General features: G+C 38.3%; 1 protein-coding gene across 3 annotated transcripts; it reads right to left on the bottom strand.

Moving 5' to 3' along the window:
• Positions 1-35,340: 35,340 nt before the first annotated feature.
• On the bottom strand, positions 35,341-68,651 carry HNRNPR (heterogeneous nuclear ribonucleoprotein R). Of its 3 annotated transcripts, none has more exons than XM_068967181.1 (11): positions 68,525-68,651; positions 65,257-65,425; positions 62,874-62,992; positions 62,217-62,324; positions 60,424-60,537; positions 46,331-46,507; positions 44,644-44,779; positions 43,012-43,217; positions 39,027-39,176; positions 36,713-36,834; positions 35,341-36,602 (listed from the first exon to the last, which is right to left on the bottom strand). In XM_068967181.1, the coding sequence occupies exons 2-11, from the start codon at positions 65,411-65,413 to the stop codon at positions 35,990-35,992; spliced, it is 1,902 nt and encodes a 633-aa protein (XP_068823282.1). In that variant the 5' UTR covers positions 65,414-65,425; positions 68,525-68,651; the 3' UTR covers positions 35,341-35,989. The 3 variants fall into 3 exon arrangements, with proteins under 3 accessions (XP_068823282.1, XP_068823281.1, XP_068823283.1); XM_068967180.1 differs by having other exon boundaries at positions 43,012-43,227; positions 44,645-44,779; positions 65,257-65,422; positions 68,525-68,573; XM_068967182.1 differs by lacking the exon at positions 65,257-65,425 and having other exon boundaries at positions 43,012-43,227; positions 44,645-44,779; positions 68,525-68,632.
• Positions 68,652-72,089: the final 3,438 nt, after the last annotated feature.

The raw sequence follows: 72,089 nt of genomic DNA, 5'->3' as shown, positions 1-72,089 counted from the left end.
ATGTTTATGCAAAATAAAATAAAATAAATCTAGTGTGGGGTAGAATTTAACAGGAGCTTTTTTTTTTTTAAAGCCAGGAAGTCCAATATCCCCAAAACAGAAGCTAAAGCTGACAGCTTTTGAATGCAGGGTTTATCACTCAAGTCCTAAGGGCTAGTGGAATATACAATGGAAAAACTTCAAGACTTATGCTCATTCCTTCATACACAGAGCTCAAAACAGTGACTGTCAAGGTAAAAACCAAACTTAAAGTCTTTGATATTTAAAAAAATTTTTTCTGTGAGCTGACAGTTTCATAAATATGCTCTACTCATAAAAGGATGTAGATGAAGACCTATTACCTGTGAAAATAGTGCCACCTAGTGGACAGAACTGAGAATAGTGTAACAATGTCCTTCAGTTCAGTTCAGTTCAGTCGCTCAGTCGTGTCCGACTCTTTGCGACCCCATGAATCGCAGCATGCCAGGCCTCCCTGCCCATCACCATCTCCTGGAGTTCAGACTCACTTCCATCGAGTCCGTGATGCCATCCAGCCATCTCATCCTCCGTCGTCCCCTTCTTCTCCTGCCCCCAATCCCTCCCAGCATCAGTCTTTTCCAATGAGTCAACTCTTCTCATGAGGTGGCCAAAGTACTGGAGCTTCAGCTTCAGCATCATTCCTTCCAAAGATATCCCAGGGTTAATCTCCTTCAGAATGGACTGGTTGGACCTCCTTGCAGTCCAAGGGACTCTCAAGAGTCTTCTCCAACACCACAGTTCAAAAGCATCAATTCTTCGGCACTCAGCCTTCTTCACAGTCCAACTCTCACATCCATACATGACCACAGGAAAAACCATAGCCTTGACTAGACGGACCTTAGTCGGCAAAGTAATGTCTCTGCTTTTGAATATGCTATCTAGGTTGGTCATAACTTTTCTTCCAAGGAGTAAGCGTCTTTTAATTTCATGGCTGCAGTCACCATCTGCAGTGATTCTGGAGCCCAAAAAAATAACGTCTGACACTGTTTCCCCATCTATTTCCCATGAAGTGATGGGACCAGATGCCATGATCTTCGCTTTCTGAATGTTGAACTTTAAGCCAACTTTTTCACTCTCCTCTCTCACTTTCATCAAGAGGCTTTTTAGTTCCTCTTCACTTTCTGCCATAAGGGTGGTGTCATCTGCATATCTGAGGTGATTGATAGTTCTCCCGGCAATCTTGATTCCAGCTTGTGTTTCTTCCAGTCCAGCATTTCTCATGATGTACTCTGCATATAAGTTTAATAAGCAGGGTAACAACATACAGCCTTGACGTAGTACTTTTCCTATTTGGAACCAGTCTGTTGTTCCATGTCCAGTTCTAACTGCTGCTTCCTGACCTGCATACAGATTTCTCAAGAGGCAGGTTAGGTCCTTACCAACTAGTTTTCTTCTTTAGGGAAAGATTGTTTAGTCGCCAAGTCATCTCTAATTCTTTGCGATCCCATGGATTGTAGCCTGCCACTCTTCTGCCCATGAGATTTTTCAAGCAAGAATATTGGAGTGGGCTGCCATTTTCTTCTCCAGGTTATCTTCCTGACCCAGGGATTGAACCTGTGTCTCCTGCATTGGCAAGTTGATTCTTTAACACTGAGCCACCAGGGAAGCCCAAGATTATCTGCCAGTTCTTTCTTTTCCCCATTATTCTTAATTGCGCAACAAATTACATATATAATTTGGTATAAAAAGAACCTCTGGAATACTAGAAAGAACACAGGACGTGGAACCAGAATGACTTGTTCCTATATTTCTATTTCTTCATATTGTTGTTTCCAGCATTAGTTTTGAATATAATTTCTCACAAGGATTTGCTCATTAATTATCAAAAGGCCCACAAAATGGTATTTATATGATGAGATGGAGGTATTAGCTAATGTTAGGTGATAATCTTTTCACAATATATTAGTGTATCCAATCAAGACACTGCATACCTTAAATTTACACAATGCTATACATCAATTATATCTCAAAACAGCTGGTGGCCAGAGGGTGGGGGAAAGGGAAGCCCAGAGATCAGACCGCCTTCTGCGTGTGTGTGCTTGCTCAGTCGTGTCCAGCTCTTTGCGACCCCATGAGCTATTGCCGTTTTCTACTCCAGGGGATCTTCCCAACCCAGAGGTGGAGCCTGGCTCTCCTGCGTTGGTAGGCGGATTCTTTACCACTGCACCACCTGGGAAACCCATATGCATCTTCATATACTTAAGATGACTGCCGTCACCTTGGTCATGCCATGCAAAACCCCGTCTTTAAACAACTCCTTTCTGAGGGTCTGGAAATTTCTCGTTTTAAGAATGCCCACGGGTAGAATAACACTGCAAATGAAAAGGCCTGGGTTCTGATATCTGCTGTCAGGTTACTAGTTGTGTGGTTTGGGGAAATCACTCCCTTTGAATCCACTTTGTTTAAAAAGATACTTATGATTTACTTACTGGGCTGGCACATGGGATCTTCACTCTTCACTGCAGCAGGCGCGATCTTCTATTTGCGGCATGTGGTACTAGTTCTCTGACCAGGGATCAAACTTGGGCCCCTTGCCTTCAGAACATGGATTTTTAACCAGTGGACCACCAGGGAAGGCCGAGTCTGCTTTATTTAGATGTCTTTTGCCCACCCTACTTCTGAGATAACAGATCTTAAATCTATGTCTTCTTTGTAACATCCATGTCTGGGATTAGCAGCCAAGGCCTAGAATGACTCTCCTCCCTTCTTCCCTGAGGATAGAGGGAGTGTCTGCTTCCTTGCTTCAGCTGCCTTTAGGGTACAGCAGCAGCTTTAGCACCAGGGAGTTGGGGCAGGAACAATACTGCAAGGATGCTAATTGTTTTGCTCAAGATTACAAAGCTAATGAATTTAGATACAGATCTGGCTCCAAAGCCCATACCTTTTTAACTTTTTGATTGTGAAACATGACACCAGTAACAAACTCATTAAACAAATGAGATTAGTAATTATAAAGCCAACACCCATGGAGACACCATGCAAAGCAAGAAATAGAAGTCTCTTGTGTTTCTTCCACAACATTCTTGTATCTGAAGCCTGGTGCACAGGTACCTGTTTCTCTAAGGTGTAGCTTTAAAGAGTGGTAATACTGTATCACCGAGTATATCTGTATGGATCTTCCAATTTACTAGGTAAGCCTAACCATTTATCAAGTGGTTGTCCTGATGGACTCTGCCACCACCAGAATTTCTCATTGCTTCATGCCCTTACTTGCCCTTGGCAGACACTTCCCTGATCGCTAATGAGGTTGAGCACTTATTCATGCTATCACAGAAATATCCTCATTTATTTGGCCGCACTGGGTCTTAAGTGATGGCGCGCGAGATCTTCATCGGTGCACGTGGGCTCAGTTGCCAAATAGCATGTGGGATCTTAGTTCCCCAACCAGGGACTGAACTGGCATCCCTTGCATTGCAAGGTGGATTCTTAATCTCCGGACAAATAAGCAAGGTGGATTCTTAATCTCCAGACAAATAAGAAAAGTCCCCCAAATATGCCCTTTAAGATGTGTTGATTCGTGATTTGCCTCATGCCCAGTCCCGTCCAGAGTTATGCCATGCTCCTCGTTCCGCACTGTGCCTAAGAGGTTCTAGGTGTGTCCCAACAGCAACACGCAGAGGCAACACAAGCACCAGAGCTTACTCTTTGTGACGCTCAGAGTGCTGCACAGAGCTGGCCACAGGCAGGGCTGAGCAGACATGCTGACTGGTGAGCACATGATCCTACTGGCAGCCTCCAAACAGACTTACGAAAACCAAACAAGGCTTCTAGTTTAGTACACTGTTCATTTGGAGGCAAAACCTGAACTGACACAAGGCTAATTATAGCTTTTGCTCGTCATATGTTTCCTGCAGAAATATTCATAGTTAACTATGGAACTGAACTGATGGTGGCTGTCCATAGACTATGCTGTGAGACAACATATAATGTTAAGTATTTATGTTCCAGAACAGCTTCCTAAAATCTGAAAATTTCTGAATTCTTAAACACATCTGGACACAAACATCTCACATATAGGATTCTGGACCTGCCATTTATTGAATCCCTGCAATATTTCTAGCACCATGGATAAGTAGATGCCTTACATACATAATAGACCTGTTGGGAAGATTAGATAAGGAAGTTACAAACTTACCTTATTTTACACAGGAGACACCAGAGGCTCAGACTGGTTAATATGCCTAGTTCACACAGCAGAGTTGGGATTCGTGTTTATTGAAATTAGTGTATCTTACAAAACACATACATGGTATATTAAAGCATAACTGATAACTAGTCATTTAAAGGTATCAATGAAGCATATTTTATAGTAGTTAGTGAGCCAAACTGAATGCCTGCAGCACACTCACTGGGAAACGAGATTTAGATGGATTAGTCCCACTAACACAAATCAGAGGCACTGAGCGCACACACTCTTTTCAGAGGCGAGGACTCTGTCCAGAGACGTCAAAGCGCACGCCCAGGGCCTCAGAGCCAGTCACTCGGAAGAGCTGAAGGCATTCACTTTAGTCTGGTGAACTATAACCAAGCTTCCTGATAGATACCAACAATCAACACGGCACTCCTCATGGACCTGTAAAGCAATGTAAAACTGTTATTTCTGAAAAATTCAATATTTGAAGCAAACAAGGTTAAATAACGTAGACTCACATCTCCCTTCCCACTTCGCAAGCTTGCAACGCTCTTGCTTCCAGCCTCGGGGGGTGAGATTATTTTTGTCCAAGGCCCACTGCTTCGTCAGGGATGACCATTTCAGTCACTCCCATCTTCTCTGGGGCCTTGGTTTCAGTCATCATCCCCTTTCACATTTTTAAAAACATTTAAAAAAAATTTAATTTTTGGCTGCACTGGGTCTTTGTGGCTGCACAAGGGCTCTCTAGTCACAGAGTGGGGACTACTTTCCAGCTGCAGAGCGCGGGCTTCTCGTGGTGGCTTCTCTCGTTGCGGAGCACAGGCCCTAGGGTGTGGAGGTTTCAGGAGCTGTGATGCTCAGGTGTGGCTGCCTCTTGGCCTGTGGGATCTTCAGGGAACAGGAATCAAACCCGGGTCCCCTGTATTGGCAGGCGGATTCTTAATCACTGGACCACAAGGGAAGGCCCCCTTTCACATTTTTAACTTTCGTTTTTCCAACCTTCAAAAAGCAGGGAGGGCCTCCTCCCTTCTTTCCCTCTAGTCACCCATGTTCCTCTTTACCTTTTCAGAAGCCTCAGAGTCGTCTACCCCACGTCGTTTTCTCACCTCCTACTTATCCTCAAAGCACTAGCAACTTTCCATCCCACGCTCCTCTGGCATGGGACGGCCGACCTCTGGGGACACGTCTCGGTCATCTTTCTCATACTCCGCTCTGCTTGCTGCAGACCATTCCCCTCCTCGAGGCTCCTCTCCCTTGGGCTTATTGCTGCTCCTGTCTCCCAGTTCTCTTGGAGGTTTCTCTGCAGACGTGATCACTCACTTGAGCTTCACACTACATGCAGGCAGGCATATTCCAAATTCAAGTTTCTGGCTTCTCCAAAAACACACCTGTCTTGTCTTCAAACTGCTTAGTCTCTCCTTTTGATCCCAGGCCTGCTCCTAAATTCTCAGGAAATCTCTGCTACCTACCAAATAATCTAACTAGAAACCTAGTGGTCACACCTGACTCTTCTTTCCCCTCCCTCCAAATCAAGTTCCTAATTTCCTGCTGGTAGCCCATAGAACAAGCTCAAAGAAGAGAATTCTCTCTTGACAGTTCAGTTAAGCAGATACTGAGCACCTCATATGCACTTAAAATGAATTAGAACTCAGTGTACAAATTAAGTAGCCTACAAATCTTAGAAAATGCTAAACACCTACCAATTTATTCATATAGGTCAAAACACTTGGAGAAATCACTGTAGATACTAAAAATGTACCAGGAATCATAAAAAGGCATTTCTAAGTTGACAAGGGCCAGCTTTTTATAAATTTGGCTTAAAACAGGGTAACAAATAGCTCAAATTCACCCCAAGTTGTGGCAGCCAGCTCCCAAGGTGGCCCTTCTGTCTCACCTCCTGGTAGTCTTACTCTTGCGCAGTCTCTTCCCACTGCACGGGGCTGACTGGAGTGATCAACGGCATACTGCAGAAATGATGGAGGCTTGCTACATTAACCCTGGGTGGGTGGGGAGCTAGCTGCATGAGGACATCCCGTCAGTCCAACGAAGAGGTCCACTTGGCTGGGACTGAGGCTTCCTGCCAACCACCAGCACCAACTCCCAGGTGTGTGAGTGAGCCATAACAGCAGATGCCCCAGCCTCAGTCAGGGTCCTCATGGCCAGTCTTCGGAGACTTACACCAGACCACTAAGCCACTCTTCAGATCTTGAGCTCGTTTAACTGTATGAAGATTAATGTTTGCTTTAAATGGCTACATTTGGACCCTCATGTAAGAAATGTGGCAAGCCCTGTAGCACAAGCATTCACATTATTGACCAAATGAAGACACTCTGAATGTAATGACTATGGGAAAGTTCTGAAAGTTCTCTCAATTTTTACAGATATGAGAATTCACTCTGGAGAGAAAGTTCTACTGAATGATATCAGTATTGGAAAGTCTTCCATTTTTTTCCACATGCCTTAGAAAACTTGAGAACTCACACTGCAAAGGAACTTGTGAATATAAAGAATGAGGGACAGCCTTTACCGATGTCTCCTACATTAGAAAAAATACACAAAAACCCTGTCCGGATGCAAAATCTCTAAATGTATCAGCACTGGAAAAACTGTCAGTGATTCCTGTCTTCACGGACACGTGAGAACTCATACTGGAGGGGACTCTAGGAATGCAATCAATGTGATGAAGTCTCAGCCTCAGTTTTGCAGTGAGAGGCCACAAAATATACTGAGAACAAGATGTACAAATATTGTTAAGTACAGGATAAACTTTATCAATATCCCATTCTTTGTCTGGGCCACTAGCTCATTCCATCTGTCTTTTTCGTTTTAGATAAACCTTGATGTCTACAGCTATCCTCTAAAATTAACCTTAAATCACATTCTTAAAAAAAATACTAAACAAACTACTAAGCTTTGGGGGTAATTTGTTATGCCACAATAGATAATACCACACAGAGTTCCCAAGACACGTGGAAACCTGCTCAACTATGCATGAAAATTTTGTCCTCCGACTTTACCTGTTGGAACAGGGAAAACAGACTCTTGGCTGTGAGCAGCCAAGAGGTTGAAAATACCTAAGAAGTTATTTTGAGGAGTACTCCATAAATCAATCCCTGTGGGAGAGCTGATGATTTCCAACTATGGGGGTCAGAAGTCCTCCAGTGTAGAAACTGGCGACCAGACCAAGCACCCTGAAGGCATCAACTTATGATTGTAGAGGAGTCATCTATGCACTGAAGACCCCAACTCAGACTTCCTGATGTCTCTCTCTCCCCTAGTACTGGCCACATATGTGGTTTTCTAGATCACTTTGGTCAAAGGAACAGGCAACAGTAACATCCCAATTTATCTTTACATTCATTATTTCCTACTTCTTTCACTTCAGGTACCACTGAGTGAAGCTAAAATAGCCAGTCCAGAGAAATTATACCTTCTTGGGCTGGCCATTATACCTCCACCAGTCTTTATATAGATCACGGTGTGGTACACACAAAATCTGCTGATTGCGGATTATGAGAGTAAAGGTCTAGTTTTGTTCCTCTTCACAGCACAACATGGTTGCTGTTCCATAAAGGGTAGCCTTAAATGCTACCGTTGAAAGCACGCTACCATTTACGACCTCAGTATTTTAGGGCCTTCTGCTCTATCACTTTGGAATACACCCTTCTCAGACACCTCTACTCCTACAATCCTGGCTTACTTCAACTATCATCTCCTATCCTTTCTAATTCTTTACCACTTCCTACTGGCAAATTGTTACCTGACCTCACACAAGGTAGGTTAATTGCTATTCATTAGAAACCTCACAGGTCATTAAGCTATACTTCTCTCACGTTAGGATATCATATTTGCTTTCAGCCCACCTAGTCCTCCCCCGGAGAAGGCGATGGCACCCCACTCCAGTACTCCTGCCTGGAAAATCCCATGGATGGAAGAGCCTGGTGGGCTGCAGTCCATGGGGTGGCTGAGAGTCAGACACGACTGAGCGACTTCACTTTCACGCACTGGAGAAGGCAATGGCAACCCACTCGTGTTCTTGCCTGGAGAATCCCAGGACGGGGGAGCCTGGCGGGCTGCAATATATGGGGTCGCACAGAGTCGGACACGACTGACGCGACTTAGCAGCAGCAGCAGCAGTCCTCTCCACCAAACTATGAAGCAAAGCTCAGAGCCCGTTTCCCACAATTAGGCCACAGTCGGACGATGGAAGACTCGAGCCTAGGCGTCCCAGTCTCCCGAGCGCCTGCTCTCTTTTAGTCTATCCTACTGTTCACTGGTGTATTATATCACTTACTCAGATACCTCCACCACTATGCCCTTCATTCTCTGAAGACACCTAGAAAGGATCAAAATGTTTTAATTCAAATGGAAGAAAATGTCCACATCCTCTCATTCTGATGTCCATTCATCTATTCCCTGCTAAACATTATCAGCATATTGAAAAATCACCCAGAATTTTTGTAGAACATTACCAAAGAATGATCGCTATTAGCATTCTATTTACATAAGCATTCTCAACTTAGAGCTGCCTCTTTCAACTCAAAATGAATATTCTCTTCTCCTTTAGACATTGTTACATGAAGAGTTTAAAGACTAGATGAAAAAGCTCAGGCACAGTAAGACTAATGTTAAATGAGGCACTATGACCTTGAGAGAGCAAAACACCTTGTTTGCTGCTGACTGGACACTGCCAGTTGAATCAAGTTAAAGCTCACATCCTGTTTATTTTCTAGGTGTCCAAACATAATCTAGAGCCTGTTACCCATCATCACCTGGGAGCTTATCAGAAATGTAGACTCTCAAATGGTACAACCACTTTAGAAAGTTCTGAAGTCCCTCAAAACGTGGAAGTTAACCACATATGACCTTATGACCAAAATCTACTGTACAACAGTGTGCCCAGTTAACAATACTGTACTGTGTACTTGAAAATTTACAAGGCTAGGTGTCGCCATGTTGCTCTAATTTCTTAAAAAGCTATCATGACCCAGAAATTCCACTCCTAGTTATTTTAACAGAAATGAAGACACGTCTTAACTGAGATGAAAACATGTCCACAAAATTTTGCACACAAAATGTTCACAGCATTATTCATAAGCCAAAAGGCATATAAGGTATAAATGACCCAAACGTTCCATCAACTGATGAATACATAAACAAAATGTGGCATGTCCATACAATGGAATATTATTTGGCCATAAAAAGAAATTAAGGACTTGATTATTTTACAACATGAATGAATCCTAAAAATATTCTAAGAAGCCAGTTACAGAATTCCACATAACGTATGAATCCATTTATATGAAATATCCATAAAAGGCACGTCCATAGAGACAGAAAGCAGATTAGTGGTTGCTGGAGACTTGGGGTAGTGGTGGAGGTGATGAATGGGAGTAATTGTGAATGGACACAGGGTTTCTTTTTTGGCATGACGAAAAATGTCCTGAATGAAAGACAGTGGTGATAGATGCACAACTGTTACGCTAGAAACAAACAAACAAAACCCACTGGATCGTACACTTTTAAGGATATAATTTTATATCAATTGTATTTCAATATATTAAAAAAAAAGAACTGTAGGTTCTCAGGCTACTGAATCAGAATCTGCATTTTAACAAGATCCCCAGGTAATCCTCGTCTGCATTCAAACTTGAGAAGCACTGATTCAGAAGAAATAGTCAAAATTATTTCTGCAGCTCATCATTAACTATTATGGGACAGTTAACTTGATTTCACCAGGGCAGATTTTTGTCACAATTACTTGGGATACACAATCAACCACCACTGACAGTGATTTTTATAACATCTGGTTTTTCCTTTGAAAATTTGCAGTTTTAGTACTGAGTGGCAGCTTTACTGAGCTAAGAGCAAAGCCTTGGCATATATACTTTTTAAACCTGCAATACTCAGTATACAGTAGGCACTCCTACTTTAAGTAAACCACCAATTTTGAAAAGGGTGGCAATAACATAAAAGTGACCAAAGGAGATAAATCTCCAAATGGGAAATGAGACCAAAAAAACCCACTCACTTCAGAAAATAGTTTATTAAAGGTCAAATCAGATTTACAGAAATATAAAACAGGATAGAGGTGCAGAGACTTCAAAGAAACTATACATACAATAGGAAGTAAATTACCTACCTGGAGTCCTCACAAGTTTTTCTTTACCATGTACAAAGCCTAATCTATTTTTTAAAAGAATCCTATGGAAAAATCTCAGCAGTCATATTTTCTCATGATTTAGCAGCTAAAGAAAATGTCCACATTCCCCAAAGAAAGAGGATTGGACGTAAGCAACAATAGGTCGTGAACCTAACAGGTAACCGTTGCTAAGCTCTGCTTGTCCTCTGCAGCCCCTGAAGCTGTGTGCGCATGCGCACTACTGCAGGGAGTGGCAGGAGGGGAGAAAGGCAGCGGTGAAGTCATCACGCTAAATGGCTGTCCTGGAGCCGAGAGTTAAAAAAAGGGAATTTTTGGCTCTCTGAAAAGTTTGATAATTATTATCTATGGTCTTTCTATGCTACTGAAACTTTCCCTTTTAAAACTACCCAAGTTTTATTCAGTATCTGGAATATCTCGCAGGTACTCCTAGCCAGGTACTGCATATAAATATCACGCCCAAATTGAGAGTCCAGGCACAATCAGCCTGTCTGGGTTCACATACTGGTCTTATATCATAGCTGTACAAAGCTGAATAAGGTAGTTAGCTTTTCTGCCTTAATGACTTAAAACCGGTTTTAGTAATAGCACCCATCTTACAGGACAGTTGTAAGGATTAAAAAACATTTATGTAAAGAGCTTAGAACAGTACCTGGAACATAGGAAGTATTTAGTAAATGTCTCTCTCAAACACAAGCACTGGATCTCTCAAATACAATTTGTCATATTTAAATAGCAAGCTACAGAGGATTTTTGATTGGGAAATGGAATTAGTCTAATTTTATTAGATTCGGATTCCCAAAACTAAAATTCTATTTTATCAATAAAAAATTTATTGAGTACATGAACTGTGTGCTATTCCACTGTTTTACTCCAGGTCTGGCACAAGGCCTATTACACAGAGATTTACTAAATGTGGAACAATGTAACCTCAGTAATTTTAAAATTATCTATAAAAATCAACGTAGGTAAGGTTAACAGAGACCTATAAAACCCATTATTTTATTCTTGTTTGACTATATATAATGCAAATATAGTTCTGGTAGGAACTTAGAAGCATTTGAAAAATTTTCCATATAGTTTAAGGGGTAAAATTAAAATTCAACTGAAAATATTTCTTTTGAGAGGAGTTGAGGACAAAGCAACAAAAACTGGCATGCTACACTTCAGTGCCAGTTCCAGCATGACTGCCAGGAAGTAGAGGAAAAGCTTCATGCTGGCTGGAACAACTCCACCGTCTCCACAACCACTGAGAACCACACCAAACGAGGGCAAGATTCCTGACGCTCAGAATAAAGAAGCCATCCATTTCTACTAACATGTTCGTAGCTGGTTTAAAAATACCTAATAAAGTCTTTCTTCAAACCAGATATCTCACTTACCTTTCAGTACATTTCCTAAAAACATTACAGACAGACGTAAGGTTTAGTTGGTAATTTCCATGAACTCAGTTCTTTTCCTCTGACTGCAGTGAAGCTGACGTGACAAAGCAGGTTTGGGAACGCTAGAAATGAATTCCTACTTCCCCGTGCATTCTTCAGATTCATTTTCCCCCAAATTTCTGCATGGTTGGCTTCCATTTCAGCATCAGTCACGAAATCTTGAAGGTTAGACACAGTAAACAGGGAAGGACATAAAATTAAGTGACATGGGCGTAGCTTTGAGTCTCACAAGTTTAACAGGGATGAGTCATACTTTAAAGTATGTGAAAATGAATTATATATTTTGTTCCTTTATGAAATTCAGCCCTTAGTCAAGCTAAAGGTATCAGTTTGGTATAGCCCAAAATTCTGTTTATTCCTTTAATAAATGTTGAGTGAAAAAATGTGTAAATCCTATGAAGACCAAAATGCAAGTTGATCAACTTACTGAGTTTGCACCACTGATTTATTTTGCACTATAAATGTGTAAAGGAAAAATAATTCTAAGAAAAGTAATGAAAAATACTGGCAAATTAATGATTCTCTAATTTGCTAGACAAATTTGAAATGGGTATTCTACTTACGTTAATCACTTAAAGTTGAGGGCGGGAGGTGGGGGTAGGAAATGAACCTTATCTGATTATCATTAGTACAAGCTTTAAATTAAGACTTATTCAATTGCTTTCTTAGGAAACTAGCATTGAAATTAACTTAGTAAGAGGGGAGGAAAAAATACATGTGGAATTAACCACCAAGAAATGTCTTTAATGCTTTGCAAAATCAACTGAAAACCAAAACATTCTATACTTCAAGTAGTCAGCAAACAAAACTATTTTTCGTTGCTTCCTATAAATCACTAAACAGGTTTGTTGTACTCACATACTGACACCTCAATTCCCTCTGATAGCCAAAAGTGACAGAATCAGGCCACGACTTTGGCAATGGAAATGAGAGTAGGTAGATTAGGGGAACTCAGGCTGACAAAACTTGTTTTTTAGGGGACTGGAAGAGAAAGTCATCGGTATGCCATTAGTTTGAGCATTCTGACCATGTATCAGGTAGTTATCCTTGTGGAATGGTTCTGGATTCCGAATGACACCTTCTTCCTCAATGTACTCACTCCATCACTGGCTGAGCAATCCACACCGGAGACCATTTAAAAACGTGCCGTTTGTAATAACCATTATCTATTTTAGTAGCTAGAAAGGCAAAACAAAAGTTAGCATATAAAACTATCTTTAGGGACCAGGGCAGAATACTAATTCAGGAAAAATGAACATAATGACCAGAGCAATTTTTCAAAAAGTACAATGAACACATCCGGTATCAAGGAGTTGGCTTTTGTTTTTAAGGGTGGGGGGCGGGGGAACAACCCTCAAAATGTCTTTTATTCAAAATATGGTCAAAAAAAAAACAAAAAACAAAGTATGGTCCAAGTACCCTCTTTCCTCCCTGCAATCTGTTTTAGGATTGGCATTCAAGACATGGATATAAAATAATATGGTTAGGTATTCACTAAACAGGAAGGTGAGCCAGTGAATTTACTGATACTGCTCAACTAAATAACAAACACTGCAATCAGTACAACTTGCATCCCAGAAAAGGGAAGTTTTGGAAGAAAATCATACATAGCAACAGTTGCTCCTGATGCCAGATTCTAATAGTAAAGGGCAAGAGGGACTCATGTTACCTACCCTTAACTTTATGAAGAAAAAGCAAAGTTGAGTTTAATAAAAAGAAAAGGAATCACCATTTAGAACGATCTGAAAAGAGCTGAGAAATTTTATAAAACAGAGCAGGCTGTGTGAATACTGGGTTCAATGCTTATTAGTTTGCAGTTAAGAAGTAGTATTCAAACGGAAGATAACATGTACATATAACTTTCTTTTCAGAGCAGAAGACTGCTCAAAGCCAGGCAATAGGGTAGAGCACTTGTGTTAAGCTGGTATCTGGAAATAAGGCAAAAATAAAATACTATTTGCTGCAGGGTTAAGATGCATCCTGGATTAGATCTGTTAACCTAAGAGCCACGAGCTGGCCAAGAGCAGACTTCTGTTCTTGAAGACATTGTAGTTTGTATTACAGTATTTTGTTCTTGTATCAGCCAACAATTATTAAGTTTCAAGGTCTGTATCAATATCTTGCAGCTGACTACTCGTCTTACTTTATGAATTTTCAAGGTAAATCTTACCTTTTAAGTCAGTGGTAACAACTATACTACAAAACACTTCTATTGTTTGTATTTTAAGTCCTCTAACATATATACTTAACCACAGCTTTACTGACATCACAACTGCTCCTAAAGATTTAAAAAGAGAAAGGGTAGGGATAAACTGAGAAATGATTATCATTATACCCATTCCATTAGACCAGCTGAAGAGAATAAACCTCAAGATACAAAGAGTTAATTATTTTGTTTCTCTTCATGCCTGAATTATTTTATTTCTCCTCATGCCTGGTTTATAAGGTGACCACTGGACAAAAAAATGGAGGTCCCAGCACCAAGTTTTCACAGGCATTTTCATCACTCATTTGAAATACCAAGGATATTGGCTATCCAACCCACTTACATATTTGTGTTTCTATGAGTGTAAATAATAATCAAGAATCACATGCTTCTGCTGGTGCTGCTAAGTCGCGTCAGTAGTGTCCGACTCTGTGCCACCCCATAGATGGCAGCCCACCAGGCTCCCCCATCCCTGGGATTCTCCAGGCAAGAACACTGGAGTGGGCTGCCATTTCCTTCTCCAATGCACGAAAGTGAAAAGTGAAAGTGAAGTCGCTCAGTCGTGTTCGACTCTTAGCAACCTCATGGACTATAGCCTACCAGGCTCCTCCGTCCATGGGATTCTCCAGGCAAAAGTACTGGAGTGGGTTGCCATTGCCCTCTCCAATACACATGAGTCATACTCTAATCATAATAGCCATATTTTTCTGGCCTACACCAAATCCAGCTACACTTTTAAGTGCTTAAAGGTTCTTAAGCAATTTAAAACACATAAAATGAGTAACATTCTTATTTAAACCAAATATCCACTGTCCCTGACTGAGGTGGTCTCAATAACCTGTCTTTCAAAAATGATACACTTGATTCATATATATTTTGAATCAAGCTTTTCCCAACACTTTCACTTAGTTCTCCCAATTTGGTTCTCCAGTCAGGGACAAAGCCAAGGGCAAAACTGAACCTGTAGACTAGGCCTGGCTAACACTGGCCGCCAGCTGTGACGTGGAAAGCTCTCCCCATCTGGGACACCCTGGATGTAACAGTAAACAAAGGGTCAAGTGTAAACTATGTCCACAAAATGGAGATTCCTGTCGTCTTAGCTCAGGAACGTTCATTTTAAAAGATAACAAGGTGTTATGATTATTTTAGCTGTGAAATGTGAAATAATATCAAGGGAGTTAGATACCAGGGAACTTCCCTGGTGACCCAGCAGTTAAGAATCCACCTTCCAATGTAGGAACAGGATCCCACAAGCTGTGAGGCAACTAAGAGTGCCCCAACTACACCCAGCGCAGCAAATAAAAAAAAAAGGAAACCAGAAAAAGAATTCTTGAACGTAATTTCAACTTTTTTATACAAAATTTCCTGATAATCAAAAGTCATCAAAGGGCCCTTCAAGAAGTCTTATCCTATCCATTGGCTGATGATGGTGAAGGTGATCAGATTCAGGAATGTTTACAGATTTTTCCTTTGGAGTTGTTGTTGCTCTTGGACTGAATGCCATCAAAGCCGTTACGACCTGGATACAGAGCATCTGCTGCAAACCTGTGTCTCCAGCCTGGCTTCCCATTTTTTCCCAAGTGCATACTTGAGGAATGAAATACTCATTTCATGTTAGCTGTGAGTAAACCACATTGGAAGCAAATCAGACCACAAATTACTTAATATCTCCTGCCTTCCTGATGCTGACCCTACTCCATTTCCTGCAGCTTTCTATTTTCTTTTTAAGAAAACATTTCCCTGCATACTTCTCTTCTCCCAACATTTGTGGGCTTTGCCCACCCCATCCTCTACCCTTTGAAAAAGACATCAAGCTAAGCTCCTGGAAATTTCAGGGAAAAAAACATCAGTGTTGAAACTAGAGGCATAGCTTCCCTGGTAGCTCAGACAGAAAAGAATCCGCCTGCAATGCAGGAGACCTGGGTGTGATCCCTGGGTTGGGAAGATCCCCTGGAGAAGGGAACCGCTACCCACTCCAGTATTCTTGCCTTGAGAATTCCATGGACAGAGGAGCCTGGTGGGTTACAGTCCACGGGGTCTCAGAGTCAGACACAACTGAGTGACTAACACTTTTGCTACTATTACTCAAAAGAGTAAATACTACTTTCCATGTACATTACCCAAAGGGTCAAATTTAAAAGGTCGCAACTGATCTGATTGGCACCCTTTCCCCTTTCTTCTTGTCTCTGGTTCCAACAATGAACCTTAGAAACCATGGTCACTGGCAGACTGTCAGGGACAATGAATGCACGCTTTACTCCTAAGTGTGGGGACTCTGACTCCACGTTTCCCTAAGAGAAAACCTGGATTTGAATGAACTTTTGCCAATGACTGTGAAGTAACCTGGAGTGCCACTCTTAAAAGTAAGTCAACATAACATTTCCAAATGTCAACAGCCAAACTTATTTTTAGATACCAGATGAATTTCCTACTTACAACAAACTAATTCCAAAGATGCTTTACAATCTTTATTTCTGATTGCTATCAACCAGCACTTTCTCTTTCCCTCTAGTTTTTCTTTTTCCAAGTAAATTCTCCAACAGTCTAATGGTTCTACCTGATACCCTGGGTGAAATTCTCAATTTGATCTTGCTAAATTAGGCTACTATAAAAAATATATAAAATGTGGAATTTAAAGAAAAATATATTCTTGGATAAGAAGAAATCATCTCTATCACTGTTATAGTCTATGGAATTTTAAACTGAGGAAGCAGTTAAACTGTGCTATTTTATAGATGATGGTGAAGTCTTACCAAAAAAAAAACAACATAATCTTGGGAGTTCCCTGGTAGCCTAGTGGTTAAGATTCTGGGTTTTCACTGCCATAATCTGGGTTCAATCCCTGGTTGGGGAACTGAGATACTGGAAGCTTCATGGCATTGGCAAAAAAAAAAAAAATTTTTTTTTCTGTATCTTTTAAAAAGACTGCCATCAGAGCTTTGTTCTCAGAGATATGATTATCAAAACAAAATAGGAAAAGAGAGAATATATATTATTCATACACAGAAACTCATGTTCTCAACTTACTTGGCAGAAGAACCTAGTCATTTTCATTCATTACAAAGTTCTACTCCAAGTAAATGGAGTTTAAGCAAACATCAAGTAACTTCAAGTAAAAAAAGATAATGCAGACATTTAGTTTTCAAAGAACACTTGTTTGACAGGAAAATGTGTTAAATTTTTTGGTGTCACTAAAATTTTTTAAAGTGTGGCATTTATGTTTCTAAATTAAAGAATGTTTTAAAACAACTTCATGAGCAGACAAAGGAATATGGCACTTCCTAGGCTTTGTCTTTTATCAAGTCTAGTCACATAAAAGAACTTTATAAAAACATGCAGGGTTCGCCTTGGCACACCAGGGTCAGATATATGAGAGACACAATATGGAGTTTATATTCAGTGAGGACTCTGGGGAAGTTGGAAAGCATTTCAGACACAGCAGCAGTAAAGCTTGATTCTGATAAATCTAAAATGTGCTTTAGATTAATATTTGTTACCCACTTTACAATTAAGTAACTCAAGCACTGCATAAAATCTTACACAGGGGAAATGTTTTAAAGTTCTAAGTACTTCCTAATGTAATATGAAACCATCTTTCTTTTTATGTGAAGATTAGATAATTGATGTTATGTTTAGAAATATAAGAGAACTGAAACATCCGTAATTGTTTGGGCAAAACCAAACCATTTAAATTGTTCTAATTTTCAAATTGAACACAGCAAGTAGGCAACTAAAGGAAAGGACTTCATAACCCTAATGTCAGAAAATGTTTCATATTATACTTTTTACCTATGTCCTTCTTCAAGTCTGAGGGCTCCAAAACATGCTAGTGAAAAAAAAGATCAAAATTAGCATTAATGTAAGGATTTTCAGTCAATATTGCAAATAGAATCACCAGGGAAAAAAGATCAGAATAAAAAAAAACTCAAATATGTGACTTAATGAGAAACCCTCGAGACATACAAAATCAAACTGCATTACTTACCAAACCTCTACACCATCTCCTGATAAATATCCAGGGAAAAAATGTGAGTGATCTAAAACGTATCATAAACAGGCAGAGAAAACACTTTAACAGCCCTCCCCCTAAATAACAGTTCAAAATGAAAAATTTCAAGACAAAACATAGGTCAATAATGTACAATTATTTTGAAGCCTCTGATACAATTGCTACATTTATGAATAAACTTCCAATTTACTGCTCCTGAGGATGCTGAAATATTTTGAAAAGGGGGAAAAACAGCAGAACTTAAATGTGTGTGTGAGAGGGGGGCATCTACGGAACATGTGGTAGGGGCACGCTGCAGGGAGGAAAGGGAGAGAGGAAACACCAAAATTAAAAATAAAAACCATTCTCTACTTTACTCTGGAGCTCTGTTTTTTTCTCTTCTAGTTTAGTGAGATCCACGGCTCTATTTCTGAACAGACCAGATCTTTAGTATTTGAATGAATCATGACTCCACTACAAATGTCCTTGCCCCTCCATTTCCTCATCTGTAGATGCGAAGCTGCGGAGATTAAGAGAACGCCTGAAAAGCACTTTTTCAGCAGCAGCTGACACACAGGAAGCACTTAACAAACGCTAGCCAGAGGCATTAAACAGAGTACATATTTACTTAAATTTTACTTCCTCAATGGCTATTATTTTTGATTTTTGCAAGGCAAAAAGCAAGGATCTCCCTGATGGGCTCTGTGAAACGCTGGAATTTGAGCCCAGGCTTTGCCAATGTATCTAATGATATTTAACTTTCAGAACAGCTTCAGGCAAATTTTTTCAAATGTTCTTTATGTAGAAGTAGCTGATCCAAATATGAGGTAGCACTCTTCCTGCCTAGCATCAATATTAATAATAGGAGATGAAAGGCAGTATACGATGTATTTTTCTGCACACACAGTGTTACGTATATGTTAAAAGTGGTGAACTGACTTTTCAGGTTTGCTGTGGGGATAATCAAAGTGGTTAGACTCTACTTGGAAGTACAAAACCAATTTAACCTCTTTTATCCCATTCCTCTACAAAATTACAGATTCTGTATATAAAGAAGCAAACATGTATCAATGACAAAATGTAGAAAATATTCAGTGATGCTAAGGACAGGGAAACAGAAGCATACAACAGCAAATAAAAATTTCACAAATTTAAACCTTATATTGTAGAATACACCATCTGTTTTTAGCTTGTAATTCAAAACTCCCCACAATAAATCTAACCTGAAGAAAATGCTTTGCCTCTCGCTCTAAAAAGCAAAATAAATTTCTACAGGAAGATAAAAAGTGAAAATAAGTTTTTAGCACTAATACTTGCTTTATTACAAACTAGCTGTACAACCCTGGCTATGTCATTCAATCTCTCTGGGCCTCAGTTTTCCCACTGGCAACAGGGATCCTAGTGCCTAACATGGGGGTTCCTGTGAATGTTAAAGATGATATAAAGTACCGAGCTGCATGTAACTGGGGCACAGCAGGAACTCAATGAATAGGAGCTACTGCTTGACCAGTAATGAGAGGTGTTGGAATATCAAGTCAAAAATTCAAAATATCAACAAGTCTTTTTGTGCTTTAATTTCCCCAGGAAGAGACAGAGCATCCAACATAGGAGGCAGGTCTGACACTTTGTCTAAGGGAGGCTATCACCATGATTGAAGTGCAGATTTAGACAGTCTCACAAGTATGGATGACTACTGCAATACGGACATGTACTGCAATAATACAATAGTACCTTTGTTTTCAAAAAATACAAGAGCATGTGAAAAATCTACGCATCCACCTGTTCAACTTTTAGGCCGAGACTGGCCAACTAGGCTGTTTTTCTACTGGTTAGTCTGTGTACTTTCAAGAAGTGGAATTCTGCAAACTTTAAAGCAAAAGATTGCTCTTTAATAGTCAAGAGCAGAGAATTTTAAATTCCCTTTGAGTCACTTGGTTCAGCCTCAAAACCCGATGCAAACTCCTAAATCCACATGACTAAATCGAAGCCTTCTGCATTTTCTACTTACAGATTGTCACCCACTGCATCTAGACAGTTAAGTTTCAGTACAGCTTCGTTGTCAAATTGCCACTTAAGTGACTCCAAGTACTCCTTGAAGTGAGCCACTGGTTGAAATCTATAAATCATTATACATGGCAATCTTCATAGTTCAACCATATATCCCTGTTATTTTCATGAATGATATATAACATTCCAATCCATGTCTCTTTAGAAAATGGAATAATCTCCAAAGTAATTGCTAAGTAGTAGTGAGTTACAGCAAGGTGGACAAAGGCAGTGTAACTTTCCTAAGGTTAACAGCAAAGGCTTGAGCAGAATCAGTGTCAGAATGGGAAAGGAATAAAAGGTTTGAAAGGAAAGATTAAGATGCCTGGGAACCATATAAAAGGTCTCAAATGTCAAGAATTTAGACTTGACACCATGATGTAATGGGAATGTAGGTATTTGTGTGGTAATTATTATGGCAATTGTATAGGACACAGAAGTGAGAGACATGAAGTAGGAAAATTAGGAAGAGAGTTGTAACAAACTAGAAACGGACTTCTTAGACACATAGCAATGCCTCCAAACCTGTGAGTCTTAGATTTAGGGAAACATCAAGCCAACTAAATGTGAATTTCCTCCGTTAAGAGATTAGCTCCATAATGGGAGAAGACTGCCTTGTGCCCACTGTATACTTTTATTCTTTAGAACATTATTTAGCATAAAGGTGGCTCTCTAAAAGTATAGTCTAAATCTGAGTGTAAATGCTATTGTAATTAAATAATTCACTTAAAAAGTATTGCTGAATTCCCACAATCTTTTAACACAAAATTTCTAATCAATTAACGTAGTCAAGTACAATCATTAGTTCCCATGGCTAGTCTGATAAATGTCTTTCTACATTTAATCCTGCAAGAGTAAGAACTAGGATAATAGAGAAAGTAAGCAGAAGACCTCATAGAAGAATCAGTATGACTTAATCAACAGAAAATCCAACAGAACAACTGTTAAGACTGCAACCCGGAAGATCAAAATGTGCTCCCCAAACAAGTTAATTCTTTCATGGTTATGTAAGAAGGAAATGGCAACCCACTCCAGTATTTTTGTCTGGAGAATTCCATGGACAGAGGAGCCTGGCAGGCTTTATAGTGCATGGGGTCGCAAAGAGCTGGACATGACTGAGCAACTCCCACTCACTATGTAAGGTTTTGTTCCCTTTGCCAGATGCTGCCTCTCGTTATCCCCAGTGCCAGCTGAGCGCCAGGAACCCATGTACTCACTAGATGTTTGTTAAGTGACTGGCAACTGTTTTTCAGCATTATCAAGTTTCATGTGATCTGGAGATACATATGAGATTATAGGCTGCGAGTGAAATTAAGAGATATAAAATCCAGTGGCCCTAACAGTGGTTAAAGTCCCTAAAAAGGGACAAAAGACAAAAGAGGGCATTACAAGGAACAAGGAAATAACACGCATAGTGGATCAGAGCCAGCAAAAGACAGAAAAGTTTTGAAAGTTTCTCAAACTGCAGCAAAATTAACAAGATGATCAAGAATAACGATAAGGGGAGAAAAGGGCAACTGAAATGGGCTTTAGATCACTGCTGTCATTAGCAACACTGGTTTTGACTGAGCAGCAATTAAAATAATCTGTAATTATGAATCTCGTAGGCAGAACACAGCTGGATGAAACCCCAAAGCAACTGTGGGCACTTTGGTTTGTCAGATGTCTATTTGGAATTCTGAACTTGGTCCTGGTGCTAAGTACAACTAGAGCCAGCGTGACTTTGATTAACACCTTCCACGTCGTAAGTCCCAGCTCTGCTACTGCAGAACTGTTTATTCACCAGCCATATATACATACATGGGCTGTTACTAATAGTGAAGCTATTTCCCCAGAGATAACAGGCAATCAGAATGCCATTCAACTTTGCTTATGCACGCTACACACAAGCTTCTTTCTCTGGGAATCAAGGTACATGGAAAACAATAAGGCAGTAAACTCTGGCTCCTCCATCTTTAATCTATCACCTAGCCTGAGCAAATCATGAGTTACAAAGTAAAAGGGAAACAACAACGTTTGTCTAAAACACACACACACAAACAGAAAAATAACAACTGCAGGTAATCAGAATGATGTTAGGGAAAAAAGGATAATCAATATGACACAAAGCCATGGTTATATATGCACCCAGCATACTTCATGACCTTCCAGCAGCCACTTCAAAGACATAACAGAAAGCCAGGGAAGGTACAAAACAGGGCAGCTAAGAAGTGTTCACAAAAATAAAGTGGCTTTTACCTTCAAAGAGTAAGAACTCCAATCTGGAAAGAAAGTTAAGACGATAAAATTGAGTTCCATGTAAAATCACAGTGATTACAGATAAAATACCACAGTCTGGCTCCATTTTATTCAAAGTAACTTAAATCCTGGAACATTCACTAGGAAATGTTCTAAAACTGGTAAAAAGAAATCTCATATCACAAAATGTTTAGTAAACTTATGACAAAAGCCACAAGTACAAAAAAAAAGTTAACAGTAAATAGGTTTAAGAAGGTTCAATTGATGAAGGCTACACTAAGCAATATTTACAGAAGAGAAGTTTCTCAGTTATTCCAAGGCTATCATTAATCTTACTATTACAACACAAAGTAATTCCTACACTGCTATTTCTATGAAAATAGTCTTCAACCCCACCCATAGTTCTGGGCTGGGAAAACTAACACTCCCTATTATTCAACATTTCAAAGAAGCCCAATAACAATTAATGGGTACATAATTGTAGAAAGATTGCATATAGTGAGTAAAAGCCAGGAAGCAATACACACACAGAGGTGGTTAAAATGTGAGCTCTGGTACCAGACCAACCTGGGTTCAACTTGACTGGTCACTTCTAGTCAGGTGGCGGCCTTGGACCAAAATGTCTGTTTTCACATTTTTACTTACTTTATAGGGTTAATTTGTTTCTGTTTAGTCACTAAGTTGGGTCCAGCTCTTCTGTGACCCCAAGGATTGTAGCCCACCAGGCAAAGATACTGGAGAGGGTTGTCGTTTCCTTCTCCAGGAGATCTTTCCAATCCAGGAATCGAATCCACCTCTCCCGCACTGTCAGGCGGATTCTTTACCACAGAGCCATTAGGGAAGCCCCTTACAGGGTTAATAAGTTTAAATTTAAGATGACGATAGCCAGTTGGAAATATTCAACGTTAGCTTTTCTGTCAGGTTTGCCTCTGACTGAAATTACAATCAGTTCAATGTGTTAACCTCAGTTCTCTCTTACTAAAAAGTTCTGGCTAGCAACTGTAGGTCTTACAACTTAAAAAGAAAATGTTCATAAGGGAAAAAGAGAGAATAAGAGTGTATTATCAGAGACTAAATTAAGCAGTTTTGTTAAGACATCACGGAGTTTGAAAAAGCTTGACCTCATGAAGGGTCCTATGAGTTACAGGCAATGGAGAAAAGTTATTTTTAGTAAATCCATTCCATTTGAACAAAGCAACATGTGTATGTCTATCTTCAGGGAGGTAAGAAATATTTCAAAGAACTGCTCATTATTTCAGTCCTGATGAGGAATTTCTCACCTAAAGGCTTAGCTGTCAGTAAGGGGAAAAAAAGATAAAAACGTAAGGAGACCTACCTTCACATTTGTTCTGTCAGATTCATACGGTCACTCCATCTCTATGTTTTAAAGTTTGAACTGTATGATGAAAATTCTTAAAATCAAGTTACTCTGATCGTATCCAGTGGATACTAAACTTTAGTTTAAAAATTCATGATATATACATTTCACAAGCTTTTCTCTCTAGGAGAAATCTAAATCATATATTGTTCATGTATTCCAATCACAAGCTGAGCATTGCATAACCAGGAAAAAACACCTTTCAAACTTTCAAAGGTGTTTTTTCTGGAAGATTTGGTTTGATTATTACTATTTATAAATAGTAAAATCAACCCTGAGTATTCACTGGAAGGTCTGATGCTGAAGCTCCAAATACTTTGGCGACTTGAGGCAAACCAGCCAACTCACTGCAAAGGACCCTGATGGTGAGAAAGACTGAAGGCAAAAGGAGAAGGAGGTGACAGAGGATGAAGTAGTTAGAAAGCATCACCGACTCGACAGACATGAATTTGAGCAAACTCCAGGAGATAGCAGAGGACAGAAGAGCCTGGTATGCTGCAGTCCATGGGGTCGCAAAGAGTGGGACATGACTTGGCGACTGAACACCACCATCACCATTTATAAATCTATTATTGCCTCTTGGAATCCTCTCTAAATTCTCTGAGGATAATGATGACTTAGTATTTTGTATTTCTAACTTCTGAAACAAAACATTCAGTGGTTGTAAAATGAATGGAAAACACATCAATTTTCAATGTTAGGGACAAGACTAGACTTAACCTTTTCAATAAACAGTTGACTTCTAGCTAATTACCTAGATTTGGTTGATAATGTATGAGATGAATCTATTTAATTATATCCCTTCCTTATTAACAGGTTGATCAAGATGTTACTGTACTTTCTGAAAAGAAAAAGAAAAGTTAATTACTTTTAAAATACTTCCCAAAGACAAATTCCAGTATGGGGAATTTTTGGTCATTCCTACTGTAATACTGAAAGCCCATACTACAGAGAAAGCAATTGTATATTCTGCAGTTTTTTTAAGACAAAAAAAATCATATAACTTTAATAAAAATAAGACTAATGTTAATTTTCAATACCACGTCATGATGAAGTTTCAATTTGGGTTTGCTATTATTAAACATTTCCTCCAAATACCTACTGGTAAACGAGATCACATAAATCACATACTGAGAACTGATGCAAGCATTCAGCTGCTGGAATAGTTAATCAAACTTCTTTCTTCAAGGCTTCTACACTATACATTTATAGACTGAAATACGCTGCCCTAGACAGAATCTCTAGGGCAGATAGAAGCCCTATCATTGCTTTGACCTGCTTTGCAGATTTAAATGTAAGGCAACACAAAAATTGGTATAAAATGAGGTAATATTTCAAATCATTAATAATCTTCTGGGGAATAGTCTACACCAAGCAGAACTAATCATGTGAAATTCAGCTAAAGACAGCTAGTTATCTTAGAGCCAGATCACCTGATCAGTTATAAGCTCAAGGATGGTAAATATAAACCCTTCAGCTAGTCTCTTATATAGTGTCATGCTACTGTCACAGTGACCTTAAATTCAGGACTGGTAGGTACTGGGAATCCCTGATTCTAATCTGAAATACCGCATTATTTTTAAGCAATGCACCAAATTACACAGAATTCTAGAAGCAGGATATACAGAATTTTAGAAGCAAGACACTGCAGTCCTTAATGGGATTTTAACACAAATACTGGTATCTGTTTACCTATATACTTTTTTTTTTTAAATATGGCTCAGATTTTCATGAAACACAACAGCAGAAAAACCTGAATAATCTACCATTTTTCTTTTTTATTCAGGGAAGACAACATTTCATCCAAGAGTGCATAAGGAAAATAGGATCTTCATATGACCAATCTTGGAGCTGAGCATACTGGCTTCTTTTATGTGTTAATTCTGTATTTTGCACACACGCCTGCACTCACACATAAACACTCACTGAGGTCTGGAAAGTGAAGGCCTTTAACAAACTTTCCCACCACGTCCTTGCAAAACACAGGACTAAAAATCAAATGTTAAACAATGGGGATGACTTAATATTAACAACACTTTAAAAACACTTAAATACTAGTATAGATCAAACTCAGTGATGAAGATTAATTTGAATTTTGTGAATAAAAAAAGTGAAACTTTAAAATCTGAAGTCAATCCAAATGTGGCATTTCCTTTTCAAATCAACTGTTTTAAGTCTGCTTAATAAAAAATGGCTTTTCTGGAGACCAAAATTCAGTATATTTTTGCCTGAGTATAAATGATGAAGAAAATGATGAAGAAAAACAAAACAAATGGCAACTGAATTACCAATATCACTCACACACAAAATATTGGTAATCTATTTCAATCTAGAACAAAATTACAGTTGACCATTGAACCCACACACATTTGAACTGCACTGGTGTACTTACATGTTAATTTTTTTTCAATAGTAAATACTAGACAGTACTATATGACCTGTGGTTGGTTGAATCCGAGAACACGGAATGGGCATATATGGAGGAATCGTGTATAAGTGAATTTTCCACTACAAGGAGGGTTGGTGCCCTAACCCGTGTTGTTCAAGTATCAATGCTACTTTGAATTCAAATTAGGTTGGTTTCATTTTAGGCACAGGTTAAAGACCTTTAAAGTAAACACAGAACTAAACATTTAAGTCTAATCTGACATTATTAGGTCTATTCCTAACCTAGTGCACACTCGGATTTCAGGCAGAACAGGGTTTAAATCCTGGCTTTGCCACTTTACAGGTAGTGACCACTAGCTATCTATAAAATATACTTAGTCTCGGAGTTCCTCATAGGTAAAGTAGGGACAATATCACCTACCTTTTAGGGCTGTTGATTACATGATACACAAAGTGATTCATTAGCACAATGCCTGGTAACAAGGTATACCATGTTAGTAGCTTATAATTAACCTACCATAAAGACATGCTTGGCAAAAAAGAAACAGCAGAATATTCTCTTCCATACTTCATCTATAATATTTTTTCATTTTTAAAATAAAGGTCTGGAGTTCAAAGAAAGATATGTTATGAGTTATCAAGGACTACTACCTCCAAGTCTCTATCTAAAAAAGGATACACCTGTCATTTCTATCTTTGAATTTCCTATCTGTTGATCTTAATCCATTTGAAAAATAAATTATTTTTCAAGTCATCTGTAACAATTTTCTCCCTTAATCAGCTTTAATTTTTTATCATCAAAAGTTTACTTTGACCTGATTAATGAATGTTAACTTTTAAAAGTCAGAAATTTAAAAAAAAAATACCACCACCAAATGGGTATTCTTTGTGACCTGTTAGCCTTTCCTTTCTGAGCTTTCAGAAGTTATTTTTATCTTTTATGACTTGTAACTGTTTTCTGATCTAATTCCTAAATAAACATGCCATGACACTTCCTCAGAGACTTAGCCTTTTTTTGCTTTCTCCTTATTATCATCCATCAATTCCCTAAAACTATTAATGCCTGATTTCCTAAACTCATTTCATTTTCTTGTAAACTAAGCTACTAACCTTTCCTTGGGATCCTAAACACTATTAACATTTGTGGTTGACTGTTAAACGTTTTTAATCTCCAACTAGATCCACTGAGACCAACTAGTCTGTAAGTCATTATAAACATCTTCTGTTGCTATCTTTTCCTACTAAGGTCTACTCTCTAACACCCCCAACCCAAATGTAAAATGACCTATGACCTTGCTATGTATTTGGGTGTATTTAGAGACACTGGCGTCACGGAGAAGCACGTTAGAAGTCTCTTGCTCCATCTCAAATTACTGAGTCAGAATCTGTATTTTTTAAAAATACCCAGGGATTCCTATCCACATTAAATTTTGAGAAACACTGATGAATGGTGAAACTGTGACCTATTAACAGTTTAACTAAAAAGTTAAAATCATCACCAGAAGGTCTTTCAAAATTACTTTGATAAATGAAACAAATGGTCTCATTTATAATCTTCCCCACATTTGAAAACTCAAGTAAAAATGATTTTACAACTAACAAGCAAACTTATCCTCACGATTTAAAAAGACATTTCAGTAACAATATTGCTGGTTGTATTTAAATTCAAATAGACCGAACTATTTTCCACACCAACTCTACAGAGATTATACTTAAGTATTATTAATCTATTAAGGTTATACTTCTTCATGGGAAGCATGGAAAGAAAAGTTTCAATATTATAAGCAAATGCTGAAGTTTGGAAAAGACTGATGCTGGGAGGGATTGGGGGGCAGGAGGAGAAGGGGCGACAGAGGATGAGATGGCCGGATGGCATCACTGACTCGATGGACCTGAGTCTGGGTGAATTCCGGGAGTTGGTGATGGACAGGGAGGCCTGGCATGCTGCAATTCATGGGGTCGCAAAGAGGTGGACACGACTGAGCGACTGAACTGAAACATACATCACCTAACCAAAAAGTATGCTGAACTCATTATGACCACTGCAACTGAGGTACTTGAATGATGGTATATAAACATACACCATTACAATCAATCATTATTTGAATCATTCATTCAAATAATAAAGAGATTATCATCGCTTATCAAGATTTGTCTGGATGTTTTTCACCCACAGAATTTTCAAAATAGTAATTTAGGTGGTAAACAGTAATGGCCTTTTAAAATATATTAACCTCTGCTTAACCTACTTAAAAACCCAGGTAACGGAAATTTGCAGATTTAAAGAATTCCTGGCCAAAGCACGAAATTAATATCCCAAGAACATGCACACAGGAATATCTGTTGCCAATTCGACTAAAAATTGCTCAGTATATGAGACCTTTAATAATGCAGTATTTTCCTACTGAAGGAAGTATCTTTCTCTCTACATGTCTAAGGCAGAGCTTTTACCAATGTTACTGAACTACTCATCCTCATCTTTAATCCTGTAGAGAAAATTTTTAAGTCATCAAACCTCACGTTATTTTAAAAGGCACAATCAAGTTGTACAACTTTATGACTAATTTAACCTCTTGTCCTCTTAAAAAATGGACAGCTAGGCCTAAAATTTACCCTTGGGGGATTTTAGTAACGGAACAGAACAGTAGTCCTGCTTGTAAGTTTTTTGAGGAAATGTCTATAAATGATTGTGATTTCAGTCATAAATTCCAAGTCTAAATAAATAGCACTGTGATTTCTTTCACATCAATAGGAAGATATTCCCTTATGTGAGTAAAATATGGGAGTTTTCTAGGCAGACTCCAGTGGTAAAGAATCTCCTTGCCAACACAGGAGCCCTGAGAGACTCAGGTTGGATCTCTGGGTCGGAAAGATCTCCTGAAGAAGGGCTAACCCACTCCAGTATTCTAGTCTGGACAGTCCCCGTGGACAGAGGAGCCTGGAGGGCTACGGTTCATAGGGTTGCGAAGAACTGGACATGACTGAACCTGCTTAGCACCCATGCAGCAGTGTATTTAAAGTGTTTGGGGGGCTTCCCTTGTGGCTTAGCTGGTAAAGAATACGCCTGCCAATGCAAGACTGGGATTTCAGTCATAATTTCCAAGTCAAAAAAGAACTGGGATTTCTTTCACATCAATAGGAAGATATTCCCCTATGTGAATAAAATATACCCCACAAGAAAATACTTAATAAAAATCTTATTTCTAAAAATAAACTAGTAAATTCAGGGCTTTAGGTAGAGAAAAAAGACACCAATAGAGTCTAAGCTTAAAATGATCGTCAAACCACCTTTTTATTCCTGGAAAAAATACACCACAAACCAGTGAGCTGCATCACCCCCACCCCAAGCCACCCCCCAGCCCCAGCTCTGCCAACACTTAAAGGTGCCCAAGTTTAGATACTTTTGCTGTCACAATATTCCTTACTGTCTCAGTGGTTTTTTGATTTGGGAGAAATCAAAGACAGTAAAATCTTCCTGGAAAATACTGACCAAAGAACTGTCTTTCTTGAAACAGGGTACATTACTTCTTGCCCGTAGCTCATGTTTATTTAACAATCTTCATTAAAAGAGGGTAGAATGTATTACTACTCCTCTGAATGGTTTCTTACTTGATTTGTTTACATATCAGGTCACTTCCCTTCTAAACCCTGTTATTAACAGTACAGTATTCAGAGGAACGAACTTTTATTTCAAGCAAATTTCCACTCTTACTTGCGGAACTTCTACCTTTTTGACTAGTAAAGAATTAAGTATGCCTTCAAGGAAGACAAGTCACAAGAAAAATGACTAGATTGGGGCTATCTTCAAGAGAATGGGATCAGTACAATAGAAACCCTTATCAAGTTTAAGAAATAGCTCTTGATATGTTTCGTATACACTAGAGACATTCCCCAGTGGTGCACCTAAACCCTCCAACATAGCCTTCCTCAAATATCCCCTCACCTTCCCTTCACTTGCAGACATGCCATGTCAAGGGGTCAAGGACACTGGAGAATAAAATGCTTACTCAGAGCACTGTACAAGTGTTTCCCTTTGCTCACCTCTGTACGTTTTCCAGGATCATTTCCAATGTGAATATGCCAGAATTTCATCATAGAAGCTTTATAGGTAGCCTGTTATGCCAAAGACAACAATTCCATCTGACACCAGGAAACCCAGTTCTAACCCAAGTAAAGCTACTTCCTGATACTGTAATAAGCCACTGGAATTCAGTACTTTTATTTGTACTATCCCAATCCTTCACTACCTTCACGTGGACAGGTGCCCAATATCTAGTACTAAACGTGAGGAAAAGAACTCCATTTGACTACAAAAGTCTCCATTACAGTACTACTGAATCTTTGTTGCACAATTGAACCCACCGCACCCCACCCAAAATCACCAACACAACACTTTGAACATGTTAGATTTTATTAAAAATATTTAACATTGTACAAATATTCCAACACAGTTATAGTACCTGAACACTGTACCAAAAGCATGATTTTTATTAAACTATGTACCTATTTCAATATTCTCATATTACTGTATGCTATCAGCAATGTAATGTTTGCAGGAGCTTTCAACTCAATTATAGAAATAGCCTTATAACATACTAAACATCATAACAGAACTCATTGAAGTACATTTCTATCTATGTTACTAAACAGGCTAGAGAAGTCGCCTTTGTCCAGCCATCAAAAATGAGACATCAAGATAAGCAATGGGATCCTGACAAAGTCACTACAGAAACTGAAAGCCCTTTTTTATACTTGAGAAATTTAAGTTTCCCCCCATAATGCCTCCTTCTTTTCAGTCCCATGAAATGTATTTTACTGTTAGTGTATAAAAGCCAACAAGTTTGCACTGCATTTTCCTTAACTTACATGAACTTTCAGCACTCCTAGAGTGTTCCTATTGCTAATTATAAAACTTCCCTAGGATGATACATTAGTAAGTACAATCTAAAAGTTCTACACTCCAATCTGTTCTGTCACTGATACATGCATAAAATGTGTCAGAAGAGAAACATTTAATACAATGATGCAGTCACTGAAGTTCTTACAGTATAATCTCATGGCGGTCATATACCTCTGGTCTACAGCAAGCTCACAGATACAGGTTAATATTCATGACACTGACTAGTCCATGTTTATTACCTAGGAGAGTCTTTCTAGACTGATATACCCAACCAACAAAGAAGGCATAAGAATACTGAGGAGGTTCTAGATATAAAAATTCATAATTACTTTTAACCAGTGCTTACAATTATTTTTTATGTGGTAATCAGAAATGCCTAATTATTAATTCCCTCAACTTATACTGTACCATCATGGAATCCCCTGAGTATGAGATTTTGCTCTTCAGTAATGACCTAAAAATTGACTAATTCTATCAGTATCTACTTATCTCATCAGCTCTCCTGGGGTTTAGACAAAATACAAGTTGACAGACTTAGATTTCTGTTTCTCCTATATAAAAAGGTCCTAATATTTCAGCTACATAATTTCCTCTTGACCTAAAGTCATCCTATCAAATGCATCTGTAAACTGAGCCCACTCTTGTCAAACTGCTAAAACTTTTAAGATGTATTATATGCTAATCTATCCAATAAAATGTAAATATACTAAAGATATTAGAGGGATTAAAAATCACATAAAATAAAGCAAATTTACTGTTTCTCCAAGAGATTTAGTCTATCGTGACCACTTATAATATACCCTGAGTATTTCATTACTTACTTCAAACTTGCAGGCCTTTCCTGTTAATCTAAGAATTTGAGAATAAAGGGTATGAAATACTTTTTTTGTTTATATGTTCCTACTATGAACAGAATTATCTTGTGTTAAAGTCTTATTCTTCTACAAGGCTGACATAAATGCCCACTTATAGAACATGGGCATTCTCCCACACTTAATGCCCCACTACTGATTAAAAAAAAAAAAAAATAGGAAAAAAAAGTTCTTACCAACAATTCCACTGGTTATCGTCCCCAGCGAACCCCACCTAGCAAGTCGACATCATGACATGTCAGGTCAGGGCAGCCTCAACCTCGCTTCCCTGATAGTCAGGTGATAAAAGGAAGGAGTTAAAACAGGAAAAGTACACTTGCAGATTTCTGGATAACATCTGAAAATGATTAAAAAACAGAAACAAAACAAAACAAAAAACCCAGAGCTTCTGGTAACCTCTAAATTAAAAAATATATATACGTGTATATAGGTGAAAGAAAAAAAAACTTTCCTAAAATGATTAATAATGATCACTCCCAATTAAATATTTAAATTACTGACCAATACATTAAATAAACAATATTTTTAAAGCTCAGTATTTGCATTTCAAAAATAAAAACTAACCAACAAACTTCTAATGCAAAACTAAAAATGCCTGGTCAATGAACTTGTCATTCTGGATTCTCTAGTCAGTCACCCAAATCCATGGTCTTACTCAGAACAACTAAGTTAACAGAAGCTCCCATTCTTAGAAAAACATAAACACACTTATAAATCCAGTGCACTCTTTCTATAAGGCTTTTTCTTAGACGCTCACTTAAGAGGCTTCACATAATAAAGGACAACACTAACATTAACAATTCTTCTACATACTCCGGTTGGTTTTAAGAAAACTGGATAGTTCAGTATAATAAAATCTCTTTGGAAAAATCAAGATGGTAAACTAACATATTTAGAAGTCTTTTAAATTGATAATTGATAGCCTTATAGCAAGTATTTACTGGAAGGGTTTGGTTTTACAAATAATACACAATTAATAAAACATAGGTATGATTATCCAAATGGGCAGGAGGCAAATGATGCAATGAGTTTCAAGAATATTATATGGCTTTATGCTAGGAATGGAATTTAATGTCCCTTCTCTTTTGGAATTTAATAAATATATTTTGATGTATGCTGACCTTTTTAAAAAGAGGGTTCACCTAAGTCAGATTTCAAAGCCAAATGAGAAAAATGATCTAACAGAAAGCATTGGGCCTTCTTATGCAGAATAACCCCAGTAACTAGAAAAACTGAAAAACAATTATGCTGAAATCTTTAAAAAAAAATTAGCTACAGAACCATAGTAACTCAATTTCCACATCAATTGATCAAATAAACTTGAAATTATTAGAAATCTGGCTAATTAAAACTTTTTTGCTTTAAAAAAATCAAAACACCGTCATATAAATACGTACATTTAAGCAACTGCTATAAATGAGTGATCAAATAAAAATTAGGATTTCACTATGGGGAGGGGGCATATTTATATCATTCTCTGGAGAGTATCTACGAAGAAGAGGTCATCCTCAATATAAAGTGAAAGTATTTCCCAGCACGCATGTTACTGTAGCAGGCTCAGAAATAAAAACAAATGAATTAGGTGGGAGAACAAAAAAGATGGCAGTAGAGTAGGAAATCAGATTTCCTAGAACTCATAATATGCGCCTAGTTAAGAAAAACCTAATGCCAATCTAGAATAAAAGCCTCTTCAGGTGACATTTTTCAGGTTTGTTTATTAGACTGTTAGATTTACTTCTGTGAGTAGTTAAGCTCTGAATCTATTTTCTTGGAATGCTGCTTACAGCAATAGCTTACAATAGCTTACATCAGTAGGGGAAAAGCTCCAGGGTAGGCTGAATGTTTATAAAGTTTTGTCTGTCTGTAAAATAGCCACAAAAAAACCTATAAAGTGCTATTAGAGGGATACCTTTATAGGTATATTTTTAATTGGTGAGAGTAAAATATAATTTGCAATTAAAGAAAAAGATTTTGACATGGAACCTAGGTTTGATCCATATGTTTTTGCCAGATTTACATTTTAGGATGGGTGGGGGAAGCTCATAAATTACTTTTTCAGAATTACTTCTATTCCCATTCCTAATTTTGTTCATAAGAACTTGTTCGCTGGTAACATCTAAGAAATACAAATAATTCAAATTTTATTTCTACAGCCTCTCTTCTTTCCAAGAAAAATCATGGGTTTTACTTAAATTTAATTTATAGTTAAAGCTTCAAATTGTATTTTCAAAGTTGAAAAGACAGCATTTAAAGAATGTTTGGTGTCTATACCTGCATACATGGGCATAAGAAAAACAAGTGGATCCAAGCTTTATCAAATAGATACCCATGTTAACGTCAATCTGTTATATACAGGAATTATATATAATTCCTCTATTGGTTTCCAAAAACATAAAAGGAATATTAACGAGGCCTGTTAACTTACTGAACTGTGTAATAAGTGTATTTTTTAAAAGAAATGATATACTGACTTTCATCAGCAAATACTCATTTTTCTCCTCAAAGTCAAAAGAGAAGTCATGAAAACCAAAATATGCTCTGACTGAGCTCTCAAGGAATTAGATAGCTTATAATTTTGAAATCTAATACCACTCCTAAAAGACACCAAACAGGAACAAAACACAAAATAAAGGTGTGCCCATTTTAATTCTTTTCCAATGGCTTATTTTTGTAATTTAAAAACATTTTAGATCCGCCTAAGAATAAAATGGAAGGGAAAATTTTTATTGAATTATTTGAAAGTGATCCAGACTTTTCTGCGCTGTTTAGATTCTTTAGTTCCTCTTATTCTCAAGCAAAAAGAAAAAAAAGAAAGTTCTTACAATAAAGGGAGAATTTCTAAAGGAAATGGAAATAGATGTTATGATTTGGCCAACAAAATTTTTAGCCATTTGAGTAGTAAAATAAATAAATAAATAAATAAAAATAAGAGGTATTAATAGGAAGTCAGAAGTAGGACTACTGGATATTTGTAAGCCTCTCTTACAAGGCCTGAGTGTTTCTCAAAGCAAATTTACATAGTAATAGGAAATTATATTCCTAATTAGCAACTGAAGTGGTAGTCACAATCATGTATACTTAAAGTTTACATGAAGTTTAGTCCGCAGAGCAATTGATGCCACAGTACTAACATTTTTTCCTGCTATGTACATTCACTCCAGCAAATAAGGTCTTCAGACAACAAATTATCCTTTATAGAAAGAATGTGGGTCAAAATAAATTGCAGTCTGCTTCCCCAACCCCATTTTATTTAATGCAAATTATCCAATGCCTGCAAGAATGTTCAAAAGCCTGAGCTTGTTTTTATAAAAATAAAGGATAAAATTGCCAAATTAGATTACTATGAAAGAACATCAATCAATGAAGTACTATTTGGAATAAATATTAGAATTTAGACTAATCCTCAGTTGGTATCCACGATACATATTAGAATAGACAAGAAATTTTGCATGAATTTGATCACTCACATAGGCAGTTATAGTTTGAAAACAATATTCCTTGCAAGGATTACGAATAAAATAATGTTTTAGGACACAATTGAATTTGAAATAGGTAATGTTTTGAATAGATTTTTGAGTTTTATTGAAATCTTACATGAACAAGAAATTGGAAATACAATCACATCAAAGAACAAATTGTCACGGCTTTGACGTTTAAGCCAAACAAATTTTGTAGGGCAGGTTTCAAAAAGGTGTGAAGTTATAACAATTTAAAAACACAGTTGACCTACTTCTAGGAATGCAAAACATACAATCATAGGTTATTTTTAATACAAGAAAACTTAAATTTGTTTGCTTTTAATTTCTTCAAACTACTAAGACAAAGCACTAGCTTGTATTTTTATTTACAGCATACTCCATACCCCTATGTAAGCTGTCCCAAATCCAAAAAATGAAACTGTCCAAAACCAAAGGTTCTGCAAAATCATGATTTTAACAGTGTGCTCAGCTTGTTTTGAAGCTAAAATGAAGCCTGAAACGATAAAAGCATTGTAACTCCCAGAATAAGGGAACTCTGCAAGCCCAATAATGTCCAAGAGCATTTATGAAAAGAGGAAAAAATAAAAAGACTTGAGTATATACACAATAGTGATTTCTTCAGCCAAATACAAATGGCAGCAAATTGCTACTTAAAGATGAAACAGATAAGCCAATTTTTTTGAAGGATGTAGATCTAGAGCCAATCGTATCTTGTCAATATCATTTTCAAGCCCTCACTTGTCTATTTCCACTGTTGCCCATAAGTATCCTGATAAAATTCCTGGTTGTCATTATTGTAACCATAGTTACCAGAATAGTCACCACCTTGCTGAAGCGGCTGTTGAGCGATGGGTTGGGAACCCCAGTTCTGTTGGTTGTTGGTCTGACGGCGCTTGGAGTCAGGTTGGTTGTACCCGTCTGCCTTTCTCTTGCCTCCTACATTGCCCCCACGGTTGCCCCGAGATCCACGGGAACCACGGCCTCTCTGCTGTTGTGCAGGACCCCCTCTGCCACCCCTAGAGCCTCTTGGTGGTCCCAAAGGTGCCCCCCTCTGTGAGTAGCCAGCTCTACCTCTTGGAGGTGGTGCTCCCCGCCCCCTTGGTGGTGGTGGAGCACCTCGCCCTCCCCTTCCTCCTCCTCTTCCTCTTACTGCATAGCCATCATCATAGCCGTAGTAGGGATCTTCATAGCCTCCACGATAGTCGTGATAATCATAACCATAGTAATCATCATAGTAATCTTCATAGCCATAGTAATCTGGAGGGTAGCCATATCCACCTCTCCCCCCACCACGACCCCGACCTCTAATTGGAGGTGGCATGCGCGGAGGAGGGTGATAGTAATAATCTTCATACCTAGCAACGGAGGGAAGGGAGAAAAGAAAAAACAAGTTAGTTTGCTTCAAGATTCTTCTTAACTTTTTAAACTACCGGATCTCTGATATATTTACTAAATGCAGACTCACGCAGTACTCCTGGAGGCCTGTCTAGCTGCTTGGCGCTCTTTCCTTTTCTTGTCTGGTGGCTTGGCTAAGACTATTTCAATTTCTTCTCCTTCTATTTCTTTGCCATTCATTTCATCCATGGCCTATGCAAAATTAGAAACAAATTTATTTTACAAGTAACAGTACCTTAAATATAACATTGTCTGTACCATTTAATACACCTGATAAACAATTTAATTCACAACTGTTTTAATTTCCAAGAAGAATATAGCCACCAAATTTTTAAAAATACACAAAATACTTATTCCCCTCAACCTTACTTTATGTGTAAGTTACAGAGAATAAAACTGATATCCTATTATTATATTTAAAAAGATAAAGCAGAGAGCTGCTTGTTGCTGCTCCTTAATTGCAAGTAACTAATTCCTCCAAGCTAAGGCCAAAACAAACAGCAAATTCTCATTTGGAGGACATGCCAGTATTAACAATCTTTTCAGGATTAAAATTTTTAAACAAACATGGCATTCAGGCTGTAGGTCTTAAACTGTTCTTTCATAAAAATGTCAAGAATCTGTAATATAAATGAGACTATCGGTGACATTCAACAAGATACTCACCAAAAAAAGGAAAAAAAGCATCTTCCCCATCCCAACGTTTAACCTGGTATATACTTTACCTGAATGGTTAAAAGCACAGAACCCAGCAAAGGCTTGAACTAATTAAAACTCAAGTACTCATCTGGAAAGCAGTAATCAAAAGTATTCCGGGCTCTAGTTTTTTATTTATATCATTCCACCTAATAACTTCTGCCATACTTCAAGGTTCAGGTAACTCGGTAACCAAGTATCACCTCCTCACCAGTTTTTCTGTTTCCCAATACAACCTTTCCCTCTCTGGACATACATAATGAAATGCTCTAACCGTAAAGAACATTTTAGTGATTTACAAGTATCCAGACAAAAGATTAAATCCGTATCTTCCTCTTACCGACTTTTTTCCCCTTTACCACCTAAGCTTTTGGCTGCTTCAACTAAAGCAACTAAATGAATCTGTAAAAGCTTCCTGGCATAAACAAAAGAACAGAGCATCTGTCTATACTCTTTCCTCTGGCCATCTTCTGAGCTTGAAATCTTACAATTTCAGAAATCACTTTGGCAAACCACCCCTGAAAATTATTTTCAATTATGAACAATCAGTTTATTTAATACCAAGTAAATCAAAACAAATATTTAGAAAAGTATAAATTTATTAGTTATCTGTCCTTCCTATCACTCGCAATTCAGAAGCCAAACAAGTTCTGTACTAAGCTATGAATTTTATAAGCAATACTGTCTCAGTAATTAGCTTCCATCAAAAAGCAAACCAATAAATTCTACTAGTCAAAGATTCTATAAGGCACATTTTAAAGCAGTACCCTGGTCAGGAAACAAAAACTGCCCTAATTAGAGGGTGGGGCCACTTTTCTGACAAAACACGCAAAAAAAGAACCAGGCCTGATGTCACCAAGGGTTTTCGATCTATCTCCCCAATTATATAAAAAATCTTGTATTTTGGCCCTGTCTTTTCTTTTGTCAGCCCCTCCCCCAACCTTTTCTTCAGAAGGGAGAGAGGGACAAGAGGAAGAAACTGAAAATTTCAGCCATTAAAAATGGTATTGATCAATGGAAAAATGGTATTGATCAACGGAAAGCAGCAGAGTACTCAGGTTATACGTTCTAGACGCTATATGAAAATATTGTTTTTCATACTTTTCAAATACTATCATCAGCAGCAAATTAACTATTATATGCAAGAAATATTTCTAATAACTACTGAAACTGGCAAAAAAAAAAAAAAATACTATGAGGATTCTAAAATGACCAGAGAAAGGCAAGACTATGGAAAACTAACTAACCATTCCCTCAGAACACACCTACTGAATTACACTGTACTAGATATGGAGCCATGTACGGACTTAGCTCCATTCACAGGTTCTTAAACAAGGAACTAAAGTAGTTACAATGTATTCACTATCATTTTGGTATTTATGGAAGCTAATTACTATTCCTTGTAACATTTTCAAGGTATCATGCTATCAAAGCTTAGGCTTACAAAATAATACAGAGATTAAAAGTAACTTGCCTGAGGTCACAAACTCAGTTAGTAATAATCAGGCTTTGAAATACAGTCTTACCTGTTACATTACTACCACTTCACAGAGATTATTAAAAGAAAGCTCCAGAGTTCGGTAAAAGCTGAAAACCAATTTCATTTGTTTATAAAGTCACTTTATGTGTTTTAGCAAGTTTCAACAACAAAATTCACGTATCAAGAAACAAAATATCAAAATTTCTACCTTAACAGCTGCTCCTCTGTCTTCGAAATGAACAAATGCATAATCTTTCAACTTCTTCACTCTTTCAAGTTTTCCAAATTCAGAAAATGACTTTTCCAATATTTCTTCTGTCACTGTAGTAGCCAAGTTTCTCACAAATAAAACTTTCACCTAATATAAAAAACATACAAAACTGGCATTGGCTACTTAATTTTAGCTGAAGTCCTATATTAAAGTATTTCTTCCTATTTTCATGGCATAGGCATTTTTCTCAAAAACAATTAAGTGCTAAAGGTGCTATAACAGAAGGTATGAAAACTGAGAAAATAACTGTTACCAATTTATATAAATTATCGGTTTCTTTTCCTGCCATGTCACTACAGTGCTTAATACTGTGAACAGGACTTTCAAGGGACCAAAATAAAATTATTACTAAGTTACTTTACTAATTTAATAGGGTCCCTTTGTTGTTGTTTAGCTGTTAAGTCTTGTCCAACTCTTGTGATCCTGTGGACTGAAGCCCACCAGGTTCCCCTGTCCATGGGATTTCCCAGGCAAGAAGACTGGAGTGGGTTGCCATTTCCTTCTCCAAGGGATACTCCTGACCCAGGGATCGAACCCAGGTCTCCTGCACGGGCAGGTGGATTCTTTACCTCTGAGCCACCTGGCAAGTCCAACATAGTTCATAGTGAAGTGAAGTCGCTCAGTCGTGCCCGCCTCTTTGCAACCCCATGGATAGTAGCCTGTACCAAGTTCCTCAGTCCATGGGATTTTCAAGGCAAGAGTACTGGAGTGGGTTGCCATTTCCTTCTCCAGGGAATCTTCCCAACCTAGGGATCGAACCCAGGTCTCTCACATTGTAGACAGACACTTGCTTTACCATCTGAGCCAACAGGGAAGTCCACACAGTTCATAAATCCCCCTCAAAACAAGTTTTTCTGTCCCTCCTTCCCCACCCAAGGACTGGATGAGCTCATGATTCTAAAGTTCATATGAAAAAATAAACAAGCAAGAGTAGCCAGGGAAAAAATAAGAACAAAATTTAGAGACTAGTCCTACTAGATAAAACAAACTATCAATTCATTGCTTAAATCATTTAATCAGCGCAGTGCTGATCTGAATAACAATGAAAAGTGGACTCACACCCCACACTATATACTAGGATAAAGTCCAAATAGACAGAAAATTTAAAAGGAGGGGGATGTTTAAAGTATTAGAAGAAAATAAGATAATAATTATGTAACACTACACTGGAGAAGCCTTTGTTAATTTAAAATCTACATGAAGGACTGAAAAATTCAACTACTGAAAAAAAAGATTTCCATATGGTAGAAAATACCATAATTTAAAAAAAAAAGCATCACAAAAAAGACAGTAGCCTGTCTTTTTATATCAAAACTCTACAAAATAAAAGAAAAAGATCAACAGAAAAACAAATGAATGGAAAGATAGGCAAAATTCATGAATATACAGTTCATACAAAGAAACATAAAATAGCCCTTAAATGCATGAGAAATGTAAATTCAAGCATGTACAGTAAAGAGAAACAAATCATAAAACAGCTATGAGATACCACTTGTTGCGAGATTTGGCAAAACCAAGTTTGAGCTTATCCTCTTTTAACAAGGATAGGAACATCCTGCTGTATTCTGCCTGTGGAGAGCAGGATACAAGTGCACCTCCTACAGAAAATATGGCCAGTATCTTAATAATTACAGATGCATTTACCCTTTGACCCACAAATCTATCCTACAGATATGTCTGTACTTATATTAACTGAAATGATATAAGCTTACTCATTACAGTATTATAACAACAAAAGATTAGAAACACCCAATGTCCAGCTAGTTGAATGTACTATGGTACACCTACAGAATGGAAAAGTACATAGTCCTAAGAAATTAAGAGCTGGTATTAAAAAAACAAAATGTGAGGATACACTGTTAAGATTTTTTCCCCCATTTTATACCTCCAAAACAGGGATTCAATTCAAGTCAATGTGACAGACAAGCACTTGTCATAGTTTAATTGGCAGCATTTTACTATTTCTTAGCGATACATAAAATAATGGCATACTTCCTTAGAGCTGAAATACGAGATGAGATGAAATATGACAGTGAATAAAACAAACATAATTCATTAATATAGCTACCAGTAACCATTTGTGTAAGAAGTAGGGAAGGAAAGAATATATAATTATGTTTGCTTGCTAAGCACTACAAGGATAAACCAGATACCACTAACACTGGATATCTACAAGGGACAAGGAGGAAACAGTAGCTGGAGCTAGAGGCAGGAATGGGAATTCCTTGGCTATACTTTTCGGTATAATTTTGACTTGTGGACTAAGGAAATACATCACTTATTTAGACAAAAAAATTAACGTATCTATCAAACAAATTGTTGCCTTAGATAAAGGGCTAAGTAAAGAGGATTTGGGGAAGACACAAATCCCAGGGGGGGAAAAATCTTCCACCTCTATCTTTAACCCCTTTAATTTTCTAAATGTTGTCATATTGATGTCTAATTCTACATCAGACAGGCCTCCATTACTTTATTTACCTTCTTTTTCGAAACTCAACATAGATCTTTTTTCTTTTCTGAGATGAAACCAAAGTATCCTATATAAAAATTACTAGTTGAAATAATGTTTAAAGCACTCAATAGGAAAAAGAAAGACAACTGTATATACAGCTGAAACTAACACAACATTGTAACTCAACTACAATCTAATATAAAATAAAAACTGCCCCCTCAATCTATAATACTATTTTTTAAATATCTTAGAAAATGCAATACAGGCTATAGTCAGTTTCTACAAGATAGATTCAAAGCTGTAAGAGATCTTGTAAAGAGATTTATCCAACTCCAATAAAACAGACAACATCCAAATTCAGTAGTTTGCTCAAAGTCACAACTGTATTAGAAGAAACAAGTGGAATTAAAATCAAGCTAGTAATAAACAAAAATAATCAGGGCTCTTTAGATTTCCAGCCCCTTCCCTTGACTCCTATCTACTTCCAGGAACATAGAAAAAGTGTGCAACACATCTGAGTCTCTCTGGTTCATTCTCAGTGGATCTTTGCATAATCCAAAAATGTTTTTGCTTACAAAAGCTTTTATCATGTTAGTATAAACCAGGTCCCTCCTCCAAATTAATCAACAGTGAGGACTGTCACCTCAGATTCTGAAGAAGCTTGCAGAAAAGACTTTTCAGTCCAGAATAACCAAACCATTCATTTATGGCCATCCACAGAGTTGCTGCCCCCAAGAGGTCAAGAGACATACACCAAAATAATCAAAAATTCACTAAAAGCGAACAGAGATACAACTCAGATATGTCCCTTCAACCCCAGGAGTCACCCAGAAGAAAGCCTGATAACCAGGACTCACGGAACCATCCTTTACCAGGCCAAGATCCTGGCAATTAAAGTACAGGGCTTAGGAAGAAAGTCCACTACAGGCCTTGCCATGCATATTTTGCCACTAAGAGCAAACATGATAACCCTTCACCTTTCTTCATGGAGATAATACTATAAGGAAACTTGATCCATTAAAAAAGGAAAAAGACACTAACTCTAAATAAAATATAATTCATGGCCATGTAATAAAAGTCATAGTATGGTCAGTGAAAATTATAATTCATAATCTCCAAAACATTACTTCTCTTTATTCCGTAAGACATTTTTTTCTTAACATTTCTATCTTTGTATCTTTGATAGTGCCAAGCACTAATCAAACTCTCAGTAGGCATAGAAACACCTAATTGAAGGGATTTAATTTCAGTTCTTTTTACACATTTATCTGCAGAAAAAGAAATGATTAATGGAAATTCCTGGATACCAAAATAGGCTGTTAAATTGGTGCTAAAGCAGGTTTTTGCTTAAACCGTTAAGATCAAGAGCTACAATTTGTATTTACTGTAAAATTTGAGATATTCAAGCTTATATTCTAAGTACAGAAAGTAAATGAGAACCGCACCCCCAACACAAGATACTGCATTTACCTTAGCCATGACTTCTGGATCTGGTTCCTCCACAGGGTCAGCCCATTCAACCGTAACTACATTTCCCCATACTTTCACTTTTCCACTCATCAGCCGGCGTCTGGCTTGTGCTGCTGACTTGTGATCCTCATACTCAAGGAAGCAGAACCCCCGATTCTTCTTTTTGTCATCGGGTTGATGATAGAGAATAACGTCCACCAAACCCTCTGTTAAACCAACAGCCAGATATATAAGCCAAAAGCATCCACCACACATTGAGTGATTAGGCAGACCTAAATCCACTTGCCGAAGAGCAAAAAGTACCTGAAGAAGCCTCATAATGATCTGTTGATTATCTAGCTAGACAACTAAATCAGAATTATCAGATATGGAGCTATGGACAATATGTTATGTTCCTTTTGATTTTAGGGGCCCTGAAAGTACAGTCATAGTAAGTCCAACTGTTGTATTCTGACATATAACATTCTATTTTACAATGTTTTTAAAGAGTGTTTGACATAACATGACCTTAATAAAACTTATGAAAATACTACCAAAGAACTTAAAAACCAAATATAAATCCAAGAGAACACTCAACAACTAATCATAACCAAAAATAATCCTTGAATCTTAAGTTTTAAAAAGTTACTATTTTTACCAAGTAATAAATAAGTAACTGGTTAAAATGTACCTCTGATCTTAGTCCTGTACCCTCACCTTTCCACATATTATCCAAATCCTTAAGAGTAGTTAGATTTTACTTCTAGCAGCAATATCCAGAATGTGATTTGGATGTGGTAGAGCGGAAGTAAAGGATCAGAGATGTGGCAGTCATTAAAACTAGGAGATTACGGTATTGAATGATTCATCCACATACATGTTGAAAGTACTAACAGTAAGTTAATTCAGGACAGAAGAGAAAGACTATGAGCCAGAAGCAATCTTCAATTAACACAAGACTGAAACCAGAAGAGTAACAGATAACAGCTTGAAGGAAGGGGAAAGGTTTGTTTATCTGTAGTATGTTTGGACAACAAAAATGTAAAGAAATAGTGGTTTTTGCACGGGATGAAGAAGCAATGGTCTAAAAGTTGTCTTTTACAATGCAGCTACCATTAGTGGATCTCCCTCAGCATTTTAAAAAATGAAATGGAATAGGAAATGTATGATTAAATCATATTTGCTAAGTGAAAATGTGATTCTGCTAAATTTTGTTACATATAAGTGTGTGTGTATATATATATATCTGTGATCTAAAATTTTCTTCTCAAATCAATTCCACGGATTGGAAATGTGGAAAAATCTGAAACAGACAAGGTAAGAGGAAGAAGGAAGAGGAAGAGAAGCACTCTCATCCCCTTGGCCTTACAGTACACTGAATACCAGATGGCGGGGAAAGCCTTCACTTGAGAGCTACAGGGCAAAGGTTGTGTCAAAAGTTATGGTTCAATTAAGGAAAAGAAGCGAAGAGGACACTCCAAGAACTTGAGGCTAGAAGAGAAGTTATTTAGTCCAAACCACTAAAAAACAGGAGGAAATTTAGACACTCAGTAGATACGTGAATTCTTAGATTAAGATACACCTCCTTTTTTTTGCACTTATAGTATACCACAGATTTCCCAAAACTAATTTCTAAATACATTTTTGTTTTACCTGTGACTTTACTGAATTCTTCCAGAATGTTTTCTTTAGTCTTATTCTTCGGAATTGATCCAACAAAAAGCCTGTTGTTTGCCACAGAAATGCACACTCCAAGGTGTTTACCAGGGCGAATTTCATAGCTGTCACACTGAAAGGAAGAAAAGAACCAGACACCCCACAACCACCCCAAACTCAGAACAACTGATTTCAGTCTAAAAAACTGAACAATTCAAGGTCAAACACTCCCTGCTTCATGAATTCAACAAGTCCCCTCATGCTTGCCATAATATAAAATGTGTATTTTAAACTTTTACAGCCTCTGTTTTAGTTTGGTTTCATTAACCTTCACTACTCTATCAAATTAAATGAATTAAAGTTATTCACTCTATCTTTGAAAAGATCTGATTTATTTCAAAATTATCAATCTCAAGATTTCATCCCAGAGAATTTTAGGAAAACTACCTGAAACTGGTAATTCAGAGCCCTTGGAGATGAAATCAGATAGAGACAAGTCTCAGGAAAACAACAAAATGTAAAGAATAACAACTATGTTTAATCAATGCAAAGAAACGGAGAAGAATTTCACCTTTTACATAAAACAGAATTTAAAAAATTTTAACTTCATATTAAACATAATACTTTCAAAATTGTATTAAATCATAGGAATAAAGTGTTTTATTTAAATGGTTATGGTGATGATTTCCTAGGTAAACTTGTGCTTTTTATGCCTTAACATTACTTACCTATTAGTTTACAAAACAAATATGTAATTTTAAAAAAAATCATCCATATGTTGCCAGAAGCAAGGAAATAAAACTTTAAAAACTTCTCAGTACTAAATAAACAAACTGGAAGGAAAAAGGTCCATAATAAAAACAAAAATCTGGGTCAAGTTAGAAGTAGAACAAATTTAGAAGCAACTAATGAAATGAAAAGCTTTGGTGAAGGGTTACCATTCTAAAAGAACTAAAACTAGACTGAGCCTTCAGCTGTCTGCCAAGAGTATCCCCCAAAACCAATGATACTGCTATTTTGAGTTACTGAGATGACTGTATCTTAACACAGTAGGAGTGAAGCCATACTTAATTTGTGTACTACTCTGAAATAAGTACAAAGGATAAAAGGCCCTACAGAAAGGAGATTCCTAGAAGACTGGTTATCAAGTAATAGTAAAAGAGAAAGATTAAAAACAAAGAGAACTGGAGAGTTTGGAAACGAAAAGAATGAGAATATACTTAGAAAATAAATAAATTGTATGACTAGGTTATGATAAAAACAAAAGAGATTCACAACCATTTCCCAAATTGTGTCCTAAAAGTCAAGGAGCCCAGTTATATTCCCCAGAACCCATAAGAATCTTACTCTAAAGTTTAACAGCAAGAATTGACATTTCTGTCTAAGATCAAAAGGGAGAACTGCAAAAGCCAAATATTCAAATGAAACTTTAGATAGTAACTGCTGTAATAACTTCTTAGAATTATGGGAGACTATCACCTTACTTCTGTGGTATTTTCATTTATGTTTTACTTTCATAATATGAAAAAATAGCCACCAGACACATACTAGCTCAGTCAATATAAAAACTTTCAAAACAAAAACTAAAGTAAATGAAACAACGTTAACTGCAAACGTTTTTAATTAAAGTATTTCTCTCAAATGACTTGCCAGACAATGGGTATCTGTTTTGTTTGTCACATACCAGTTTAACAGCTTCCTGTGCAGCTTCCTTTCCACAGAAGGTGATAAACGCATACCCTCTGTTCTGACCAGACAGTGGATCCATCATAAGGCGCAGATCCCAAATGGGACCAGCCTTCTCAAAAAGGGGCACCAATTCATCCTCGTATAAATCTCTTGGTATTTTACCTACAAAGACCTGAAATAAAACCTGTATGTTAGAATCCCAATGTAACAAGCATTTGATTTTAGAGCCACAAAACCTAGGTGCCTTTTTTAGGGGGTGGGGACACAAAGATGGTTAAGGAAAAATTGGGGCAAGTTGAATCTTACAAAGTTAATCCTAGTTTTTCATTATAATGACTTTCAGGGCATCAACACAGAACAATACTATTCTATACTGAAAAATGGAAACTGATTAATAGTAAGTGCTCACAATTTGTAGTAATAACTCTAAATTTTAAACTTTTTAAATTTGTCCTTTTCTCACAAAAAATAGAATAAAAGGCCTATATAAATCTTCACTGAAATACATCTGCATTTTTTAGAAAAACCATACTTGAATATGGAGAAGGGAATGGCAACCCACTCCAGTATTCTTGCCTGGGGAATTCCATGGACAGAGAAGTCTGGTGGGCTACAGCCTATGGGGTCGCAAAGAGTGGGACATGACTAAGCGAGTAACACTTCCACTTTCACTATAGGAAAAACATGCCAATTCAGTAAAGTTACAATAAAAGTTAAATTAAAAAAAAACTGAATAAAAGATCGATGAGGTCTCTTTCAAATTTTCTCAACTCTAAAATCTTTACTACTTAAAACTCCCCTGCTTTAATCTTTCTTCATCAGAATTCCTTTCTCTATCAGAATATTACATTTTAAGATATGAAAAAAATTCATCATAATTTGAAGATTTTGTATTCTTAGTTAAAATTATATAGTAAGTAGGATTAAGTCATAATATACAATGCTAAATTAGAATGAAACAATCATAAAGCTTCTCAATATTTAATATCAGATGACAATTCAAATTTCTACCAAGTCAGCAATATGGAAAATAACCTTTTATGTTAAAACACTCGCAATCCACACACAAAGTCTTAAAGAGTAAATTACTGCTTGCATGAGATGAATTTTCTAGTGAAACTCATCTACATCAACATTTCATATCCTGATAATTGATCCGACTGATGAAGTAATGAAGTAAAAACTCAACAATCAGAAAACTAAGATCGTGGCATCCGGTCCCATCACCTCATGGCAAATAGATAGGGAACAACGGAATCATTTTTTTTCCAGACAGACTATTTTTGGGGGCTCCAAAATCACTGCAGATGGTGACTGCAGCCATGAAATTAAGATACTTGCTCCTTGGAAGAAAAGCTATGACCAACCTAGACAGCATTTACTAAAAAGCAGAGACATTGCTTTTTAATGGTCCATCTAGTCAAAGCTATGGTTTTTCCGGTAGGCATGTTTAGATGTGACAGTTGGGACTATGAGAAAGCTGAGGGCCAAAGAATTGATGCTTTTGAACTGTGGTGTTGGAGAAGACTCTTGAGAGTCCCTTGGACTGCAAGGAGATCCAACCAGTCCATCCTAAAGGAGATCAGTCCTGAGTTCATTGGAAGGACTGATACTGAAGCTGAAATTCCAATACTTTGGCCACCTGATGCGAAGAACTGACTCACTGGAAAAGACCCTGATGCTAGAAAAGATTGAAAGCAGGAGAAGGGGATGACAGAGGATGAGATGGTTGGATGGCATCACCGACTCAATGGACATGAGTTTGAGTAAGCTTCAGGAGTTGGTGATGGACAGGGAAGCCTGGTGTGCTGCAGGCCATGGGGTCGCAAAGAGTCGGACATGACTGAGCGACTGGACTGAAATGGAATTAACTGAAATGAATGAAGCAATGGGCTTCCCTTGAAACTCAGACAGTAAAGAATCTGCCTGCAACGCAGGAGACCTGGGTTCTATCCCTGGGTCGGGAAGATTCCCCTGGAGAAGGGAACGGTTACTCACTCCAGTATTCTTGCCTGGAGAATTCTACGGACAGAGGAGCCTGCCAGGCTATAGACCACGGGATCACAAAGAGCTGGATATGGCTGAGCGACTAATACTAACACTAATGAAGTTAATACCAGCAATCCAAAAGATGCCAAATTGTTGGAGATTAAGCTTCTGGTGTTAAGTTCTATAGGAGCTGTGGTATCTTAATCCTTTTCAAAATAATCAGGTTCACTTTCACTGCTATCTGGTAAAATCTGAGGTGGTCTTCTGAATCTCTAGCAAGATTCTTACACAACAGCTCTTCTAATTTTGTTACTTCCTTAAAATCTTCAATGCTCGTTCATGAAATCTCATTCTAAGAGGGTCACCTGAAAAGTCACTGGTTTTCCTAACATTCTTTCCTCTTGGCCTTAAAAACTTTTCTCAACATCTCTTTTCACTTCCTTCCTTTATACCTCAGAGAAAAAAATGTACCTCTTTTCCAAAAAGAGCAGCTCCTTAACCCTAATAAATAAGCCCATTTCTTACTACCTTCTTCTGGAAATAATTTTAAACCTTTATTTCTTCAACTGTCCTATCTTGTTCAGTACATTCTTTCCTCCCCACAGTTCTTCCATCTTCAAACATGCCAGATCTCCCATAACAAAATACAAAAACCCCTTCTTTAGCCTGTTATTGTTCCTTTCATTTTTAAATGCTTTACACACATGGCCCTTACCTGTTTGCTTTCACTCATGCAGTTATTCAACACATCTACTGTATGCTGAATACTGGGCAGCTAAGAAAAGCATAAACAGATCGGCAATCATCTCAGTGACATCCCTACAGAACCACCTTTCTAACGAAAGCTCACTCTGAAAAGCACTTGCATCTATGCTTTTTTAAATTGTTCTATCATGTATTCATCATCAAGTTCCATTTCTATTTCTTTCTTACATTTTTTTGGTATCATTTTCTTTCCATTTTTTTTTAATTGGAGGAAAAATGCTTTACAACGTTGTGTTGATTTCTGCTATGGAACAATGTGAATCAGCTGTAAGTACACATATACACCCTCTCTCTTGGAGCTTCCCTCCCATATGCTTCTAAACTCTCTAAAAACTGGCTTCTGCTGCTGCTGCTGCTAAGTCGCTTCAGTCGTGTCCGACTGTGTGTGACCCCGTAGACAGCAGCCCACCAGGCTCCGCCGTCCCTGGGATTCTCCAGGCAGGAACACTGGAGTGGGCTGCCATTTCCTTCTCCAACGCATGAAAGTGAAAAGTGAAAATGAAGTCACTGAGTCATGTCCAACTCTCAGCAACGCCATGGACTGCAGCCCACCAGGCTCCTCCGTCCATGAGATTTTCCAGGCAAGAGTACTGGAGTGAGGTGCCATTGCCTTCTCCAAAAACTGACTTCTTCCAACACTAAATTGTACACCTAAATGTCACTAACAGACTTTTAAGGACCAAATTTAAGTCTTTCCTTCCTCAATCTCATCATCCTTGCCTTCTCAACAAGCATTAACACTAGTGATGCTACCTTCTGAAAATTTTCTTCCCATAAGTTTTCAGTTCAGTCTCTCAGTTGTGTCCGACTCTTTGCGACCCCACGGACCACAGCACGCCTGGCCTCCCTGTTCATCACCAACTCCTGGAGTTTACCCAAACTCATGTCCATTGAGTCAGTGATGCCATCCAATCATCTCATCCTCTGTCATCCCCTTCTCCTCCTGCCTTCAATCTTTCCCAGCATCAGGGTCTTTTCCAATGACTCAGTTCTTCACATCAGGTGGCCAAAGTATTGGAATTTCAGCTTCAACATCAGTCCTTCCAATGAACACTCAGGACTGATCTCCTTTAGGATGGACTGGTTGGATCTCCTTGCAGTCCAAGGGACTCTCAAGAGTCTTCTCCAACACCACAGTTCAAAGCATCAATTCTTCGGCACTCAGCTTTCTTTATAGTCCAACTCTCACATCCATACATAACCACTGGAAAAACCTCAGAACACTCCACTAACCTAGTCTTACCTTTAACTACTCCTCTATCCTTTCCATGGTGATTCTTCAATCCATTTAATAATATAAGCTGCATGTTTCCCAAAGTTATGGCCCTATTTCCCATAATTCACTGTACTTCCTTCCCTTGTAAGGATATTAACATCCATATTTACATACAATGCTACAGTCATTTCCCAATACCTCCTATATATCTCAAGACCTAATTCTGTATCTGCAACTACCTATTAAACACTTCCTCTTGGTAGTCCTGATTTTACCTCAAATCATCAGTAACTTTAGCAATGCCAATTTTCATTTTTTTAAGTATAAATATATGTACAGATAAGAATGACTATGTATCAGAATGTTAAATGTGGTTATCGATACATGAAAAAATTCTAATTTTATATCCCTTATTTAAAATAAAGGTACAATGTATATGTAACAAAAGTTTCCTTTGTCCAAAAATCAAAATAACTAAAACTGACCCTTGTCAATCAGTTCCTCTAATTTTTTCCCACATTTCTCTTAGGAGAACATAATTTCTGCTAACCACCACCCCACTCCACCCCAGCCCCACCCCCAGCAAATGACTGAGGAAAAATACTCTCATAAACAAAAAACTTCAGATTTTTTTAATCCCTCCAATTCCCATCCATATCCAATTAATTTTTAAAATATCAGCTTGAGGGCTTCCTTGATGGCCCAGTGGTCACGAGTCTGCTTTGCAGTGCAGGGGTAACGGGTTCTATTCCTGGTCCAGGAGGACTCCACGTGCCACGGAGCACTTAAGCCCATGTACAGCAACTACTGCAGCCAACGCTCCAGAGCCTACGAGCTCCAACTGTTGAAGCCAGTGCACCCAGGGCCCTTGCTCCACTACCAAAGAAGCCCCGACAACAAGGGGCCCAAGCACGGCAACTCCAGAGCAGCTGCCGCTCTCTGCAACTAGAGGAAGTCCACGCACAGCAACCAAGACCCAGCACAGCCATAAATCCATGAAGAAATTAAATGCCAGCTCGAAGTTGCTCCAGTGCAGGTAACTAGCTCCCTCCCTATTCATAGAACTTGTCCAAACCTTTCATGAGGTGTGGACTCATATGCCATGTATTTTTTTCTACATTCTAGAGATGAGTGAACACCACAGACAGGTCTAGATGTTCATGAAGCGTACATTCTACTGAGAGAGACAGACAATTTAAAAGACAATACAATTTCAGGAGGAAATCATAAGATAAAAGCAAAGAAAAGGGATGAATGAAGAAGAGGTTATATTTTAAGTAGGAGGGCCTCCCTGGGAAGACAAATTTGAACTGAGATCTGAGAGAGAAAATACTAAAAGTATGAGGAAAGGGCATTCCACGGGGATAGAACAAGTACAAAAAGATATCGAGTACAACTGATACACCTGAAGAACAGCAAATAGGCAGTGACTAAATAAAAGGTCCACACAGGAGACAGTGAGAAAGAGAAAATGAGGACCAGATTAAGTTAAACCACAGTTTAAGAGTTTTATTCCAAACTTGTTAGGAAGACGTTAAGAGGACTCTTGAGCAGACAAATAACCAAGTATTACTTATGTCCTAAAAGAATTAAGACTGGCAGCAGGGTAGAAGCAGCAGGGTAGAAAGTGGATCGTAAGGAAAAACAGGCTGACCAGTCAGGTTAACAGGGCAAGAGATGATGGTGGCTTGGTGTAGTAGGGTGAAAGCTTAAAGGCAGGGAGAATGTGAGGAACAGTGAGTTTTAGGCTATGCTGGATTCAAATCTATATTCCAGTTACTGTGAACAAGTTTCTAAATCAGCAAGTCTCAAGATTCTCATCTGGGAGTAACATCAGCAAGAGCATTCAGCTTCCATGTAAGCAGAGAGCCCACATCTTGTTCCTCATTTTATTCCCAGTATTGAACGCAGTGCCAGGCTCATAACAGCTGCTCATCTTTGAGTAAATACATGTATGAACATCTATCTCATACTTTGACTTATACGCTAGATTCCCTCCCTTCTGTCCTACTCAAGGACTCTTGGTCTGACAATTTCATCATCAATTTCCTTCTTTATACATGGATCATTCCCATCAGCACAAAATATATTACAACCTCTCCCTTAAATTTTTTTTTTTTTAAGTATTTATTTGGCTATGCAGGGTCTTAGTTACAGCAGGCAGACTCTCAGTTGCAGCATGTGGGATTTAACAGTTCCCTGACCAGGGACTGAACCCAAGCCCCCAGCATTGGGAATGCAGAGTCTTAGGCACTGGACCACCTGGGAAGTCCCTTTTCTTTAACATTTCAATTAAAATAAAAATATATCTTGACTATAAACCTTCTAACTATTGTCCCATTTCTCTGCTACCCTTTGTAGCAAAACTGCTCAGAAGAGCTATAATATTCTTAATGCCTCAAATCTGTTCATCTCCTCAGTCTCTTGAATCTTTTCCAATCTGGCTTTTGTCACCACTCCAGTCAAAGTCACTAACAACATTTACGCTATCACAATCAAATGTCAATTCTTAGTCCTCATCTTACTTGGGAAGTTTGATATAACTGACCTTTCTTCTGTGAATACTTCACTTGACCTCTGGGACACCACACTCCTGTTTTTTCTTATCTCATTGGCTCTCTTTTAAAAATTTATTTATTTGGCTGCATTGAGTCTTTGTTTCGGCACACAGGCTCCAGAGTGCACAGACTCAGTAGCCCTCCTCAGCATGTATGGATCTTAGTTCTGAGACTAGGGATGACACCCAATCCCCTGCATTGGAAGCATCTTAACCACTGGAGCATCAGGGAAGCCCCTTCATTGGCTCCTCCTTCTTAGTCTCCTTTGCTAGTTCCTTCTCATCTCCCCATCTCTCTAAATGTTGAGGTGCTGAAGGAATCAGATCTTAAAATTTTTCTCTAGCTATATACACTTCCATGGTGACCACATCCAAACATGGTTTTAAAACACCATCATCTTAGATACTTATGCCTCCCACATTTATGATCACCAGTCAAAATTCTCTTATGAACTCCAAGCTCACACAAGCAACGGCTCACTCAACAGCTCCATTCGGATGACTAAGAGACCTCTAACTCATACATGTCCAAAACTGAACGACTACCTTTCAATCCTGCTAATCTGCTCTTCTTTACAGCCTTCCTCATTTTAGTAAGTGGCAACTACATCCTTCTAACTGCTCAGGTCCTAAGACTTAAAGCCATCCTCTGCTCCTTTCTCTCATGTCTCCATATCCAACTCATCGATAAATCTTGTTAAGATATACACTCAAATTATCCAGAATCTGACCACTTCTCATTAGTTTCAGTTGTATCACCCTATAGCATTCCCAACTCTATATATTAGCACTGATTAACAGGGCACAGCACTTAAAAAAAAAAAAAAAAAAAAGAAACTACTGATAAAAGGCATCCTGAAACAAAAAACACACAGGAGTAGTTTAGTTCAGTCGCTCAGGTGTGTTCGACTCTTTGAGACCCCATGGACTGCAGCATGCCAGGCCTCCCTGTCCATCACCAACTCCTGGAGCTTACTCAAACTCATGTCTACTGAGTCGGTGATACTGTACAACCATCTCATCCTCTGTCGTCCCCTTCTTTTCCTGCCTTCAATCTTTCCCAGCATCAGGGTCTTTTCCAAGGAGTCAGTTTTTCACATCAGGTGGCCAAAGTATTGGAGCTTTAGCATCTGTCCTTCCAATGAATATTCAGAACTGATTTCCTTGAGGATGGACTGGTTGGATCTCCTCGCAAGAGTCTTCTCCAATACCACAGTTCAAAAGCATCAATTCTTCAACCCTCAGCTTTCTTTATAGTCCAACTCTCACATCCACACATGACTACTGGAAAAATCAGAGCTTTGACTAGACAGACTTTTGTTGGCAAAGTAATGTCTCTGCTTTTTAACATGCTGTCTAGGTTGGTCAGAGCTTTTCTTCCAAGGAGCAAGGGTCTTTTAATTTCATGGCTGCAGTCACCATCTGCACTGATTTTGGAGCCCCTCAAAATAAAGTCTCTCACTGTTTCCCCAGCTATTTGCCATGAAGTGATGGGACCAGATGCCATGATCTTAGCTTTCTGAATGTTGAGTTTTAAGCCAAGTTTTTCACTCTCCTCTTTCACTTTCCTCAAGAGGGTCTTTAGTTTTTCTTCTCTTTCTGCCATAAAGGTGGTGTCATCCGCATATCTGAGGTTACTGATTTTCTCCTGGCAATCTTGATTCTAGCTTGTGCTTCATCCAGTCCAGCATTTCTCATGACGTACTCTGCATGTAAGTTAAATAAGCAGGGTGACAATATACAGCCTTGACATACTCCTTTCCTGATTTGGAACCAGTCTATTGTTTGATGTCCAGTTCTAACTGTTGCTTCTTGACATGCATACAGATTTCTCAGGAGGCAGGTCAGGTGGTCTGGTATTCCCACCTCTTTAAGAATTTTAAACAGTTTGTTGTGAACACAAGAGTAACTGGTATTAATTCTGAAATATATTTTTTAGTGTTGCTAGGCTCTGGCCACATCTAAGTCTAGCCTGGTTAGAAAATCTTTATATTTGAGAATATTTGTTATTTGAATATTTTAAAACTGTCCTGGGAAGTAAATTTTGCTTTATATTGTTTCTATTATAATGCAGTGATGATTCCTAATTACACCATTCAGCATCTGTATTCTCTCCCTACCCATTGCAAATGCATGCAAAAGCAAAGACAGCACACACAGTGGCACTGTGGGAACACCCATGAGGGTCTTCGCTGGTGGCTGAGAATCCGCCTTCCAATGCAGGGGGCATGGGTTTGATCCCTGGTCAGGGAACTAAGCTCCCCAAGATCACATGCAGCAACTACTGAGTCAGCTCTCTGGAGGGAGCCTGTGCACAACTGGAGAAAAGCCTACACACTACAAGGAAGATCCTGAGTGCTGCAACTAAGACTCGGTGCAGACAAAAATAAAGAAACAAATGGTTTTAAAAATATACAGTTGAACACAGATAAATGAAGAATCTAAGTGTCAGATTATTATACTACTTTCTTAACACGTGTATATATTTTCAGAACCATTCAGGTTTACTTCATTAAGCATACCTGGAAAGATCTTGTATTTTCAGGAAAAGCAATTGATTAGAAAGAATTCATAACAGTAAGCTCCTTGTACTCTACATGATCATATGAATGTTAGAAGTGCACCTGACATTACAGCTTTTCCATAAAAATACTGTTCTATTTAATATCAATGAATTTCCTGGCAGTCCAGTGGTTAGCATTCTGAGCTTCCACTGCAAGGGTTAAGGGTTTGTTCCTTGATCAGGGAACTAAGATCCCGTATGTCGCACATGGTGTGGCCAAAAATAAACATATAAACAAAAATAAAAGAAACATCAACAAACCTATGCCCAATGTTGTATTCACTGGGGTCCATGAAGAAACAGGCCAAAAACACTGATTTGCTTGAGAAACAGAAGATGGTCTCATTTCAAGATCAGTTTAACTTAGGACTTTAAAAGAACTTTAAAAGGCTGAAATAGATAGTATTCAAAAACTAACTAAGCATCCCCCTTTAAAGTTTTTTAAGCTCAGTTTTTAATGAACTGAAACGTAATATGAATGTTTTTCTTTCACTGCCGTGTCGATCCCTGAGCCATTCTGGCTCCATATGAGCTGTCCAGAGTAAACACTCAGTCATGAGCAGGTTAACCCTCCCCACCAGAACCAACAGAATCCAGTGAATACCCTAACAGCTGTTCTTCCTTTACTCATTAGACTTTAAGGTTTTGAACAAGATTTTGGCTGCTGTTTACCCACTGATTCCTTCAACAGTAACAGAGGAAGCCCCAAAGACTCTGGAAGGAATCGACAGAAGTAACCAGGCAGATCAACACTGTCTTCCGATTATCTACAACGGCTGTTCCAATATCCAGCTTCTATTTGCCATTTTTGCAAACAAAGCAGCTTTCCTTTATATATAATGCAAATCAAATGTTACAAAGTCATATACTTATAGGTCTGTTAAACACCCTGTTTCTTTTTAACACTTCAACTGGCTAATAAAGAGTTAAGTCCAACATACAGAGTTTATTATCAATATATAGAGATGATCTGCATGGAGATTACATTTATGTCAATGAAATAGAGTTTTACAAAACCAACTGAAGAACAGAAAGGTACTGTGACACATAGTAACTACACTTATGGAGATCACTTTGAAATGAGAGAAGTATTAAATCACTATGCCGTGTACCTGGAACTAACACAGTGTTGAAGGTCAACTGAACTACAAAAACAAAGAGAGAAACAAACACACAAAAAGAGATCAATTTGTGGTTACCGGAGGTGGGGTTGGGAAGAGAGGATCTGGGTGAAAGTAGTTAAAGAAGGGTACAAACTTCCAGTTATAACTAGGGATGTAAAGTACAACATGATAAATACAATTAACACTGCTGTATATTATATAAGAAAGTTGCTAACAGTAAATCCTGAGTTCTCATCACAAGGAAAAATCATTATTTTTTTCTGTTTCTTTAATTGTATGAGGTGATGGATGCCTACTAAACTTAGTGTGGTCGTCATTTCATGATGTATTTAAGTCAAACCATTATGCTGTACACCTTAAACTTATATAGTGCTGTATGTCAAGTATTTCTCAATAAAACTGGAATAAAAAAGGAAAAAAAGGATACAAAAATACTATAGCCATATTAGGTCTGACAGCCAAGGCACACTAAAAAAAATACATTTCAAAACTGGTATTAACATTCTTGTGTATTTCTCATCTCAAGGTCAAGGCTTAGCAACAAGGTCCATTAATGAGTATTCACCATAGGGTTAATTCACAGTAGATTTTATCCAAAGATAAAACTTGACTGTCTTCTGGTAACTTACTTTCAATACTATCAGTATCAGGCACTGACCCTAATTTCAACTTCCTCAATCAAGAGCTAGTAGTAATTTTTAGTAACTGCAATGAGCCATAAAAGAACAAAACTCCAAACCTTGGAGCATCAAAAGTGATATCAATTAAAACCAAATACTTTACTAAATCTATCATCAACCCAATATATTAAAAGCCTCCTAATTTTCAAAACTTTAATCTTCAACAAGTATGGGCCAAATCTCATGAAATATGGACTTAAGGGAGGAATCCAAAATTTTACACTGCAATTTTGTTGCAAATTGCTTGACAGGAGTGCTTTAGGCTGGTGATCTCATATAGGGATTTTTGCTGCAACCTTATCTGCTGCACATAATGATAACTAACATACAGAAAAACACATGTTTCTCCTACAGAGGGAGTGCAATATAAAATCTGCAAGGAGATCAAACCAGTCAATCCTAAAGGAAATCAGTCCTGAATAGTCACTGGAAGGACGGACGCTGAAGCTGAACTCCAATACTTCGGCCACCTGATGTGAAGAACTGACTCACTGGAAAAGACCCTGATGCTGGGAAAGATTGAAGGCAGGAAGAGAAGGGGAGGACCAAAGATAAGATGGTTGGATGGCATCACCAACTCAATGGACATGAGTTTGAGGAAAACTCCAGGAGTTGGTGATGGACAGAGAGACCTGGCGTGCTGCAGTTCATGGGGTTGCAAAGAGTCGGACACGACTGAGTGACTGAACTGACTGACTGAGTGTGTGTGTCTGATTCCTCTTCAAAGGCAGGACCATGTTTTGTTGATTATCTAGCAATAAATACCCAGCACTGAGGCAGGGTCTGGCAGAATATAGGTATGCCAAATACATTTTGGTTGAAGTGATGCTTAGAAACATCATACTCAGTTTACACACTGTCAAAATAATTAAATGATGAGATGGCTGGATGGCGTCACTGACTCAATGAACATGAGATTGAGCAAGCTCCCGGAAGTTGGTGATGGACGGGCAAGTCCACGGGGTTGCAAAGAGTCGGATATGACCGAGTGACTGAACTGAATTGAACTGAAACAAATTTCGCATTTAATGTAGGATTTGTTTTTAACTGGGTACTCAAAACAGTTTATTAAATGAAGAACTTCCAGTGAAATCTTAAAGTACTAGCAAATCCCTCCCTATCTACATCAGTTCAGTTCAGTCACTCAGTAGTGTCTGACTCTTTGCAACCCCATGGACTGTAGCACACCAGTCCCTTATCTACATAGAGCAAAGATAAAACAAGTCTCCATTAAAGAGCTCATTAATGAACCTACCTAACGGGCTAAAAAAAAAATTTCGATTAATTACAAAATAGATACAACCAATTTTACAGCAGGCTATATTGGGCACTGTGAAGAACAAAACTATGACGTAACTTTTATTGCTAGGGATTTTATAATTAGTCAAACAAACAAAACTAAGAAACTATAATAGTAATTGATAAGGATAGCATACGATGAATGGTATACTATTGATAACTTTTTCAAAATGTATTCCCCTCTTGGAGGTGTTTCAACTTGTCTCAGGAACAAGAAAAAGGCAAAGGAACAATTCCATTTTTCATTCACTTTACATGAGGGCTTAGGTGCAAATTTAAAACCATTAGAAAACAAATACATATAGTCCAGGAGTCCCTATAAGAAAGCTGAGTTATATCTCCATGTTTATTATTCTTCTGGCCACACCATGTGGCATGATGATCTCAGTTCCCCAACCAGGGATTGAACCCGTGCCCCCTGCAATGGGAGCACAGCCTTAACTTACACTGGAGTACCAGGGAAGTCCCTCCATATTCTTTAAAAATGAAATAAAAATGTAGATTTGAAAGGGTTCACAACATAAGCAGAACATTAAAGTATGGTGTCAGGGAATTAATGAGAGGACAACAGTGAGTATGTTATGTTTCAATGACACTTTCTCCTGTAAGGAATGCAGGCGGCTTAGAGTGCCAATCCCCACTCCATCAATAATTATATAGCAGTAAGTAATTTACAGTAGTTTTTCTGAAATTCAAAAACAAGCATATGTACCTGATTCAGGTATCAAAAAATAAAAAGGCCTAGAGTCCTTTTAATAATGTTAAATATTAAGAAACAGAATAACTATAATAATGCATAAAAGAAGCTCAGGGAACAACAACCAATAAATGTACATTTACATACAGAGAACAAAATTAAAATTAGCTCTGATATAGATCTAAAAAGTAACATTAAATGGTGATGTCTTTACATACTCACAAATTAGAAATAACAATCTGTAAAAAAAAAAAAAAAAAATCTGCTTTGGGCTACCTCAAAAGTTAAATTTCAGCACTCAGAAGGGTGTCATTGGTAATGTTTGAGTAAAGTTTTAGAATTTCTTAAAATTCTAATAAGTAGGAGATACATAATAATACCACCTAAATATTTTAACTGACACCATCACTTAAGGATCTACCCCTTTCACTTTGTTTTAAAGAAAATCCTGTAAGATTATCATTTAATCTAATTTTAAGTTATGAAGTCATGATTACAGTATTCAAAGAAAAAAAAAAACCATAACCACCAATTATCTGTCCTACGATACTCCCGGCATCATGCTAGGCACTAAAAAGACAATGGAGACATCACATCAGAAAAGGGACCTGCAACGACAGGACTTATCTTTTGGCGTTCAGTGTTCTCCATTTAAAGGATCAGAACAGTCTAACATAAAGGCATATGAAGAAACCCTCATCAACACACAGATGGAGAAGGGACTCCCTCTTCTTTCAAGTATAGACCAACATGCTCAACCTTTTATTTGATTCTACATCCTTCCCTTGTGCAACCCATTCCCTTCAATAAATCTCTCTGTAAACACTGAGTATCTTCTATGTGATGGAGGAGAGGGTCAAGGAGAGATGACAAGAACCATTTTGACATAAAAGAAAAACAGAATAAAGCAATTGCTTCTCCTTAATAACCTCATCCCAAGGACCTAAAATGGTGTGTTGCTAGTTGCATAGTCCTAGCTACCAGTTCCAAGAACTCTATACATGTCTTTACAAAGTGTTTAGGTATCTACCATTCACAGGATTATCCCTACTTACGATGGCAGCAAAATACAGATGGATAGCAAAACAAAAGTTATGGCTACTCTTCGAAAAAAATGGAAGTTATTTTTCGCATCATACAATAGATAGAAGTATTTACAAACTGGAAAGATTTCAGCAAATGGCTGAAGAACACTTACTTCTGTTCCAATTCCAGGTTGCACACCAGAGTACACACTGTCTGGGGGAGGACCACCATACTTCCTCTGTCCTGTGGTTACATCCAAGGTATAACCGGTCCTTTCTAGCAAGGCCTAAAGATAAATATACATAATTGTTAATACCTGAATGTTAAATATCATACAAATACACACACAAATAAAAATATAAATCTTTTCCAAAAGGTACCCTAACATTTTAGGTATTTTAGTCGAGGGAGAAAAAAAGAAAAAAAAAAAAAATCACAGAGTTCACACTAGTTCTTCTCACATGCATAAACTTTTACTTCTCCTTTCCAGACATTTAATGGAAAGAGTTGTGGGCAAATTAAGTCTCTGAGCACACGTCATCTATTTTTAATGAGAAAAGAAAAAAGGGGAAAGGATTACTAACACTTCGACGTAAGCTGACCCCAAGCTATCTGCTCATACTTTACATACCATAGTATGCCTCCTTTTATATCCCCTCTACATCAGATTTTTTCCTTATCTGTTCCCTTTACATACCATACTTATATCCACAAGTGACTCTTTTCAAATAAAATGTTCTCTATCCTTAAAAACAAAAAGAAATCAGATGTCCTAGCTCTTTTAGGCAGCTACTCTCATTCACTGCTTCCCACATCACCCTATTCTGACCTTCTATTGTGCTCAAAGAATTTAAACTTTATTTTGTTTGACCCTGTTGTTTTGTACTCCTATACCATAAGCTTCCTAAGAACCAGACCATTTCTCATATAGCCCAGACTCAAAATACTTGGCAATTACCAAATGAATATACTCTCAGGTTTCAAAAAATAAACTGTTTCCTGATTTCCAACCTTCCTCACAACATTATATGAGGTATTAAGAGGAATCATACAAAAGAAGATACTGTCCTTGCCCTTAAGGGTTTGTGTTCATATGAAAGCCCTACAGAACAAAGACACAATGGAAAAAAAGAAAGGCAATCTATCTAGGAATGGGAGGATTTTACACTTCAGGTTTTTAAAAATCACAGAATGTTGGAGCAACAAGAAATTTTAGACATCAAATTCAACAGTTTAAAAAACCATCTCTGGATAACCCTGGGATAGCAGTTATCTCAGATCCTCCATTCTTCTACCGTTGACACAAAACATGCATATTATCCATTACTTGTACACTATGCAGTATACACATATCACATATACAATATGCACCTTCTCAAGAGCAGATAGCCAGTTTTAGGGAAATAACATAGACCTATTCTATGAACAGCAGTTAAGTTTAAAAAAAATAACCATTAATGCAAATAAAGTTCTCTCCTATTATTTAATATATAAGAATGGGAGTGTGCCATTTTCCAAATGAGGAAAAAAAGGTACAAAGGAGTAAAAACTGTAAGTTGTATTTCTTGTCTAAAACATGATGGAACTGTACAAACTTCAACATTAACTATTTCAAATGAAAAGTCTATCACTACAGCAAAACACCACTAGCCATTTAACTAAAGTATGAGGTTCACTAGTCTTACTAAAAGCCCTGTATTTTCCTTTCAGTTTATCTAAATAACAACAACAGTAACAATAATGGCTCACAGTTATACTGATCTCCCCACAGTCCAGGCATTATGTGCTCTATGGCAGGGCACTGCAACTGCAGAGAAGCCCTTGCACCGCAACACAAGACCCCACATCCTGCAAGAAGATCCCTCGTGCCACCACCAAAACCTGACCCATCCAGAGAAAGAAATATTTCTAGAGCATTTGATATCATGATTAAATTTCATTACAACTACCCAACTCAAGTTTTACCTTGATCTTTGCTTCATCAGGTCCCTTCGTGGACTCTTGCACCTTGCTCCCCTGTTTCTCCCTTTGCCTGTAGGTCTTCATAACTCCACATAAAAATGCACTTTTGTTCTAGAACAGCCAAGTAATTCAATGAAAAATAATTACCAGGAATTGTTGAAGAGTCAAATATACAGTTAAATTTAAATTTCAGAAGAACAAAATTTAAACAAAATATTCACTCATTTCTTAACTCAACAAATACTTGCTGAGTAGTTGCTGTGTGCCAGAGACTGGAACTGACAGCACCTAAGACATATAAGGCCTCTGGGGAGCTTACCCTCAGCAATGGCAAAACAGTCTTCCATTTGCTGATATTTAAATGGATCTGGGCTATTTTCGCCACATGTCCTGAAACTATTCCTCCTGTCTACACTATTTCCCTCCAAGAAAACAAAACAGTTTCACATAATCCAAAAATGTCACAAGAAGTGGGAGACTTTTACTTTATACCTGCGTTTCTGAAAACTTTTTGCCATGTAGATTTTTTTAAGCTAATTTTTTTTAAAGAAGCAGAAGTAGTCACAAATAAAAAATACCACTTATCCACAAAAAAAGAGTAATAGTAAAATAATTTCAGATCATTAGTTGTTCAAACACTTTTCTGGACAATGTCCTTACCTGAACATGTGATAAGTCACTTTCCTTGAACTGCTGTAGTACAGACAGAGCTCCTTCTTCATTAAATTCCCTGAGAGCATCAATTGCTCTTTCATCAAGATCGACATAAGCTACCAATCCTAAAAATTAAATTGAAAACAGGTAACATTATTGCAACAAAGAAGATAGTCTAAACTGAGCTATCAATGTTCATCGAGAATTGCTATATTCAATACTATCACTAACTACATTTTCATTCAACTATACGCATATAGGTCAGCTATACAAATACTATATAGAAAGATAAGAGTACGAATATGAAAACAAAAGACCAATGTTAATATCTACAAACAAATTTCAATCCCCACATCCCACAAAAAAAAAAAAAACTCTAACCCCATTTCCCACTCTCCAAAATGTTAAAATCTTGGAAGTTAAATCTGATGTACATACACACTGTACTACAGATTAAGCATTAAAATAGTAAGTTCTGATTACGTTAGCGTGGTTTTAAAAAAAAAACAAAACACTGTATTTCCCAAGAATCAACCTTCAGATTATATGGACTGCTGGAGTTGTTGCTAACCACCCAAGAAGTGCGGGAAAAAATGAATTATTTTTGCTAAATAATTCTTCCCACTCTCCAACAAGTGTCAAAGGCTTTCCCTCCTTAGCACCAAAGATAAAATGAAGTTTCATTTGTTTTGAGCATCTACTTTGCTGCAGTCAGAATGTGGAAAGGCATATTTTACACTAAATTTTAAATTTTTCCTATAAATGCAAGTGCAGCTTGATTAATCAATTCTGAAAAGTCATATTTTAAGGCAGTTTTTGTTCTTCACAAGTGTCACACTGAGATTTTAAAAGATGCTGTAGCATTAGCAACACTGTCAACAATGACAATTTTTTTTCAAATGGCATTAAAAGGACTTTACTATGGACTTAAAGCAAAGTATATAAAAAATATATGCACTGCATTCTATATATACATATAGTATATTTAACTGCACAAAGAACATCTACTATGTTTAAATATAATTTAAGTCTGTTAAATTTTATATTTCTGAATATATTTCAGAATTGATCCAAAGTAAAATGGAAATATTTGGCAGATTAAAAGCCCCAAGTCCATATGAACTAACATCAAAAGTGACTCCATTTTGGTAAAGCCAAAAAGAACTTTATTCCATAATATCACTTGCAAAGTTACTTAAAAAAAAAAAAAAGATGCCATGATGTAAGAGCTCAAAATGAGCATGCCAAAATAACTGGCATTTCCTTACTTGACTATTCCATATCACCACCCAAAGTCACAACTCAGGATACCCATCAATCACATTCTGTCAATCCAACCCTACACCCAAGCCATCAACCTCTTATCAATAACAAAACACTCTACAAGAGAGCATCTCAAAGCAGATCACTGCCAGTTCTCTATGGCAGAACATCAAAGAAAGTTTCTGAGCACTGATTTTCAAAGGGACCATCACCCAGGAGTCAGTCTGAGAAGTCATTTTAGTGTCTCAATGAGCTTTAGCTTGAGCTTCTCGGATTTAAAAATAAATAAATAAATAAATAAATAAGGACAAAAAAAAAAAAAACCAGTTATTTGTTACTACAGTACTTAAGACACAGTCTGTGAGACAATTCCATTTTCTCTCCCAGAATCTGGACAGGCACACAAAACACAGAGGAAGAACGTTTCCATCTAATGGCCCCAAAAGGGGAGGACATATTTATTTATGAACAATGCTCTCTAATGGTATATATATTTCTCTCCCTCTTTAGAACTTCAAACCACTTACAACCACCATATTAAAATGTTCAAATTTGCTTAAGCACTTAACCATGGGATTCTAGATTTTAAAAAAAACACAGCTGTTACAAACCAAACACTTCCAAATTACTGAGAGTTGTAGATTTCTGTCTGTCACAAATTGGACAGGCCACCAACTCTCAAGGAGTCTGACATTTTATTATCATTTCAGACAATACCATCTAACTAGTCCTCTTATTATGCCACCTAATAAGACCTAAGCTATTTTAACAATCACTTTAAGGAGCTAAAGGTAGAAAAGTAAAAGCAAAATGACAACTGATTTAGATTAAGAAAAAAATGCAAAATTTGATATGCTGAAACACATTTTAATTGATGGTAAATCTAAGACAAATTGATGTACTGTTCTGAAACAACTCAGACTGCATATTCAACACTAAGGCTTCAAAATAATGAAATAAGAATATCAAAGTCAAACCCAATATGCCCTCAATGAAGGGAAAGTAACATTCAGCTCTACATAGATCAGAAACAATAAGTAATATTTAACCTTTAAAAATCTATAAAATTCAAAGTGGTTTGCCCTCACTTTCATAACCAGTCAGAAACAAGAAATGTATATTATACCTGTCTGAAATATTTCATCAAGTCTTTCTGCCACCTTCTGAGGGAGGCCTGCCTCTATCAGTGTCTTGTAGTGTTCTGTGTGATTTACACTGGAAGTATCCATTGGTTCTTCCTCTTCTTTTAACTGTACCGCATTACCATTCACCTGATTAGCCATTTTATTATGCTGCTGGAAAAAATTCAGGAGCTATATTACATTAAGCCAGAAATAACTAGTTTGTAGGACAATGCATGATTTATCTAATTTGTATACATGCTGCTAATAACCTCTATCGAAATATTATTTCTGATGGCTTTTCTGATGTATCTGACCTAAATTTGCAATAATTCTGTAAAACCATGGGAAATGTACATGGAAGTGTTGAATTTTTAAGGAACTTCATGTACACTGTTAGATAAAAGCTTGAATTTATTTAAGGCAGAATCACTAATTAACAAAAGCAGCAGTTGTGTCCTGATGAGCTTATCAACAGATCATCACAAAATCCTAAAAAGCCCCTCAGCTCTCAATTCTTAAACAGTTTTTAAAAGTCTGGTTTAAAAACAGAATGAACACCCACAGACAACTTAAGGTTCAAGGACTTTCAAACTTTACTAGCTCTGCTTCAAAACATAGGTGTGAAATAAATGCCCTGTTGTCTCTAGTTCAACATGCTGCTGGTTTGGGTTTTCTCCACCTAACTTAAAAAACACAGCTTGACATTAATTTTTGTTCTAAAATTAATTTGCTATTCCCATTCACAGATTTAAAAGAAAAAATGACCAGGTTTAAAAGCTAAATGATTGTTTTAAGTCCACATAAAATAAAAAGTGAGCTGTAGTTAAGGTTGCTTCTTTTTAAACTTAGGTCAGATGTCTCAGATTTACCTACCCAAATCATTTTGGGTGTTCAACTTTTATGTAATGCTGAAATGGATCAACTCCCTGAAGAGAGATTAAATAATAAAACCATACAAGGCCAGTCTCTATACTAGCTCCGCAAAAGATAGGGAATTAAAGTGCATTTGTCTGTTGTGAAATTATAATGTGATGAAGATAATAAGCAGCAGAATAAAAACATTGCAACAAATACTGAAATAAAAGACATGAAGGTGGATTTCAAGGAAAAGCCTACTTTTCCTGATGAAACTGAAGATACCTAGACAGCTATAAAGAAAATACAAGTTTCCTAAAAAGCACTAAAATCCATACATAAGATAACCACACTTCCAGACTGCTTATCAAAACCCTGTGCAAATGCACCAGGTGCAGTTTTTCTGACTTAAAACAACTTCAAAGTCCACTGATATTCAGTTGAAGTTAATGAAAAAGGAAGACTGAGAAGGAGGTAACAGAAAGCAGGAAGAGAGGAAAATGCACAAACTGTTACTCTGAAAATGAGATAAACAGTATTATAACTTATGATAACAAAACTTAGTAACCCACTCATGTCTATATAGAGGCAGACTCCGTGGTTAATCTCTGGGTGGATAAATGTTTCTCAAGGCAAAACTCAAATTCTGATGAACTGGCAAAAACAAAAACATTCAAAACTGGCACTTTTGATAAAGAAACTACTTATAGTGTAAGATGAATAGTTTACTGATTAGTACAACCTACTTCTATAAAGAAGCCTTCAAGTCCAAAATATTTTTGGGAACGTATAGTTGTTTTCCATGCTCACCCACCCTCAAATACAACCATAAGATAGATCATTAGAACTCAAAAGTTCTCAGTATCACAAGACCCTTGCGGTATTGCACCTGGGAATACTATCAATCACGGAAAGAAAGCAAATTTTTAACAGAAAAGTTCAATGATAATCTGTTAAGGTGGTATTTTTAAAGTATGTGTAAAGCAAAAAGACAAGTTGTGTATTAAGCACAAGACAGAAATATTTATGACTACCATTCATTGCAAAGGCTCTCTACAAGTTGATTTTGAAATTGGTTGAAATTTCCAAAAAATCTCTGTAAACTTCAACAAAAAAGTACAACTATTAAGAGAGTCCAGAAAATAAAACCTTCCAGATCAAGGAAAAAGCTCTCTTCAAACCAAATAGAATGTGCTCATATTAAAAAAAGACTTTCATGTCATATGACCATTTAAAACTCTTGTGTCAATTCAATGCCACACAGCCAAACCATATTTCTGGATGCAGCAAATATATTAATGTGATTGATGTTATTTGATCTAAACTTTTTTTTTGCAAAAAGGAGAAATTTAAAATCAGGGTTGCTGGGAAATTTGGGAAATCTGGCACTAGCCCCTTCCTTTTTTTTTTTTCTGAACATCTCGTGAAAATTATTCTCATTTTAAGAGACCGGCTTTTAAAGGATCCAATGAAATGAAAACTAACGGTTCTCTCATGGCTTAGGAGTGTCAAGCCCTTATCCTACGACTGACTCATGAGACATAAATTTAGACTCCGGAGGACAGCAAAAAATCTTAAACAGGTAGTGTGGAAGGGGCTGAACCCTTCAAGATCCCCGTGGCTTCTTCGAGTCTTAAAATTTTGGCAATACGGTTTCTATCGCAGAAGAAAAAGAGAATCGCCTTTCCAAGAGTGCGCCTATGGCATTTAGACTTCGGTATCTCAGGCGCCGCTCGAAGCCTAAGTTTCATGGCCTCTAGTAGTCATTTTTTCCTTCAAATCTCGACTTGCAGCATGCAGAACTGGGGGAGGGGGGCGGCTGGGGAGGGGAAACGGAGGCCTTTTCCTACACACACCGGCCTCTCGGCCTCTGCTTCACACAAAAGTTTTCTCCCGGCTCGGCTCACCCGGGTTGGCATCCCGCCCTCGGCCCACCCCGGCCCATGCCGGTCCTGACCATCAACAAACCCCACGGGCGGCTAGGCCGGCTGAGACGGGGAGCAAGGCGGGGCTCCGGCAGGGAGAGGCGACGGGGTCTATCTAAAGCGGGGATTGAAAGCGGCCGACTCGGCCGCGTGGAGCGGCAGGCGGAGGCGGGAAAAGCGCGGCGGACCCGGCAGGCCGCGCGGAGGGCGCCCGGCGGGCCGGACCGCGGGCCTGGGCTTGGAGCGGAGGCGGCGGGTGGCGGGGGGAGCGGGGAGGATGAGCGAGGGCGAGGAAGCGCCTCGGCGGCGGCTAGGCCCTCCACTGAGCCGCCGGACGAGGCCGAAGCCGCCCCCAGGCCATCCCCACCCCCACCCTGGGGGCCTCGGAGCGAAAACGAAACTGGGGAGCAGGCGCCGAGCCCCGGCCTGGCCTGGTAGGGTCGGATCGGGGCTCCCGGCCCCTCCCCCCGCGGGCCGGCGCAAGACTCACCAGGGCAGAGCTGGGGCCGGTGGCCGGGCCCGTGAGAACCAGCGCGAGGCGCTTTGAAAACGACTAGAAATGGCGCGCGCACCACCCCCTCCCCCCCCCGTCACGGACCGAGACGCGATCCCGGCAGCACGCGGGGTTTCCCGGAACTGCTTCCAGGGACTCTGAGCAGCCGGGCAATCACCTCGCGCGGCGGCCTGACGAACAGCCCAGACAACCAATAGCAGAGAGAAGAGGCGCCCCACGCCGGACGGCTCAGAAGCCAATCGCGGAAGCCGTCGGCTGAGCCAATGAGGGAACTCAGCGCCGCCGGCTGGGGCGCCTCCGGGGCGGGGGCAGGAACACAAAGGGGTCTGTGGCGAAGCCGCGAGTGGTAGGCGAGGCTGTGGGGCCGCAGGCCCAGAGTGGCCGAGGCCCGCCCCCTCTCCCGTCCCTTCTCGTCTGCCGCCCGCGCGAGGCCGCCCCCGGAGCCCCGCCCCCTATGGCTCGCATCGGCTCCATCGGCCGCGGGCCCTCCGGGCCCTCCCGCCCCTTCACCGGCGTGTTAACGCCGGTAATCCGCCTCCCAGGAGTAGCCGCCGCCGCCGCGTTCACCCCGGACACGCCCACCGCCACGCGGCCGGGCCTCTTCTAGGTCGTTTTCTGGGCTCCAATTAGAGCACGCTGTAGGGGTTTGGCTCGTCTGTTTCTCTGGAGAATTTCTTCGCGGAGAAAAATCATCCCTTGGAGCACTCAGAAAACTCCCTCCTTGGCTCCCTTCCACACATGGTTGGGAGCAGCTCAGGATGTAAGGGAAATCGCTCAAGTGGGCATTTACTCAAGAGTCATGTTAGCTACAAATGACAGAGCTGAGACCTTTCTGCGTGGGGTTTGGAGCTAATTCATATTCACAAAAGAACATTGGGCAGGTATATGCATCTACGAAGGAACCGTGCAAGGAAAAGAGCTAATTCCCAAAGGAGGCTAAATCCCTTTTTTCTCACCCTCCACCCCTACTGGTTTGTCCCCTGTTCCTCGCCTTAGTCCGAACCTCACTCATCCCACGGCCCTTCTTTCCCCATCTCCAATGCCCTGTCCCTCTCCAGGTGAGAAGGAAGCCAAGCAGTGGCCTGAAAGATTTCCAGATACACTTCAAGGATAATTTAAATTTCCCGGAAACTATCAACCAAAAATTAGCTGTTGAAAGCCTATGCATTCGGTACTGGGCTGAACGTCATGGACAACCCAACTTTTGCAGCGTGGGGTGTGAAATTTATGCAAATGATTTTATTGTTTAGTAGCCAAGCCATGTCCAACTGTTTGTGTACCCCATGGACTACAACACAGCCAGGCTTCCCTCTCCACCATCTCCCCGAGTTTGCTCAGACTCGTGTACATTGAGTCCGTGGGGCCATCCAACCATCTGATCCTCTGTTGCTCCCTTCTCTTGCCTTCACTGTTACTCAACATCAGGGTCTGTTCCGAAGAATGGGTTCTTTGCATCAGGTGGCCAAAGTGTTGGAGCTTCAGCATCAGTCCTTCCGATGAATATTCAGGGTTGATTTCCTTTAGGATTGACTGGTTTGCTCTTGCTGTCCAAGGGACTCTCAAGAGTCTTCTCCAGCACCACGTTTCAAAAGTGTCAATTCTTCAGTGCTCAGCCTTCTTTATGGTTCAACTCTCACATCCCTACCTGGCTACTGGAAAAACCATAGCTTTGACTGTAGACATCTTTGTCAGCAAAGTGATGTCGCGGCTTTATAATACACTGTCTAGGTTTGTCATAGCTTTGCTTCTAAAGAGCAAGCATCTTTTGTGCTTAGTTGCTCAGTTGTGTCCGACTCTTCGCAACCCCATGGACAGAGGAGCCTGGCGGGCTACAGTCCATGGGGATTCTCCAGGCAAGAATACTGGAGTGGATTGCCATGTCCTCCTCTAGGGGATCTTCCCAACCCAGGAATCAACCAGGGTCTCCTGCATTGCAGGCAGACTCTTTAACCAGCTAAGCTACCAGGGAAGCCCATTTCATGCAAATTATAATGCAAATTAAAATGCTAATTTTATAATTTGAAATGATTAATATAATTTTGTAATTATGTAATTTTATGATATATATATAAATTATAAATAATTTTGTAATGCAGATTAAAATATATGCTAGGATCCTTAAGAAAAATAATATAAAATGATGAATACAAATTTAGGAACAGAGTCTAGAAGGGCATGGTAAAGGGACTTTGAAGTTTAAACTTTATTAGCTTCACAGAAATCTGTGTCTAGCTCGAGGGTTCTTAACGTATTTTGTGCCATTTGAGAGTCTGGTAAAACTATGGATCTTTTGTGTTTTTAAAAGAGCAAAGTAAAATAGATCGCATTATAAAAGAAATTTTATGTTGAAATACAATCAGGAAATACATATTTAAGACATTTCTGATATAGTAAAAAGCCTCTTGATGAAAGTAAAAGAGGAGAGTGAAAAAGTTGGCTTAAAGCTCAACATTCAGAAAACTAAGACAATGGCATCTGGTCCCATCTCTTCATGGCAAATAGATGGGGAAACAGTGGAAACAGTGTCAGACTTTATTTTGGGGGGCTCCAAAATCACTGTAGATGGTGATTGCAGCCATGAAATTAAAAGAAGCTTACTCCTCGGAAGGAAAGTTATGACCAACCTAGATACCATATTAAAAAGCAGAGACATTACTTTGCCAACAAAGTCCATCTAGTCAACACTATGGTTTTTCCAGTGGTCATGTATGGATGTGAGAGTTGGACTGTGAAGAAAGCTGAGTGCCGAAGAATTGATGCTTTTGAACTGTGGTGTTGGAGAAGACTCTTGAGAGTCCCTTGGACTGCAAGGAGATCCAACCAGCCCATCCTAAAGGAGATCAGTCCTGAGTGTTCATTGGAAGGACTGATGCTGAAGCTGAAGCTCCAATACTTTGGCCACCTCATGTGAAGAGTTGACTCATTGGAAGAGACCCTGATGCTGGGAGGGATTGGGGTCAGGAGGAGAAGGGGATGACAGAGGATGAGATGGCTGGATGGCATCACTGACTCGATGGACATGACTTTGGGTAAACTCCGGGAGTTGGTGATGGACAGGGAGGCCTGGCGTGCTGAGATTCATGGGGTCGCAAAGAGTCAGACATGACTGAGCAACTGAACTGAACTGAATCTTTTTCTTTAAACATCAAGATCTTGCAGCAAGATAAACTACTGAAATCTTAAAGCAAAAAGGTATTTCAAGAAATCCCACAGCTGGAATGCGATATTAAAATACCTGTTATTCCTATTGGTGACAAGTGAAAGTTACCGCTAACTGTGGTTTGTTTCCTGTATTCACAGTGGGTAAAAATGCTTAATTTCAGCAGTATATTAACAAAAATAGTTATTTTTTTTTCTTTCAAGTTGAAGGACCAGTGAATTCCAGTCAGAGACCCTTCTCCATTTAATATAGAATGAAAACTCCTGGACTGGATACTGTAAGTAAAGTGATTCTATCATCCAATATTTTCTGAGGTCAAATACTCACCTGTATGGTCCTAAGTATACTCCACCTTTTCAAACCATGTATCTGGTTTTTTAA

The sequence above is a fragment of the Capricornis sumatraensis genome, chromosome 3 (genome assembly GCF_032405125.1).
Source record: "Capricornis sumatraensis isolate serow.1 chromosome 3, serow.2, whole genome shotgun sequence".
NCBI lineage: Eukaryota > Metazoa > Chordata > Mammalia > Artiodactyla > Bovidae > Capricornis > Capricornis sumatraensis.
Note: the sequence above shows the minus strand (reverse complement) of the source record. Positions and strands in the feature narration are given on the sequence as shown.

Bases quoted from the DNA above. Each gene is read 5' to 3' on its own strand.
- HNRNPR (XM_068967180.1), bottom strand. From the start codon at position 65,413: ATGGCTAATCAGGTGAATGGTAATGCGGTACAGTTAAAAGAAGAGGAA. The intron at 44,780-46,330 runs GTATGTGACAAA...TCTTCCTTTCAG, and splicing joins CACAGGAAGCTGTTAAACTG to TGTGACAGCTATGAAATTCG. The intron at 36,835-39,026 runs GTAGAAATTTTG...AATTTTGCATAG, and splicing joins ACAGAGGAGCAGCTGTTAAG to GCCATGGATGAAATGAATGG.